Source organism: Argentina anserina, chromosome 7 (genome assembly GCF_933775445.1).
Source record: "Argentina anserina chromosome 7, drPotAnse1.1, whole genome shotgun sequence".
NCBI classification, from domain to species: domain Eukaryota; kingdom Viridiplantae; phylum Streptophyta; class Magnoliopsida; order Rosales; family Rosaceae; genus Argentina; species Argentina anserina.
The window spans coordinates 16813065-16874012 of NC_065878.1; the positions used below are offsets into that span (position 1 = coordinate 16813065).

The following is a 60948-nucleotide window of genomic DNA, read 5'->3' on the forward strand; positions in this document are numbered from 1 at the left end:
CTATTGGATCTGTACCATTTTGCTCGTTCAACTAGTAGTTTGTTGCCGAGACGTTAGCGTCAAAATTCGCAGAAAGTTTTAAATTCCAGTGATGTGTTCATGGGAGTCCATGGAGCTGTCCTTACAAACATTGGTTTCCTTCCTAAAAATGCAGCATTTATTCAAATACTTTCTGCAGGGGGATTCGAGTGGATCGCATGCAAACTACTTCCAAGGGAATACACAATGAGAAATCTAGCTCCTCGACAAAGATTATTCATCAAGTGAGATGAAAATGTCTTCAAGACAAATTCGATTAAATATCCTCGATCGAGGTAAATACAAGTGGTCGAGGTGAAATCACGTCAAGGCCATCCATGTGAGGTGGTAAAATTTCCTCGAGGGCAGATACGTACAATTAAGATGAAACTAATCTTCTCTAGGTGATCAATCCAAGTAATCTTCTTATGGTGGAATCCCTATGGGGCGGATCTAATCAGGAAAAAAAAAACCAGTAAGGAGAAGTCCTCGATCTCCAAGCCAACCTAATTAAGCAAGGTGAAACATGCATGTTCTCATTAAGAGAAGGCCAAACCTATTTGGAGAGCACTTAGATGTACGAATCCTTTCGAGGTGCCGGAAATCATGGTGAATCTAGATAAGGCGGAACCAGTCAGGAGAGGAGAAATAGAAATCATCCTCCCCTGGTCTAGAGAAAGTGATGGTCACTAGAATTTTATGATTAACTGCATGCATGCTTCATGCTTGTGATATTAGAAATGAAGGTCTTAGACCGCTTTATTAGTGCCCGGGGCCGGGGATGTCCATCGTGAAAAACACCATGTAATAAAGTTATCTAGATATGAGAACATATTCTCCAATCAAAAGAAATGTAATCTTCACTATACGTGATTCGGTTCCACCAGAGACCCATATATGGATGCTTTACCAGAAGAACATAATCATAATGAAGCCAACAATACAAAAAAGGGACGAGAATGCATGTTGCACACATATTTCCTTTAGATTTCATCCATATAATTTGTATGACTAGTGCTGTCACGTACATGAAGCATTAGCCAAAGTTGAGAGGTACATATGGATCGATGCTTTTGAGGATGGTTCCTAACTTCCTATAAATAATCCTATCCTTCTGTTATTTGCTATAAAGAAAAGTTGACATATTTAATATATATATATATATATATATATATAGTCTCTATCCAGAGTGAACTTTAACTCTGAAATTACAGAGTGAAGTTCCAATTTTAGTACATTTTTTGGTCAAATTTTTTAATCAAAGTGATTCAATATTTAGATATGTTATTCAAGATTATCTCTGCAAAATTTCATCCAATTCGGTTATCGTTAATGTATTGAAATTAGATTAAATTAATGAACGACTTAAATTTGTTCAACGTAAACCGTTCATGTAAATCTCAATTTTGAAAGCTTAAATCATTGTTAAATTGAATGAAACTTTGCATAAATGATCTTGAATAACATACTTAAATATTAAACCACTTGTGATGGAAAAATTTGACCGAAAGTTATGCTAAAATTGGAACTTCACTATGTAATTTCAGAGTGAATGTTCACTCTGGATAAAGACTATATATATAATTAAAGAACTGTGTTCTGATCTTCTTATTGCTTTTTGGCATAGGAAAAAACATATCGTTTCATTACCATATATAAAAGAATTCAACGAAAGTAATATCCATACCAAAGCTCGACCAATACAGATAAATCATGAAATCATGGAATTTTGCAAAAATGAAATTAATGAATTACTCAGAAAAGGAATAATTCGACCTAGTAAATCTCCTTGGTTATGTGCCGCCTTTTATATTCAAAAAAATGCTGAGCTTGAAAGGGGTACTCCTCGTTTAGTCATCAACTATAAACCATTAAATACAGTTCTGGAATGGATCAGATACCCTATTCCCAACAAAAGAGATTTAATCAACAGGCTAAATAAATCATCAGTTTATAGTAAATTTGACATGAAATCAGGTTTTTGGCAAATCCAAATCAATGAAGCTGATAAATATAAAACTGCATTTGTTACTCCTTTCGGCCATTATGAATGGAATGTGATGCCATTTGGTCTTAAGAATGCTCCCAGTGAATTCCAAAATATTATTAACGACATTTTTAATCTTTACAGTCACTTTTCAATTGTGTACATCGATGATGTCCTAATCTTCTCTCAGTCTATTGATCAACATTGGAAACATCTTCACCAATTCTTTTCTATTATAAAAAACAATTCTTTAGTGGTATCCGCTTCAAAAATAAAACTATTTCAGTCAAACATTAGATTCCTAGGATTTAATATCCACCATTTATAGATCCAACTCATTAACCGAGTTATCCAATTTGCAGACAAATTTCCAGATGTCATACTAGACAAGACCCAATTACAAAGATTTCTTGGATCATTAAATTACATAGTAGATTTTTATCAAAACCTCCAAAAGAAATGCAAACCCTTATTTGACAGATTAAATAAAAATCCTCCTCCATGGACTCTTACTCATACATCTATAGTCAGGGAAATCAAGAGTCATGTTAAAACATTACCTTGTTTAGGAATTCCTCTTCCAGATGCTTTTAAAATAGTTGAAACTGACGGTTCAGACATAGGATATGGTGGCATACTTAAACAACGAATTTCTCCTACCCATCCCGAACAAATTGTCCGTTTTCATTCTGGAGCTTGGAACCCGGCCCAGTCTAATTACAGTACAATAAAAAATGAAATTTTATCTATCGTCTTATGTATCAGTAAATTCTAAGATGATTTATTAAATAAAAAATTCTTAGTCAGAGTTGATTGCAAGAGCGCGAAAGATGTCTTAGAAAAATATGTTCAAAATATTGCTAGTAAACAGATTTTTACCAGATGGCAAGGAATTTTAAGTATTTTTGACTTTGAGATTGCATTCATAAAAGGGAGTGATAATCATATCCCAGATTTTCTAACCCGAGAATTTTTGCAGGGTTCATCATGCGACGGGCCAACTCTCTCGGCTTCCACATGGCTGGAAAAGAAATAGTAAACCTTGAGTCACCATCACTAGTAAAAAATGAAATAAAAGATGAAAACCCCAAGTCATCCTCATCTCTTAGTCTTGTTCCTCATACAGGTCATACTCTTCTGCCAGTCACAGACAGATACAGTCCACTAGGAACTACCCTCAATCAACTTAGTCCCAATTACCAGTCAGCATTAGTCAATGAATATGATCTTTTCAAACTCCAGACAACTCCACCTCCCCCGGCGTTTGTCCATCATCCAAAATCATCACATTATCTGTTTAGGGCTAGAGGATTTTGTTTCTTTGCTAAACCGTCCCTAATACAGTTAAAATCACCAATTGCTATGGCAAAACTTTTCTATGGCCCAATCAACCATTATCCTCTTGGTAAACCATTATCTTTCTATCATAATTGTCTCACTACTTCTGAGTCAATCTCAATTAAAGCCATCTATGAAAATCAAGATCCAACAAAGAAAATTTTGTATCATTCCCTTTATATCAAAAAAGTTATCCCATTATCTGATTGGGGTTTTGATGCTTTTTCCAAACACCCAATCTTCGAATGTACCTATCATGATTATATTGATGTCTGGAATAAAATTTTCTTCCATCAAAAACAAGATTTCAGTCACTCTTGGTTTATTAATTTTGACAGTAAATTCATCCGCCAGTTTCCTTTATGGTTCGGAGAATGGTGAGAGTACCATGGTGCTTCTTATGATATTCTTCCTCCTGCCCTACAATCAGCAGTGAAGAAATTTGAAGTTTCAGTTCCCCATACTACTTACAAAGACAACTTTGAGCCAACACTCATGTTCATATCAAAATACAAAATCCCTTGGATCTTAAAATGGAATTACGACTTTCACAATGAAATTTATATTTCTAGAAACTATTTAGTTAAATGGTGGGACAAGTTCAACACCGACATAATTCTCACCCAATTTGAAAAAGAATTTGCAGACAATCCTCTCGGTCAAGTTACAGTTAAGACAGCTCCGGTCAATCTCTAGTCAACACATGGTCAGGTCACAATTAAATCATCCCATGCAGAAGTCATTTTGGCCCACCAGCCATTTGCAATAAGCCCAGGCCAGCCTAGCACGGCCTAAACAACATCATCTTTCAGTCAGAAAAATAAGTAAAAAAAGTCTACATCTTCAAAATCAACCTCCACCACAGCATCAGAGCTACAAAAAATGGCTGAGAAACTCATTCAACAGGTAGTCACTCTATCACAACAGGCTACTAATCTTTCAGAAGCCGAAGATAATAAAGATAATTGCTCCTCATCATCAGAAGCCCACAATGAAGCAGCCCCAAGTCAACCAACCAGATGGGCTGACTTCCAAGACAGTCAAGACCCGTATGAACTATAGACAGTACAGTACGTCTCAAACCCAGTCCAAAACTCAAGCCCAATCAAAGTCAAGACCAGCAATTAACTTTTCCACCAAAGCTACAGTCACCCAGCAAACCACTATTCAGCAACAGTCAACAGTAAAAGCATATTCGTTTTCTTATATAAGGAGGCTCACTCCCCTATCAGAAGGCACCCCAGAATTTTCCAATTCATCTCTTCTCTCATTCTCTGGACAATCGAGAGCTTCTTCATTGTAATAGTTCTTTCTAATTCATGCATAAGTTCTTAGTCAGTAACCTTCAGTTTTCATTCTGTTGTATTAAACCTTTTGTAATATTATGGTCATCTAGTAATAATCAATAAAACATTGTAATACATGCTTCGGTGTTCTCTGTTATATATATATATATATATATATATATATATATAGTACGTGCGAGCTTTGAGAGCATATATCCTATTATCCTTTAAACGAAAGCTGCATTGCTTCACCAAAGACCAGGATGAACACGTGCTTAAATCAACGGTGAAAATGATTTGAAAGTATATGGCGATCTGTAGTTAGACATTGTTATCACGGATAATGACCCTCCTCATTTTCAGTTTATCAGACTACAAATCAAACACCAGCACGTACTAATTCTATATTCAATCACATTATGATAATATTGTCGACTGATTCACGTACTGATTTATATATCCCATAAGTCTATAACCAATAATACATTATGTTTCCAAGTAACAATTGATTATAAATTATATCAATCATATATTTTGATTAGATAATGGAAACGATGGCATAGTGGCGACACAATAATTCCACTTAGGAAATTGTATGGAAAGGAATATAAAGGAAAGCACATATGTTTAGTCTCCAACTCAAATGCTTCTGCTTTGATATTAAAATAATTAAATGTGTGGTATAGAACTTAATGTGGCCAGAGTCCGGACCATGGAGATAAAAAGCATACCAAGTATTGTCTGATGTCCCGAATCATGAAGTTGTGAAAAGAAATGAAAGACAGGCATTATTGAAGGTATACAAGTTGAATAAATCATTTATCCAAAAATAATTACAGATCGGAAACAAAAATACAAAATGATGTCAATTATACACTTTCTTGCATTCCATATTTCATACGTACAACGTTGTTGTTAATTTATTTGCATTCACCACAAGGCAGGAAATAAACGTTGTTGTTAAAAATGAGAAAATATATCAACGGCTGTTATAATTAATGACAAGGAAACACCAAAGATAATACTGTCGAACATAGCTCTTTTTAAACCAGTAGATTACTTGGAGGAAGGAGATTCCACTTTTCTACCTTATCTTTGCTCCATCTATTCATGCTAAATAGTAAATATGCTATAAATAGATGTGGAATTCCTTAGATGAGAGTACGTACGTTCGAGGCTCTAATAGCTAGAACCATACATATAGTAATAGCTAGTATGGCTCTTCCATGGTTTCTCATTCTCAGTTTCACGAGCAGTATTCTGCTGTTTGTTGATGTTACTCATTCAACTTCTCAAGATGTCCGAAAGGTATATCTCCCAAGTTCCATTAATCTTATCAACCAAAATTAACATTAGCTTAACGTTAATCAATGTTCTTGCAATATTTTCTGGACGCAGATTTATATTGTGTACATGGGTGGCTTGCCAAAAAATGGGGTGCTAGTAACACCTGATCATCATGTGAATATCCTACAAGATGTAGTTGACAGCAGCAACCTTGACATTGCACATGGAGATTTGCTTCTTCACAGCTACAAGAGGAGTTTCAATGGGTTTGCTGCAATGCTCACTGAACAAGAAGCACAAAAACTTGCAGGTATATATTGCTGCAACTCTACCTTTACGCGCGTTGCATAATTTTTACTACATAACGGAATAGATAGCGTAATGTTCTTGCGTGGAATTTACATATGCATGTACGTATACAGAAATGGATGGAGTAGTTTCTGTCTTCCCAAGCAAACAGAGGATGGCCACAACAACAAAGTCATGGAACTTCCTTGATTTTCCAGAGACAGTTAAGAGAAGCGCCCTTGAAAGGGACATCATCGTCGGTGTGATAGACAGTGGAATTTGGCCAGAGTCCGACAGCTTTAGTGATGTTGGTTTTGGTCCTCCACCCAAGAGTTGGAAAGGAAAATGTAAAGGAAATGGCGACTTTACTTGTAACAAGTATGCTAACTCATTCATCCATCTTAACATGCATGAAATTAAACTAAATGAATTCTTACCAATGTTCTAAAAATCCCCGCCTAGGACCGCCTAGGCGCCCGGAGACCCTTGATCGCCTCAATTTTGGGCCGATTAATCCGATTAATCCCCGATTAATCCCGGATTAATCTTCTGGGCGCTGGTTTTTAGTTGTCCGCCTGATTAACGCCTAGCGTTTTTTAGAACCTTGATTCTTACATTAATATACGTACATTTTGAGATCTCAACAGTAAAATTATTGGAGCACGTTACTACCGTGCTTCCGGATCATTCACCGGAGATTTTCAGTCGCCAAGAGATTCTCAGGGTCATGGAACCCACACCGCATCCACAGCAGCTGGGAATATAGTGAGCAAAGCCAGCTACAATGGCTTAGGGTTTGGAACAGCAAGAGGAGGAGTGCCATCAGCACATATTGCTGTGTATAAAGTGTGCTGGGGATCTGATGTCACATGTGAAGATGCAGACATACTAGCGGCAATGGATGATGCCATTGCTGATGGTGTTGACGTTCTCTCTATTTCCATCGGAAGTAATATTCCGGTTGATTATTTGAAAGACCCATGGGCAATATCAACATTTCACGCTACCAAGGAAGGGATACTGTGTTCCATGTCTGCTGGCAACGAAGGCCCGAAAGAGAAAACTGTGACAAACTTTGCACCATGGCAACTCTCTGTGGCTGCTACCACCATAAACCGTCAGTTCATCACCAAGGTTCAATTGGGTAACGGTAAAACCTATGAGGTAATTAATTAGATTAACACCGTGACTACTACTCATATTTAGTACACTTAATTATCTACATTTTTAGCTCTTAACTTTTGTGTATACATTGATTGTTAGGGACTTTTACCGAACACATTCGACCTGAAGGGTAAATTTTTACCTTTGATTTATGGTGGAGACGCACCCAATAATCAGTCTTTCGAGACTATTTCTAGGTAATATTCAGTCTTTCGATTAATCCTCTTTTAGCTATCTGGCTTAGTCTCACGCCTGATTTATAAAATTTATTTAGCTATGGTAAATAAGAATTTTATTGGTGGACAATAAGATAAAGCTGACTTTATTGTACTGTCCACATGCATCTTGTGTGTGATATTTGATGTTAATTACTACTTTTAGTACAGGTTTTGTTGTGAAGGTTGCTTAGACAAAGATTTTATCAAAGGCAAAATTGTGCTTTGTGATGGCCCTCTTGCAGGAGCTGGGAACGGGGCGCAATTGGGTGGTGCGGCCGGAGTTATTCTGACCGGCTCAAAATTGGATGATGAAGTTTTGGGCCCTCCACTTGTCCCTGCATCTTTCGTTGGATTGGAAGAAAATAGCAACATATACAAGTACATAAACTCAACAAGGTAATTTAAGGAATTAAGAAGATTAATTAACCATGGTTATAAGAACATGCAAAGCTTTTTTTTAATTATTTATTTATTTATTTAATAAAGGAGGAGACAAAAGAATTTGATCTCTTATGTCTGATAAATTTTAATAAAAATGATACACAAAAGCTCAATCCGGCATGTGTACACTCACCCATACAAAACTATAGATATAAAAACTTCTAGCAAATAGCAAACTCTCAGCCACGAATCAAGAACATGCAAAGCTAATTATTGTTAATTTTTACACAGGAACCCAACTGCAACTATATGGAAAAGTGAAGAGACTAATGATGCGTTGGCTCCATACGTACCAGGGTACTCTTCAAGGGGTCCAAATCCGCTGAATCCCAACATTCTCAAGGTGACTTGATTCGTCTTAACTGTATATCTAGGATGTCGCAAGAGATTCATCTCAACATTCTCATTTGATGAAATAGAGCATTTTTAACAATAAATATGGCATTGCAGCCAGATATAGCAGCTCCAGGAACTTACATTTTAGCAGCATATACTCCAACTGTTGTTGGCAGTAGAGGTAGATTCTATCTGGATACCGGGACATCAATGGCCTGCCCTCATGTTACGGCAGTAGCTGCATATGTCAAATCATTTCACCCTAAATGGTCACCGGCGGCTATCAGATCGGCTCTCATGACTACCGGTTTGTCTCTATAAGTACCAAAGAATAGAGTTGATCTCTCATCAGATGGTAGTTTTGTGTTTGTTGGAACATTGGACTAGCCATCACACACTAGGAACACAATCCACTAACCATCCTTTATGTATTTCTATTACTTTGCAGCCAAACCTATGAGTGCCAAAACTAGTCCTGAAGCGGAATTTGCATATGGAGCTGGTTTAGTAAACCCCTCCAGGGCTCCATATCCTGGTTTGGTATACGATCTTGATGTACAAGACTATGTAGATTTTCTGTGTTCAGAAGGATACAGTGGCAAACTATTGCAAGCCATAATCGGGGAGAAGACTAGTTGCTCATCAAGTTCTTATAAGAAAACATCTAATGACCTGAATTATCCTTCTATGACTCTTTCCACCAAGGATCCGAAACTCGTCAATGGGGTGTTTCATAGGACTGCCACTAATGTTGGATCTTCGAATTCGTCATATAGAGCCAAAGTGGTGGCTCCATCAGGACTCAAAATAAGTGTGAATCCAAGTGTGTTATCATTTACATCTGTCGGGGAGAAGAAATCTTTTGCTGTCACAATAAAAGGGCCGATGAAGAAATCAAATTTAGTCTCTGCGTCATTGGTGTGGGATGATGGTGTTTTTCAAGTCAGGAGCCCTATCGTTTTGTATGTTGCAGTTTGATTACGAGGAACGAATTGTCACCACAATGAATGTTAAAATGTAATAAAAAACCAAGGCTAGTTTATGCCGAAGCAAGTGGAGAAAATTATCACTTTAATTGAATCCTATCATCGACATTATGCCGCATGCACGCATGTAATGCCTATACATGGAAGAAATGTCTTTTCTATTATCTCTTTCTATATGATTTCGATTGAAATTAAGAAACATGTGACAAATAAATCAGCTGATACTTTAGGGGCATATACTTGTAGTTGAGGCAGGTCTCCCCGAAGGACCAACAACATAACAAAGAATAACCTCTTCGAGTGCAGCACGTCCTTATTTAGAAGTTAAAACTAGGGGTGGGCACGGGACGGAGCTCATCCCACGTCACGTCCCACTCTTTTGAATCGGGACGGGATCGGGACGGGACGTGGGTTTTTAAGAATGCATTCCACTCGGGATTAATCCCGGTTGGGACGGGACGGAATCGGGACGGGACGGGACAAATCACACATTCCTATAAAGTTAAATAAAAATCTATATTTTTAACCAAAAAAATAATGAAATTTTAACCAAAAAATACATATTATGTTCAAAATATTATAATTACCATTATTATTTGAATTAATATAATTTTAGAGTTATTAAGAACATAAATTAGTTTCATTTTGATACAAATTTATAAGAATTATTAAATTTTCATTGAAGGTGGGACGGGACGGGACGAAGCGGGATAAAAATTATTCGTCTCACGTCCCATCCCACTATTATGAAACGGGACGGGATCGGGATGGGACGAACGTTTTTAGACCTCCGTCCCGTCCCTACGAATTTCGGGACGGGATCGGGACGGGATCCGGATTTCCGTTTTTTATGCCCACCCCTAGTTAAAACAGTGCGCAAGTCCCACATTTGTGCTACAACCTTAGGCATTGTGAGTTGAAGTGACCACGGTTAATACATTTGTGGCACAACCTTCTCCTTCTCCACCATCTCATGTTCTCTATTTTTCTATATTTTCAAGTCTTGACATGTGCTAAGGTGTGTGAGGTCATACAGAAATGCCCCCCTCTAGGGCTGGCAATGGTACATAAAAATCAATTTGTATACCAACCGTACTAAATATGTTGGTACACCAAATATTCGGTATATGGTACAGTATACCATACCAACATTAAAATACAGTATGGTAGGTGGTACAGATTTTTCAGATACCATGGTATGCCGTACCTACCGACATATACTATATTAAATTATTAAATTAAAAAAAATTATATCTTTAAATTTCAACCGTAGATTTATTAAAAAATAAATCCAAACTGTAGAAATCTATTAACCTGAATCTAATCTCTCTCAATCACTTCTAAGTTTTCTGAGTTATCTCTCTCACTTCTCGATCTGCTTCTTTTCCTCTCTCACTCCGCCGTAGATATATTGTTCTTTGATTCGCCGCCTGCTAAATACACTCATTCTCTCGTATTCTTTGTCAAGTACACTTTTTTCTCGTTTTCAATTTCTTTACTTAGTTATGAATGAATCGATTTAATCGAATTCTCAATATGTATTTAAACTATTTATGCTATTACGCAAAATTTTGAGGTAGGAAGAGGCGGTCTAAGTACAAATGCTTAGACCTATCAGTAGCATCATCACTGCCTACAACATGTCAACATATCTCGCCTTTAAATCTATCTTTTTTTTTTCAATCATTTTGAGAATTTGTTAGTACTTTGACAATTTGGCTATTTGGACTTTGACTGTCAATTTATGACTTTGTATTTGATAATTTGGTTGAAGTTCTATAAGACTTTGGAATTCTATTGTTATGTCACTTATTTGGATTGAGCCTTTAAATTTTTAGGCCATAAATATGTTGGTAGAAGCCCATTACCAACCGAGTACCAACCGTACCACTCAATTGGTATACCAACGTTATTAGTTAGTATAAATGGTGGATTTTTCATACCAATTATATATTTATTAGTATATAGTATTGGAAAATTAAAGTTGGTGTACCAACCAATCCACCCCTAATATCATGTACAACCAGGAAACTAGTACATACAAAATATTCAACTAATCCCGGAAAAAAGGTCTTTAATCCCCCATAAGAATTCGTAAGGACGTAATTTGATCAAAAATTAGTCCTGTAAGACTGGAATATCTAAACGTGTGACAGAACAATCTATCATCAACTATTTTCTACCACTTCCCATATGAAATTAGTTCCTCAACAAAAAATATGAACAATAGGAGGCTAAATATCATGTTCCATGCGTATACTACTGGAGGATATGATCTAAGGCTTAATGGGGATTCCTTCCAGACAATGAACGAACTCTTCCAGTCGCCGAGGGTTATCCCAGCTGGTTTCGGCTGTGGCTTCTCAGGCAACTTAGGCTTCTCAGGCTCCTTAGGCTTCTCACGCGCCTTGCTTGTGTACTGCAAAATGAAGTCAAAGTGAGCTGAAGCTTGCTCAAAAATTCAAAAGAAATGACTTCTCTGAGCTGTAGTTTTAAGTTTCTCACCCCAACTTCCTGTGGTTTGAATCCTTGTTTTACATGACCTCGAGATGACTCTGCAACTTCATTCTTTACCTTACTGTGAGTACTGTAGTCATATGATCGATTTGGAAGTTTTGTTTCTGATTGCTCTTGTCCTCCACCAGTTGTAACCATCTGAAGTTTCCTGCCCCCACTTTCATTTTGGGAACTTTTAAGAAGCACTGCATTAGTATCTCGTATGGACTGGCCCTGAAGAAAAAGTAGTGTTCAAACATTAATAAGTTTCCAAAGCCTCAAAATCTGTAGTAAAGTCTGAGTGATTATAAACTCAAACTAACAACAAAACTTAAAATATGACTTCATCACAAGTTCTTATATATGAGAATATCAATTGAGAGTTAAGAGAATGCTATATTGTAGGTGAGTAACATATTATTAACAATAACAATGTGAGTGGCAAGCACATCATAAAGAATCCTGATACTCATAGCACATTATAAGTACTCATGTCTATTAGGCAGTCCTACTGAAATGCTTCTTTAGCCAATGGGAAGTAATTCATTACCTGTTGATGTATACTCTCTTCGTACACCTTATGCAACGACTTTGGCTCGCTTGAGTGGTTGAAGAGAGTAGTGCGTGATCTATCTTCCAAGGAGTAATCACCATCCTCCAAATCATCATGTCCGAATGCAGATTGCAGCTCAAGGTCGTCATCACTACCGGCATTTGCATGCAGAAAGATGTCTCTCAGATTGGAGGTAAAATAATCAGGTGATTGAGGTGACTCTTGAGCGGAGAAGAGTGTAGCAAAAATGTCTTCTGGCCGTGTATTCTCCTGCAAGGTGATTTGCAAGTCATACAGAAAGTGTTAGTTGCAGATTTGTTACTTTGCACCAATAAAATGAAGAAATATATTTAGAGATTTAGCTTTCAATTCAGTACTCATGTTCAATGATCTCACCTCTGGAATACTCGGCCTACCAAAATCTGTCATGATGAGATTCTGAAAATCAAATGCGTTGTTAGTGCTGGGTTCACAAACTTCACCTCCAGTGCAGGCTCCATTGTCAGTACCCTCATCTTTTTTCTTCAAGCGACAGAGAACAAAGTCCCTCTATAGAATTAAAAAAAAAAATCAGGCTCTAAGTCCTCTAACTAAATAACCAAAACTAAAAAGGGGCTTAGTTGTTGAACTTAAACCAAAACCCATTGTCCAAAAGGGGCCTCAATTTTATGTTAGTTTTTGATTCTGAAACCAAACCCCTCTTTTCTCCAAAAAAAAAAAAAAAACCAAACCCCTCAAGCCAAGCACCTTCAAAGAAATATAGTAACAATGCTGCGAAGTATAACTAAATTTTCAAACTATACCACAAACTTCACATCAGAATTCCCTTTTGAGTTTAGTTCAACTGCTGAACTTAAAACCCATATAGAGTTTGCTCAACAATGCAAAATCAAAGGTTCAAAACATAGATATTGTTTTAGTGTATGAACTTGAACAAAAACACATTTGCTCTAGAAGGGTGTCCTCTTCAAGTAATCTCTCCATTAAAAACCTAAAGTCCAAAACCCCATAAAATCAACCATCTCAAACAAATATTATCAATTTCCTATCTACAACACAACATTGAAATCAAATATAGAGGAAATATAAGCAAATGTTATCACAGAGTGATCATCACCTGCCTAGCAGCATTAGGAAGCAGGGTTTCAGGTATGTAATATTCATGGATCACCCAAACGGTCTTCTGCCCACTCCTGACTTTGCCAATATAGAAAGTCAAGGTCCTCTTCTTCCCGATCAAAGCCTTAGACCGCCGAGCTCTGATCTCACGCTCTACCCCAGTAATCTTCCAAAACCCTTTCTCAGTTGCCCGGTTCCGACTATTCCCTTTTGTCTTGTAATCCGGCCTACTGAAGTAGAACCACTCATCATCATCCGACCCTATCAATGAAAACCCTGAAACACCAAAACCCAATTCACAACCAAACCACTTGGCCAAAAACAAAGAACAAGTGTCGAACCCAAATGGGGTTTCAAGATTCAGTTACCGGGCAAATCCCAAGGCTCGCAGCTGCAGATGTCTATTTCCGGGATGACGTCGTTAAAGTTGCGACCTTTGATCTTGTTCTTGAGGTAGTGATCGACCAGCTCCTCCTCTGTCGGGTGGAACCGGAAACCCACCGGAAGTGATGACGCTGACGTGGCCATCCCCGGCTAGCTTTCATCAAACGGAGAATGTTTCTTAGCTCAGTAGTAGTAGAACTCATGGAGTCATCATGGTCTGATCAGAATCACAGAGTTTGGACTAACTATTGACTTGTTTATACGGTCTAACTTCCAGGTCTTTGGCTCTATCTTTTTGTCTCGTAGGTTTGGTGGGTCCCGCGCACCTTCCCGCGTAGAAAGCGTAGCTTCCATGAAGCGAATGGATTCATGCGTTGCCCAACGGACTCTATTTTCCAAATAGTCGTATCGTAGATGAACCCTGATCATCTATAAGAAAGCACAATTTATTCAAATCTATATTCCGCTAATTTTCTTATACGAATACGGGAGAAATCGTGAATCTAAATCAATCTTGGTTCATTCATATATTGATTGATTTCGAGTTGATAATCATATGAAGCAGTTGAGGTAGTTGAACTGTGTATAAAAAATAAAATAAAAGGGAAGGGTAGACACGTAGAACAGTGTTCACCTTGACCCAAGCAGTGTCGCGCAACTCTTTTCACACTAAGCAGCTCCGCAAACTCTATTATATCTCTTAGCCAACACTGAGTTACAGACATGATAGTTTGAGAATGCTTGGAAGTGATTTACAAGGTGAGATTATGAGTTTGATTGTTTATTTTATAATCATCCGTGGTGATTTCACTTGATGGTGTGTAAAGTGTGATATTCCAATATAAACTGGTCTGTGCATGGCAACAAAAAGAAGCAGACAGGCAGGAGTGCAGTTTGAGGTCAATGTAACTCATCATTTCTGGTTCTTATGTCCACTGTAATAGTAGTTTAGAGTTTCTTCACGAGGAAGTTGTCTCAATGATCTGTTCTATCAACCATAAATCTACATACCTATAAGTAATAATCACCAAATTGGAAAACTGGATATTAAAGTGGAGGAACAATGCTTTAATATAATATATAAAGGGTCTTCAAAATCCAGTTGTTTCATCGAAAAAAACTTTCTACTCCTTGCCTAAATAAAACAGGCCAAGGCTTCCGAGAAACAGTACATGGGAACGAAGACTATCATACTTCTAAACACTTCATTCCATAATCAGTTGTGAACCTGGAGCCCAGAAGGATTGGTATGTCGGCTATACAAGGGTCCTACAGATTTACAAATCCCTTTTGGCTCCAAAAATTCACAAGTCTCTTGATAATAATTCGTGACTAAGAACGACACCGGATGTTTTCAGGTGAAAGTACGACGGTCAGTCCAGCATGATCTGAAAGTGTATAGTTTTCAGGCCATATTCCCTTCTCTGCCTCACTTGGGTAAAGAGCTGCATTCTTCACCTTGAATCCGAGGGCTTCCTTTGTGCATTCCTCAGACTTCTCTCCAATCCCACCGAGGTTTTCCTTTTGGTCTGACCCTGTACGACTCCAGATCATATTCTGCAATGCCAATGGCTATTACATCAGGGCAAAGCTTATGCAATAAGAAAGCTGAAACTGTAGGAACTCAAACTTCCAGAAGTTATCAATGGTAAGTTACCTTGAATTCTTCATAATCAAGGACACCATTTGCATCAGTGTCTGCTTGGATCCATAGATCTCTTGTCTCCTGGAAACCCAGCCCGGATGGATGACCAATTAAATTAACCTGAAACATTCTTATGTAAGTCTTGTCTAAATTGAAATTAACCTTTCTTGTCAGAATTTTTTTTTTAAATTGACCTGGGAAATTCTTATATAAGTATTATCTTTCTACTTGAACTTCATCATAGTGAAAGTGAATAGAGCAAACCTGACGGAGTGCTTCACAGAAAGCTGAGGAAGTAATAAAATCACCGTGGTTGTCACCCTTTAAAAAGGCAAATGCATCATTTTCAGCCATGGAAGCTTTTCGAAGCTGGCGCTGAAAAGAATAAATGAATAGATAAATCACCACAACATGTGGAAAGATTAGAATGGTTGATGAGCTATACTGGTACTGTACATTTCACCAGAGCTTGCTAGCACTATTCAACAGAATGCATCATCCTAGAACTGCTTTAACAGACTGCAAAATAAAATGGAACATTATTACACTTGAGATTTGGGTAAATGAAATGCTTACTCTTAATATTCCGAAAACAGCTTCGCACCAACTAGTCTTTAATGGTTTTCGGGATTTGTTAGGATTACAGAGCCAAATGAAATCAACTCCACAGATGTTTCCCCTATGGTTGCGGTGGCTAACCCACTGTACAAAATGAAGATGAAATCCGCAATCAGAATACTGATGTGCACTATGCAGATGGAAACAGTTCTAACCAAGTAATTTAATGAGTTCAAACTTAATAATCCAGAAAAACCAACCTTGTGGGCATCATTATCGGTATATTGATGGGCAGTATCATATGTTGATTCAAAACCCTGTGATCTAAGGAATTTGTACACATGACCACGCTTGCTTCCATTCCAGTCACTGCAGAAAATAATAAACAAATACATAAATGATAATAACATGATTCTCTAATTCAGCAGAGGCTATACAACTGGAGGTGACCTCTCAATCTTACAATTCTTTTGTATGTGAAGGTGAAAATTGGATTCCAGTTCTTTGGTGCAAAACCAAGAGGTATCCTTTAAACTAGCACCTTCAAAAGGATATACATTTTAAAGGTGTGAATGTAAGAGTCCCACATCACATAAGTGGCAACAATGTACAAGTATTCATCAGAGAGACCTTTAGATATAACACAACTCACACCTTGTGGCTGTACATACATAGATTTTGGGACAGTAAAATAAAGCAGACCTATAATAGTGAGTGTTTCACTAATAGTACCTCAGTGAGGTATAAGTACTACAGAGAAGAGCTTCGTATTGGAACATTAAATGAGAAAGGTAAGATAGAAACGCACCCGCAGAGTATGATGGGCATATGGTTTAGCTTGTTTTCATTTTGATAAGTCTCCACAAATTGCAAAATTTTGTAAACCTATAAAAGGAAGGATAAGATATTAAGATAGGCGCTACAGCAGCACTGAATCATGATATGCATAAGATTTGGACATGTTAAAGGATATATATTAATACCTGATGCAATCTTACAATACAGAGGCTGGAATCATGAGGAAATAACAAGTGTGTGTTCACAATAAGAATTTCTTGTTGAAGGTTGCCTCTCTGGACTTGTGACAAGGGAGCAGTTAACTGAACATGGAGTAGCTGGGCAACACGGTCTCCGAAATCATTAAAGTGCAACTCTCGATAATTTAGAACTCTAAAGCAATCACTTCGAACAGCAGTCAGCAGACCTGTATAGATTACAGAAAACAAGTCAATGCCATACAGCTTGCAGCTACATACAGGAGATCACTTCAGTCGACAGTTCACAAAATTGTAATGAAGTTTAGAGTATAGAAAGTAGAAACCTATTTAACTGCATAAAATATGAAATTCATCACATTAAACTACTTTTGTCAACAATTATGCGCATGTTTGGTCAGAACTACAAGTTACTCATACAGAAACTGAAGTTGAAACAGCAATGAGATTATAAAGTCATCAAACTAAGCTCAAAAAGGATTGATGCTAAACGATTCCAATATGGCTAATGTTTGAAATGAAAGTCGAAGGGATTGATTATAGGTAACAACATACCATCTCCACGGTCGTTCGTTCGTGCAAGCTTGAAGGTACCATAGCCAGCATCACCAAGCCTCTTCAGGTACATATTCACAAATTCTTCATTTCCAACCCAGAACTCCTATTTTCACAGAAAGGGACTATTCAGCACATACAGTTGGAAGAAACTTTTAACTTCGCATCATTTAGTTTAGACCAAAACTCGGCAAAAAACAGCACAAGGGTACATAAAAATTACCTGGAGACATATAATAGCAGACGATTCATACAGTAACCAATCCAAAATCTTCTGATTCCTAGTCATCCAGAATGAACTGAATTGACTTTCACGAAGCCCTTGATTCTGTTCCACACCACAACAACAACGAAAAACTTCAGAACAACATAAGAAACTCAACAGATTTATAAGCAAAATGGGAAAGACTGGGGACCTGTTGATCGAGTCGCTTGTAGATTGGAGCCAGAATATTGAAAGTAGTACAAGAAAGCAAACCAGACCCTGCCCTTGTCTCTGGCTTTGGCTCCTCCACTGATACAAAGCTTCCTTTAAAGCCCATTGAAAGGCTCTCGTGGACATTAGGATTGGAGTCTTTGTCTCTCATATTACGGTTTGCCACCTGAGTTTCAAACACCCAATAACTCAAAAACTGAACTTGAAGATTCCAAACACAACAAAACAGAACAACATCTATTCACAGAAACAAAGAGATTGACATTGTTCACATACCATGTTAAAACTCCTTGCCAAAGTTCTTAATGATGATAAAGTTGCTAAATTTGAAGAGAGAAAATGAGACAAAGTGCGATGGGTTTTGGAAAAAGTTTCAATCTTCGCTAAAGATTCAAGCTTTCAGTTGTGAGTGCGGTGATTTGTAAGCAATGCTTGGATATTTGCACTCAAATGGAATTAGTTTTATAGAACAAAATGAGCGAAATTGAGACTTTTTTGTCTGGCGGAGTGAGGATAGAAAAGAATCTAAGTCATCTAGTGGCCCGGTAGGCTGGTAGGGTCCAAACCCGAAGCTTCTGTGCTTCTGTGCTTCTGCTATCGACATCACTCCGACCAGCTAGGATTACGATGTAATTGCAATCTCCATTGTTGTCTGTGTAATGATAACTTGATAAGCATCTACTTCTTAAACCCTGACTATGAACCGAAGGATAATCTTGAACCATCCCGACTCGGTCAGTATCGATATCCAGTTGCACGAGTTGTGGAGTCGGTTCTTAATTATGATCGACGTTACTTGATACTTACTAACCAAAATGAAATGAGTCTGAATAATTGTGAATATGATTGGTGAGAAATGAAATACAATGGACTTTCTTGTATGGTTTGAGATCCTATGCAATATTTAGTAAGACTGTGAGTGATTGTTTCCTACTCCAACTCGAGGGGCTTTACATTTTATAGTAATTCACTGAATTGTTGATGAAGTTATGTTGGCAGCAATTATATTTAAACGATCTCTTCCTACTTTCTGTTCTTGTGTGTCACCGAAAGCTATTTGAATCGAGTATCATTGACATCAAAAGTTATGGAAACGATTTCTGGGGCATGATAATGTGCCAAATGGTAACACGAGGTACACGACTAGCTGAAAAAGCTGGGTACCAACTACCAAGAGAATCCCTTTATGAAAAACAAAATCTAAAGTAAAATTTTAGATTACCTAAATGAAAACAATGTTGTTAGGTTAAGAAGATATCATGATTCTTACCCAAAATTATCAGAACAACATATTTCTGAGTAAACCCATGTTAATTCCAGGAATTGGAGTAGATTTTAAGTCCTTATGCTCCAAGCAAGCTCAACAAGAAGAATAATTATATCTGAAATAGAATTATGATACCACCCTACATGCTCTATCAAAGGACCAAGTTATCAAATAGTTTATGCATGCATGATTTGATTGATAATTTGAAAACAGAATCATCATTTTATCACAAATATCTCAAAAAACCAAACATGTCATATGACGATATATACAGGAGATCGAACGCGCAAACTCAACTAGAGAGAAAAAAAAACTAAGCAAAGAAACCGTGTGCGTCGGTGCACCAGATATTAACGTCTTTGCCAAATGTGAAGTTAGTTTGGTTGTACCCTTTGTACATGGCAAAAATGGATGCCTCTATACATCACACACAACACCAATACCAGAAATGCAACATATTTATATTCTTAGTTCATTTCGTAGTGGTGCAGAAGTTGGAGCATTGCGATTGTATTATTATTTCATAAAGAATGTGAAGTCTATATATGGACTGGTGCGTGACAACTTCCAAAAAAAAAGTAATGACTTCTTTATTGATCGTCATGTTTACATGAACGGTGACTCAAGTAATTATTCTATGTACTTTAAACACCACGTGATATTGTTATGTGGTGTACCCAGTCAATTATATTATTTCATGGTGTTATAAACATGCACGCGGTGAAAATAAAAATTAAATATGAGTAACCAATCAAAAATAAACACAGTAAAAGAGATCAATAATAATAGGAATGTACTCTACGTAGAGTATATACCGGATATATATAATAATTTTTCGCTTCGATATGCACTGCACTTTGTATCATAAAAATACACAGTTGGAGAACTAAACAACTCACACGTGATGAGATTTTGGTTTTGAATTAACATTAATTAGGCTTACTCAAATAAGTGTTACATGAACATTTTATATTTCTTAAATTACATAGGGAAGTGTAAAAGTCCATGATCTAAATTCCACCTTACATGTGTTACACAACACATTGTATTTACAATGAACACTTGTTACAATTTTAAGGATTATTATCTACTATTTTGAGGATGTTTCTATTTTTATTCATGGTATATCTTGTCCTAATTAATATATAATAGTTGTTGAGAATATACATTCCATATTGAGAATTGAGATCTAGCCTATAGGATTATAAGGGTTTAGGTCACTTAATCCATTACCAATTGGTTTTAAATGTGAATCTCATATCACTATATCAATATTCTAGATAAGAAAGGATATGCATTCCCAAATTATACAAAATATTTGATGTAATGCATATATAAAAGGGAAACAAATTTGCTCCTCACCCTTAATTCCCCACCTTCATCCCTATCACTCATAAGAATGTCATGGGTCTTTCTAACTCAACCATTTTATCCATGGTTAACTCTATAATAATTAAATAATTGTTCTGGGAAAATTAATATTCTACATTTGTGTGTGTCTTAGCCTTATTAGGTTTTCTGTTAGAGATAGATTCGCATCTCTGTAATAGATTAGGACTTTGAATCCTACATGATTGTAGTTATCTAATGCATATATATATGTCTCATTATCAATCAATAAACGGTTACGTTCTGTTCCATTACGTTGTTATTAGTCTCGTTGCATTCCTCCTTCAACACGTTATCAGCACTTTATTCTACAATGTCTGAATGACGAGGCCACCACCAGAAATTCATCCCTAGCCCTGAACCCCCCCCCCCTCCGACAGCCTTTCTTTTTTGGCATTGCCAGAAATTTTGATCCGACAAATTGTTGTCGAGAGAAAAAAAACAAAAACCAGTAAATCGTAATTGCTATGGGCACCCAAGATTTTCCTCTGGGCACCATACCTTCATCATCGACCCTGCCGCCGACGACTTGATTTTTTATCCGGCTCTAATTTATTTGTAGAGTCTTGTCCATGTGGCACCGCTGCCCATCTCTTCTCCCCCGGCGTCTCTTGTTCCGCTGACGTCGCCGCCGCACGCACATATTCCTAGACGGTAGCAAAACCCATCATCGAGACCATGCTCGACTTCGAACCATGGCTCCAACAGTAGCGCTTGATCAGCGACGCGTCTCTTTGTTTCCAGTCTTCGACGTCGTCACTCTCATTCGATGATCCTCTAGCGTGGCCCCACGAGCGACCCAGTTTTGCAGATCCAAGACTAACCCGGTGTCTGATCGATCAAGCCATGCTCGCCCTCTATGTCGCCGCAGCACCGTGCCGCCACTCTTGCCTAGCTCGTCAACCCCGACTTAATTTCATGCCATCACAGTCGCCTAGTTATGCAGCTTGGACCTCGACCCGGCTTCCATGACACGACCCGAGCCCCGGTCTTGGCCTTCTGCCAGCCCAACAGCTTTTATTTGGGCCTCAGGCTTTCTGAGCCCAAGAGCCCTTTGGGCCTTTACAAGTTTTTTCCCTTTTTCTTTTCCTATTGATTTATTAAATCGGTTATTTGCACGTTTTCGTTTTCTAACTATGTTTCACCTGCTTGTATAGGAAAAGTGATATATCGTCGTACTATGAGATGACATTCATGCCGAGATGGACGATACATTTGTCATCTACATATGATTTCGATCGTATCCTCAAAAAGATTTTTATGTCATCGGACGAAGATCGAAAAGGAATTCATCAAACAACTTTTCTACATGAAGATATTTGAAGATTATCTCATTTTAATGCGGTCTAGTTGGTAGACCAACAAGTATGTTTTTCTTAAAATTGCTGTTTTTGAACATATATATATATATATATAAATTATCGGGCGCTATTAGCCTTCTTCATATCTTTTTTCTGGTCTTTCTTATAACGCCGATGAGACCACAGAAGGATATGATTCCCCTCTTGGTTGACGTTTTCCATGTGACGATCCTGGGGGAGTCACGTTATTATTTAAAGGGAAGAAATCGATTTCGTGTGGTCGCCTGAGTGCACCGCTGTTTTGGGTGCGATCATGAAAATCACCGATATGCATCGATTATTTTGTGACCATATACATCACAACCCTTCTAATTCTGGTTACATACTTGAATAATTTCGATTACTCGAAACTTATACAACCCTCGTTTCTTATGGATGGGTAGTCATCGCAACTGTTATTTGAATGTTTGAGTTTTCTTAAACTCATGTCTATAATTGCTAATCTCAAGGTCTATGTACTCATTTATTTGAGTTGAAATCCATTATCCTAAAGTAGCACTATTTGCTTGCAAAAGATCCCAAAAATAACAATTTCTATGGGACACACTTAAAGTGATTCAATAACCGTCTATGATGTTGTATTAGCAGAGTTGACCTTGATGCATGCTCCACATCCAAGAAACACATGTCATTTTTAACACCTATATCTATATATATTGAGTGAACATTTGAGATGGAAACGTAACATTCTTCCATTCTCCAATAAGTAAATTTTTTTTAACCTCAGACTACGGCTCTGCCCGATCCGATATGCAAGATTTTTGTTGCTACAGACTTTTGATTACTCAATCTCTTTTGACTATGGTTTTTGTTTACTATTTTTCAAGTATGATGTTGACATTGCCATGTTTCTTGCTCGACTTTAGCTTAAGTAGTCTATTGGAATTGGAAGCTTGTTTGTGTTGTATTAAAGATTGACATATTCAATAAAATTTCTCGTATTCCTTGTTTACAAGATGAACTCATGAAAATTTTATTTGTCTTAAACTTAGCATGAATGGTCAACGTTTGCAACTCAGGTGGTTTTTAAATTGGCCGTATTTGGGTTACATGGGACCCCAATAATACTACATTGTGAATTTGGACCTTAAAATTTGGAAAACGGACCTCGGGACGTCAAAATTGACGTCGTTTTCCCGGTTACTGTTCCGGTAATTTGGCCGCCGTCCAGCCACTTGCCGGCGTCCCCTGTCAGACCTGGAGTTCCGGCCGCCGTTGGCCTGTTTTCCGGTGATTTTTTCGTCGTTGCTCGTCATTTTGTCGGCATATTTCCCGCAGTTTTTCCTGCCATGTTTTCCCAGTCTAAATTTCACTCGGTTTTGTGTTCTTTTGACATGGTTTTCCGGTTAATTTTCCGGTTTTTCCCAAGTCGTTTTATAGTTCAACCGATTTTGACCACCCGCACTAATTGGATTGTTTTTACCACCCTAATTGTTTGGTATTCAACTGCTTCAATATCATGTTTTTCCAACTCTTAAGTTGAAAAATGTAGTTTTATTGCCATGTGATACATTCGATGGGATTGCACTTTGTTTCAATCCGCCCTCTTACAATATTCTACGGTGTATTGTATAGAGAAGTTCACCACGTCGTTGAATCTCTTAATTTTATTTTGACAATGTCCCGCCGTGAAATCGAGTGTCTTGCTAATTGCATAACCTCCCACACTGTTTTACGGCGCATGTAGTTGTTTTACGGATCTCGTGCGGAGATCGTGTTCTATATCTTCGTGTCTTGCTAAGTTTTAAAGGCCATACATGTCAATGTTACATTTTCATCTTGATACTTGTGTTGAGAATGAAGAGGAATATCTTTGTGTTACCTCTAAGAAAGCGGTCCAGTACCGCATCTTAGGGAAGATAAAGAGTCTCGGGAATGGTTTGTATCTTACTTCCATTCGAATTTCTGAATCCTATGCGGTTGAATGCCACTTTTGTGATTCAGACTCTTATATGCTTTGGCATGCCTGTCTCGGGCATCTTGGACGTGATATGATGATTATAATTCTTACGAATTCACGTGGTCATCCATTTTTCAAGTCCCGGAAGCGATTGATGGACCATCTCACCCGTGCTCAACACGGTGAGGCCTTTCTCGGCAGCTCTACGACATTCAGGCCTTCGGTTTATAATGCCTCCATGGAAATCTCTAATGCATATCACTCGTTTTGCAAAGCTTGTTCTCTTGCTAGATTTCAAGAAAGTCCTTATTTTCTAATGCTCTAACCGAGAACATTCCATTCTTACAAAGTATTCAAGGTGACATTAGTGGACCATATCCAACTGAATGTGAACACTTTTTGGTATTTTATGGTACAGGTTAAGAGCAACGACGCGTTGGTCATACATCACTTTGTTTTCCACAAGGAACGCTGCATTTACTAAGTTTTTAGCAATAATCATCATACTAAGGGCTCACCACCCTTCCCATCCTCTCAAATCTATTTGATTGGATACCATTGAAGAGTTCACCTCCACGACTTTTGATGATTTCGTTTTGCATGTCTACTGGGATCGTTGTTGAACATATTATTCCTCATGTTCATTCACTGCACGATCTAGCATAGCTCAGACTTGGTTGTGGGTACTAACCTGCCAATTTTAGCATGGAGATATGTAATGTTGCATGCAGGGACACTTATTCGCTTCAGACCCTCAACTCACCAAGCGTTTAGTGTGTATCAGATGGTCACTGGATATGATCCCAACATTCTTTTCACTAACGCCTATTTGGTTAAGTTGTTTATGTGCCACTATTGTAATAATCTCAATGGGTCTACTTGAAAACGCTTAAGTATTTTAGTTGGTTATGCTTTATGAATCACCGATACTTGTCCGCTATATCCAATCTACAACCGTGGATCTCTATCATTCGATATCCGCAGACGGTCACTTTGATGAGACATACTTCCCGTCGTTAGGGGGAGATATGGAATGCTCTCATTCCGGTTTTAAAGCCAGGAATTGACGTGGTGTGGCACTATGTCTCATTCAGATCCCGCACTACTCGAAGTGAGAAAATGTGCAACGCATTATCGACCTCCAGAAAGTTAAAGATTCGATGCTCAATAACTTTACCGATATTGCGAAAGTGATGAGATCGCACATAAATGTTGTGATGTGCCGGTAAGGTTGGAACTCTCAGTATATGGGAGAATTTCATATGACCTGGTCTTAGCACCGTTGGCACCATCCCTGAAAGTGGGAAGGAAGTTGGCGATGACACCATAGTACGTTGTGGTGTTGTCGGCCCCGGTGGTATTTCACCATAAAACAAGGGTGACAAACGCAAAGATGGACTAGTAAGAGTCATAGCTTCGGTCTTGGCTCATACCTAGATGAGGGGGAGACCATTATTCTCTAGAATCAAAAACCAGAAAGAAGCGAGGTGCGTAGGCACAAGTATTTCGCCCATCATCAAGAGATATTCTCTAAACATGTGTATCAACTAAGTTTCTATGAGATGCTATAGACTCTTTTTGTTGATGTTAAAGAAGAATAGAAATCTCTCAATTGATCGTATAAGCGCGCGCGTGTGTTTAATGGATTGATCTCTCATGATTGATGATGTATTCGCTTATGCTCTTATTCCGTTGTAAAGTATCAACGATGAGCAACTTGACCGAAGTGAAAAGAATTAATACAGGCTAAACTAGACTTGTTATATTAGTCATTGTTCGTAAGTGTAATGAGAATGATGAAGTCATGCGATATTTGCAAGAATTATGGCGTAAATATTGTCTCATTATCTTAGTATTGACTATGATGAGTTATATTCTCTCATTATGGACATAATTGCTTTCTGCTACTTGATCAGTAGTAGTGTCCATGAAAATTGATTTGCAGCATATGAAAGTGGTCATATCATATATGTAAAGGGATCTTGACGCAGATATGAGAGTGCCCGATGGACTTTAAATGCCTCCAGACCACGAAGAGCTTATGTAATCAGATTTCGACGTTCGAGAGAACATAGTATAATTTGTTACAAGAACTCATACCCATATGTGTTCATATGAAAGCTAATTCTTAATTCTCGATTCCGTCTAAGTAAAGATGATGAAGACACTCAATGAGCTATGGATTCATACATGTAAGTGTTGTTGGGACACTATTGCTTTCATTATGATGTGATTAATTATGCGTCTATGCATTGTCATTGGACTTGCATTGCTCCCTTAACATGGGTTTAGTTCTACACTTAGTGAACCAACACAATCCTATCCACACCAACGCCGTCAGGAGCTCCACCAACATCAACGTACGCCTTGGTGTAGCAGTCGACAATGGTAGTGTATAGGACGCGTACGGTTCCGTCTCAGACCAAAATTAGTCCTTCATTGGTCAATTCCCCCATTCTTTTTGTGAAAGATACATTGAATGTGACAAATCAGAATATGTCCAGTTTCGTAGGTCAACTTCAACAACACCTATAGAACATCACGCTCAATGAAATATGGTTAATGTGGTACCATTGGAAATGTCTATGTGTCTAAATTCCAGGGACACCAACCATTTGTTCATAGCTGTCGTATTGAGTGAGTTATGACCGTTTTAGCAAAGTATGACAGTTCTGTCCAGGAATTTGCAAGTCAGTCAATTTCGACAGAGCACTGTGAACTGCTCTAATCGAATTAGGTTGTGAGCTTTATGTCATTGGAAAGCCACGGGTGTCTACTTTCCAAAACATTTTACGGTTCGCTGATACCTATTGTGACAAAGAAGTTATGGCCATTTAAGTGACTGAAAGTCATCATACCCGAGAATCTGATTTTTATTGCAAACTCTTGTTTTGAGTTGTTATGTAATCTTGTTTCCTAAGATCTAAGTTTGGCTAAGTATATCATATATGATCTAAGGATGTGTGGCTTGATTAATGATTAATCATTAGCCCAAGACTACGTTTGAGAATCATATAATGAACGTTGTATACGTTGTTCTTTGTACTCCATGATTATGACACTAATCATGGGAGTTGTTTTGTAGACTTTAGGAGGAGTCTACCTCTACCTCACATAATGTAGATGGTGTGTTGTGCTTTTTTTCTCTTTGATCAAGCTTTTGTTTTTACCCAAGAGGTTTTTATTTTGCTTGACAAAGTTTTTATCGAGACAACGATGTGTACACCATGCAACCTAGGCATGCGACACAAGGAGAAGTTTTCCGGGAGAATTATTATTCTACCCTTGTGTGTGTCTTAGTCTTATTAGGTTTCTTGTTAGAGATAGATTCGCATCTCTGTAATGGATTAAGAGTCTGAATCCTACGAGATTGTGGTTATGTAATACCTATATATAGGGCTCATTATCAATTAATAAACGGTTATGTTCTGTTCCATTACGTTATTATTATTCTCGTTTCGTTCCTTCTTCAACAATAATTATATTGTTGTTCAACTCAACTCTAAATTATTTTTTTATTTTCTCCTTATTTTTCTGAAAAAATAAATAAATTTAATTATTTATCATATATGTAAGATTGTATATGATATTGAAACCCAAATAAAATAAAATACAGGGGACAAACATTTGATAAGCTTATATATAATATTAAAAATTCATAATAAAGGTTCGATTATATGCCCAACCATAGGAAGATTAATGAGTAGCAAAGTAGAGAGTAAGTCTTAAAAAAAAAAAACCCAACGATTTCTAATCTTGATAGTTTTCATAACCTTATTTGGATCATACGAGGATCTACACTATGAAGAGCTTCAGAATAAGAGCCCTAGAGTTATTTTTGAAAGGAAAGTTATTAAGCTTTGATAATTTGGTAAGTAGAAAAAAAAAAAAGAGAGGAAAAGATTGATTGAAAGTTGAACTAGGAAATGATATAAATAATTATTGATATAGAGTTAACCATAAATAAAATGGTTAAGGTGAAAAGACACGTAACACTCACATATGTGGGTGAAGATGAAAATGTGGAACTAAAGGTGGGAGCAAATAAAGGTCTTATTATTAATGAATAAAGATGATAGATCTCTATGTTTTTCCCTTCTTGAATATTGGACAAAAGTGTGCATGTCATACATTACACCATGTAGAATTTGCTCTTATTCTTTGTGAATTTTATATTTTACCAATGAAAGAAGATGGAGAGTTTAACTAAGAGTAAGACATTTACCAAAGCAACACTTCTTTCAAGAAAATATTTGAAATGCAAGTCCACACCAAGTAATTCAAAAGTTCGTAATTAGTCCTCAACAAAATTATTCTCAATCAAAGAACTTTAATATAAGTGCAAATGAGAATAAGAGAGTGGAAAATTTGGTAGTCATACACTACAATCGGTCAGTAGTACTATAGAATGCAGTGAGCGTGTATCAAACCATAGTCGTCAGTCATGCACGTATAAGCCAATAGTTTCCTCTCTAAACGAAAGCCAAGTAGCCCTTGAACTCACTTTGGTAGGTCATCATCATATATCTATCTCAGTGCCTAAATTTTAAGAGGTCGGGCTAGTTTTAAAGCCTAATTTTTATTTTATTGTGTAATAAGAAGTCAAATAACTATAAAATTGTAAGAGTAGAGAAAATTTGGGCAAAAATACAAAGAAATATAGATGTCTAAGGAAAAAATGATTAAAAAAAGACTTGGAATCAACTTGGAGAAGGAAAAAGCGATAAAAATAAATAGAGAGACATGATTCGAACTTAGAACCTGACCTTGAAGAGTTATAATTCGGCATTACAGTGAGTCAACTGAACCAATTTACATTTCGAGTTAAGTGGCACATATAATAGATAAAATACTTGGCTTGTTTTCGACTGGGCTATAGCCCTGCCAGCCTACCACGTAGTTCCTCCCCTGCTCACAGTCCGTCTCACACCGACTCTCTACTGCACCAATATATCTATCATAGTAATGGCCTGTAATGACAACGAAGGAGATGATTCCTTGACCTTGATGAGTAGCTTGCCTCTGGGATTTCGATTCCATCTAACGCAGGGGCGGATCCAGCCCAGGCTTGACTGGGCTGGAGCCCATGTGAGATTTCAGTCCAGAAAAAAATAATCAAATCTTCTATTAAAAAAAATTAAATCAATCGATTGTACGAAGTCTCTCTCACTCTCTCTCATACGTATTTCTTCTGTTTTTCAGCTCTTTCCTCTACTCGACTACTTTTCTTTTAAATCATTGAAGCCCGTCACCACCATGATTCTATTAAAAAAAAGAATTAAACCAATCGATTAGACGAAGTCTCTCTCACTCTCTCTTAGACGTATTTCTTATGTTCTTCAGCTCTTCCCTCTGCTCGACTACTTTTCTTTTAAATCATTGGAGCTCGTCACCACCACTCCCTGCCGCCGCGTTGCCGAAGGCCCGACCGCCCTAAGTTCTCTCTGCTCTCCAGGGGCGGATCCAGCCCAGGCTTGACTGGGCTGGAGCCCATGTGAGATTTCAGTCCAGAAAAAAAAATCAAACCCTCTATTAAAAAAAAATTAAACCAATTGATTGTACGAAGTCTCTCTCACTTTCTCTCATACGTATTTCTTCTGTTTTTCAGCTCTTCCCTCTACTCGACTACTTTTCTTTTAAATCATTGAAGCCCATCACTACCATAATTCTATTAAAAAAAGAATTAAACCAATCGATTAGACGAAGTCTCTCTCACTCTCTCTCAGACATATTTCTTATGTTCTTCAGCTCTTCCCTCTACTCGACTACTTTTCTTTTAAATCATTGCAGCCCGTCACCACCACTCCCTGCCGCCGCGTTGCCGAAGGCCCGACCGCCCGAAGTTCTCTTTGCTCTCATCTACACTTCTATCGTTCTACTGTAGAACGACATGTTTAATTGACATTTAATTATATAAACTTCATACACTCTATGTTGTAAATCTGAAAAAAAAAATCACTTCATAAAATCCTATGTCCACCCTTGAAATTAGCTCAGGTGACATTTCAATCCTAGATTCGCCACTGATCCAACGGATGAGGAGCTGGTGAATCACTATTTGAAGAAAAAAATTCACAACGAAGATCCCCCACTTGATAGCTTCATTCCAGAAAATCGACTTTGACAAGTTCGAACCATGGGACTTACATCGTAAGAGAGAATACTCGATCTATTCCTTTGATTTACTTTGCATTCTCTCAAATGGTGAATAGGTTGATCATATATAAAAATGTTATTTTGCATTTTTTTCGTAGAGATTTCGAGGAAGTCGAACAATAAATGGAACAATTCCAAGCGTATCAAAAGATGTACAAAGGAAGGTAGATGGAAGTCTACCAGCAAGAAAAGTGATATAACATTTCTTGTTGAAAATTCCAGCTTAGTGATTGGGACGAGGAAGATTTTAACGTACTATTTGCTTGGCCGGGCCAAGAAGGATCCAGAGACCAAAACGGATTGGGTTTTGCATGAGTACCATTATGCTTCTGATGACTCCAATCGTAATCACAATCAAGTGAGGTTCTAAACATGTCTCCATGACCAACATGCATTATTGGCCGTATTGCATGTTTGCCTTGTAGCAATTGCTTCATACAAAATGGAATCAACCTCATGGAGCTTTTCTAACGAAGACCGTTAAGTGGAAGATTAGTTGAAGAGTTCTTTATTTCACTTAATTTTCGATCTCATACTTATATTTTCACTTATGTTTCACTTATTTCACCGTTTAAATATTTCTAGCATGATTCAATTCATCAACTTTATCTTAAAATGATAAAATGAGTTACTAAAGTAGTAATATTGTCCATAAAGTTGAAACTGAGTTTTTTAAGTTGTAAATTTTATTTTACCACTTGAGTCGTTAAAGTAATTATATATAGAACTCCTAATGTTCGTACATTCGAACTTGAAGATGAACAAAAGAATTTATATAACTCTCAACTGATTTACTTTGTTCGCGCCATCTATTTATCAATTCTATAATATTAGTTATCAAAGTGGTAATTGAGTCATCAAACTTGTAATTATAAATTTGAAGACAAAATTACAACGTTCAATACTAATATTACTATTTTAATGACTCGGGCTGTAAAATAAAGTTTACAACTTTAAGAACTCAGTTACAACAATGAGGACAATATTACTACCATTGATGACTATGCATCAATACATCATAGTCTTACATTTGCCCTTAGTTTTTAGGTATTTAGTAGATCTAATGACGTAGCTACACACAGGCTACGGTGGACTGTAAATCTGTAACTCACCTCAAATTACTAAAAAAAATATTTTTCTAACTAAATTTTAGTATAAATTTTTAAATTTTAAATATTAGTACACCCCAAATTTTTATATATAGTTCATAAATAATCGTAAATTTATTTTTAGCCCAATCCATTATAAAATCATGGCTTCACCCTTGAATAGATCATCTATGCCCAACGAAATCATGTATTAAGTCAAACAAGGACTGGTTCTTTTTTACTCCACTCAAGCTATACAAGAACACTAAAAGCATTAGGAGGGCCACAAAGCTAGGCACCAAGAAGTCCAATGGCAAAGAACATGATGTAATCAAACAACATAATTGTGAGCCCTTGAAATTTTTCGTCGTTTTCCGATACATAGAACACAGTAACTAACATTTTTCTTAAATGTCGAATAAGTAGTTTAATATTTTTGTTCTAAACTACATATCTCCACGAGTTCGGGAGTGTTCACGGAATATTTTACCAACGCTAAGTTATTTTCTACAAATTTTAAAAGTTTTCATGTGTTAGAAATGTTTTTTTATTTATTTTCTCATTTTAAAATCCGAACCGTTGATTACAGATTGGGAGATCTTGGCCGTTCATTTCCTCCTTAAAGGGCCAAGCCCATTACTTTTCTTGGGCTCTCTCTCTCTCTCTCTCTCTCTCTCTCTCTCTCTCTCTCTCTCTCTCTCTCTCTCTCTCTCTCTCTCTCTCTCTCTCTCTCTCTCTCTCTCTCTCTCTCTCTCTCAAACAGAGAGGCACAATGCCTCCTTCTCCATGCCGTATTGTCGTCGTCCAGTGACGCCTTGCCACGAGACCACTACCACCGTGATCGCCTCCTTCTCCTCTCTCTGATGGTGCCCACATAACCGACATGCAGCCCACTTCCGGTGAGTCTGAGTTTTGAAGCTAGGGAGCTCCGAGGACTTTACGAAGATTCTCTTGGTAATCATCTTCTATCGTTCATTACCCAATCGATCTACTATCTATTTCCTATTATTGGAACCTTAAACTCACATATTCATCTCTTTGGTTTTTGCCAGCGTGTTATTCGAACTCCGGCGATTGTGTCCATCGATTCCAGAGGTGAGCTTCGATTTCTGGGTTCGTTGTGAAGCTTGTAGAGGCAGCAAGAACGCCTGGGAGGTGAGGAGGAAGTCCTAGCAGCCCGGATTTGAGGTGGTGGAGCACAGAGGAGACGATATCTCTTTCCAGTGCTTCGTTGAGGTATCAATCGAACTCTGACTCTTTTGATTTTGGTGTTGTTGTGTTCGTAACATTGTTTCTATTCATTTGGTATAATTGCATGTGGATTTTGGGTTGATCAGAGTTAAAGTTTTAGCTGGAATCGTGATAGGTGATGCAAGGGCTAAAAACCCTGGTTTTTACCGTTTGAAATTTAGTATTTATTGTTTTACCGTTGAGTGAAATTACTAAAATACCCCTGTGATTTTTGGTATTTACAATTCTGCCCTGGAAGATTTACTTATTTGAAAGTTATCCATTTATAATTTATTTTTATTCCATTCACATCCTTATAGTTTCGGGTTGATAGGTAATTGACATGTCAGGTTTGACGTGTCATTTGCTTATTAATTTGGGGATATGGCGAATGCTATTGCATCCCGGTTCCGAAAATAGTCCTAGGATGTGACAATAATTATGTGATTGGGAAGAGAAAGATTTTGACCTTCTAGTCGGGTGACCAAGTTAAAACTAATTGGATCATGCATGAGTATTCTCTTTTTTCTCATGTTTATAACCAGGTGATCATTCTTTCTAGAATATATTGTTGTGGATATATATAAGTTCCAATGAAATATGGGGAATTGCACTATGAATTGATGCATCAACTTTATTCTAAAATGAGTCATCAAAGTAGTAATATTGTCCTGAGTTGTAACTTAGTACCTAAAGTTGTAAATTTTATTTTACTAATTGAGTCATCAAAATAATAATATTAGTGTTCAAAGTGGTAATTGAGCGTCACTTGTAATTATAACTTTGAGGACAATATTACTACATTGATGACTAATTTTACAACTTTTCAATAAAGTTGATACATACTATGCATCAACACATCCTAACCTTACCTGGAGATTGGATGTCATATTTTCATTCATTAATTTGATGTAGTTTAGTAATTGAATCAATAATAAATCATGTAGGGGGACTTAGTTTTGTGCAAGTTAAAGAAAAACGCAGATGATGATAGGAAAGAGTATGATAACGACGACATTCAACAGGTGAGGCAAACTCAGTCACCTTTAAATTGTTCGGTTATATTTTAAAAAAATTATGTGCAATTAAGTATTATTTATCTACTTATAAATTTTATTTTAAAGTTACTTGTCACTTTTCTTACGTGAAACTCTCTTCAGTTAGTATGCAATTCATTTCACCAACTCTTTTATCATGTAGGGGGGACTTAGCTTTGTGCAATTTTGACGATTATTGATGCATGTAGGGGGACTTAGTTTTGTTAAAGGAAACCACAGACGACGACGCGAAGGAGTGCAACAGGGAGGACATTCAACAAGTGAGAAACACTATATGTAGATATTAATCATATTATCTATAAATCTTCTCTCACATGGGCCGGACTTTGTTAATTTGTTTAGTATAAAGAATCGTTGGACCTAGCTAGTATATTCATGCAAACCAATCGTGTTTTTAAATTCCACTACCACTAGCTAGTCGTGTACGTAATGGGTACCGTCTCACATAAATCTTCACATAGTGGCATACATGCAACACCCAGATGATCTAATCGTGTTCCAATTGTTCACTACACGAATTCTCCACTGAAGAGCTTGCAAGGAAGCAATCGCCTAAAAATGACTGTAATTGCTTATACTCTTCAATGTCAGCTGATGATCGTGAATTAACAGAAATTGTCAATTCGATCCTTAACTTGTTGATCCTGATCCAGACTCGTGTACATACTCTCCCTTCAAATCACTCGACCACTCTGCAGATATAGTTGCCTAGGTTAGGTCAGATCAAGCAGAGTGGACATATTTATCGATAGAGTCCACGCCATAAACTGAACTTAACAAAGGAGATAGCTAGGCTAGCTCATATGTGTTTATATGTCATCTCATCACTCTCATCGATCATGTATGTTCCTCTTTGTACCCATCACCAATTATCAGTGGCAACTTACTATTGTACTGCATGCAAAGGAGTGTCAAATTAAAATCAAACTAAAATCAGTCTAAACTAAAGAAGCCTATATTGTCATCAATGCTCAAAGAAACCATAACTTATAATGATTTTTTGGAACAATCTGCTACAGCCTACAGCTTTGGATGTTTTTGATCTATTTATATCACCCCAGTAGCCAAGTCAATTAGAGGCAAATCAACTTCTTTATATCAAAGTTCTTCCTTTTTGTTTTGGGAAGAAATAGAAACTCCATATCCGGCCGTTTTGTACCAAACACAGGGTCCAAGCTGATAGGCTATACCGACTGTCGATCAATAGCTTGTTTTATGGTGAGTAGAGACGAGGATGGACGGAGCAACCTACCTCAGCGTCAAAGAAGATGTGAAGTTCCAGCCTACTGATGAACGATTGATTAGGTTATTGAAGATGAAGGTCAACAACGGTGGAGGAGGCGATTTCATACCTGAAATCGAGTAATACAAACATGAGCCATCGGATTTGCCCGGTTATTTATTCATAAATGAACTATTTCTTCTATACCCGGCACACTGATTTACTGAAATCGGAAAGAAAAAATGGCTGATCGAGTTGCATCACTTGCATGTTCCCTTGTTCTTCCATTTCCCTTCCATGGACAATATCCTAGATGGCTTCCCCTACGTTCGAACATTTTGCCGATACGAATCGAGTTTGGCCAACAAGTTTGATCCTCTAATTCTGGCCAATACTACATGGCATGGGACTGGCTGCGCGCGCTGGGAATGGCGGCAGGTAGTCCCTGCCGATGTTACTATACTGCCGTCCTTATTAATCCCAATTCTATGAGTCTATGACACTCACTTAAACTAGGGCTCTGTCAATACTATAGAATCCTGGATGACGACTCCAAATACCACCAATGATGTATATTTAAGACTCCCTAAATGCATTTTAAATTCTAACCAAAGAGTGTTTATTTTAGTTCTCAGAGAGCAGGAGGTTTAAGTCCCACCTAGCTATTAATGTGTATATAAGAACCCTTTGCTTGGAACAAAATCAAAGAACAATTTATATATAGTTGATCCATCACGTACTGTGTTCCATATGTCAGTACGTATAAATGTATAATACTCCGCTAATCCATCACCAGTGATTCGGTTGCAAATTTGCTATCACCTACCAAACACAAGATGTTTTTCTTAGAATCTAAATCATCCTTGCTTCATTCTACCAAAACACGCTTGACTTCGCAGCTTACATACTCTAGACTCTAGAGTGGAGACAGTTCCTACATACTCATCATGTATAACACTCGTGTGTACAATAGTTGATATACATAACTATCGTGTATAGTGAGAGAAATTTAAACATTCTATCACTTTTTTCTTCAAGAAAACTCATTGTACGTACACAAGTTTGATAAATATTTATCATCAACACCATGCTAAAGTTACAGACCATTATTCATTAAATATTGTACACCCCAGACCCCGTTTCTGGATGTCAATATAATAAGAGAATAGTTAGCTGAACTTTCTTCATCAAAGTGAGCTCTTGAAGAAACCTCCCACCAACAAAACAAGCCAAAGATTTTTATCTGAAGAAGAGGGTAGCATATATATGCAGGAATATATCACAGCTCAGTGAGCTCACAAAGCCAAAACAGGATGAATTGGAATCCCTTTCTTCCTGAATATTCAGCATGGCAACCCAAATGGAACCATCAAGATATTCGATTAACATTCTTCAAATGTTTAAAATGGCAGGTAGAAGAAACTTTGAATCCAATCGAGTGCCCTTACCACTACTACTGCGATAGTGTTTATCCCGGAAACTATTCACCTGTTGTGGATAATCTGGTTCTCTTCTTAATATTGTCTACATACTTGGCAACTCTAGTCATAACGGTAATGCACATTGCAGGAAGAGGGCAAAGTTGTGTTCAGTCGAAAAGATACTTGCTTCCTTCTGGTCCGATCGCTCTCCCACTGATCATCTTGGCCCTAGCCAAGGGCCACCGTATCAATACCTCGTTCCCTCTCTCAACTACCGGTCCGGCCATCCTCCAACTGGTTTTGATTTCAGCTCTAACCTTCACCAACGGAGGAGACAGCGACATCCAGTATGTGTTTTTCAAGGCGTCGACCATCTCCGGAATTTTGCATGCGAGTATGTACCTGGATGCTGTTATCTTGCCTTACTACACTGGTCTTGATGCTCTGGTGAAATCAACTTTCTCGGGTGAGTGCCCATCTTGTGTGTGTCGAAATGAAGATTTAGTGGTGGGAGGAAGACTGGTTTCCTACACAGGATGGTCTTTCACCAGTTTTCTGGTTGTGGGTACTCTATGCTGGAGGGTTGTATGCAGGCTCTATGGAAGAAAATTAGGAAAGTTCACACTGGTAAGGCCTTTGCTGGAGAGTTCAAGTTGGATCCTGATAACCATTGATTGTGTTTACCTCTCGACAATTTCGCCACCCGAGAAACTAATGTTGCCAGTTGCTGCTTTCGGAGGCATACTTGTTTTGATTTGCCTTTGTGTAACTAGAGAATTATGCACTAGTATCACACATCTACATTTTGTGTATAAATATAGGACAGCAGACATTTGCAACAGAGGCAAGGTAGAAATGACAAATTGATTGAACATATTTTCATAAACAATGAACAATAATCATATGAAGATTATATCGATAGTAACCAGTCGTTTTCTTGTTTTCAGTACCAAACCCATAAAACTCACTGTAACAGTACAATGCGGATCGTAACAGAAATAATAAATGCTCTGGGCTGATTTACTTCTTGTCAGGGTGTAGCAAATATTCACCTTTAACACATTCCAGCAGAAGAAGAGCTTCAGTGATGTTCCAAAGCAACTCACAGAAAAAACCTCCTTCGGCTAGTATCCATCTCCGGCTAAATAAGAGCAGAGAAACGTAATATTTCAATATTTTCCTATGAAAATGATATTAAGCACTGAAATGAATTGATTGATAGGTAGACTACCTTGTGAACCCACTCAAACTCCCCGCCTCTAGGATCAAATGTCCCATGCTGAAGACTGATCAATTTAAGGGTAAAACGAGGACCACATTCCTGCGTTTATTATGAGGCAGACTGTTAGGATCACCATTTCTAAATGATGCAATACAATCAAGGACACAAGGAGTAAACAGGACCATACGATAGATACGTGGCAAGTTCATGTGATCACAGAACTGGCCACAGTGAAAGATAGGGGCATTCCCTCAGGCCCCTGGGCCAAACCATATCAAGACATGAAAGCAAATGACAGAGAAACAAGATACATAATTGACACCAACCTGTAGACGGGCAATTGGTTTTGCTTCAGTAATAGTCGCAGCCTTGGAATCTTTGGTCTTTTTCCCCTTTTCTTCAGCCACTTTAGTCTCTTTAATTTCAAAAATGTACCTGAACACACCAATTAATGATCGACATTGAACAACAAGCCTTATAGCAAAGGAAAGTATATAAGATCACAAGTATAAGGATGCATCACCCCAAGAACTAAAAATTGCTAAGGAGGCTCACCGATGATGCCGGAAGAATATAAAATCTCGCTGGTTGTGGAAAGTTACAACTCGCCGACCACGAAAGTTCGGCTGTTGAGGGAATAGTGACTGTATTAATCTGAACAAAGCAGGTGAAAGAAGAAAACCATTAGGCGTTTGAAGGTATTTCACCCTTCCATATAACAGCACTTGGAAGATAAATGGACAAGGAAAAAAGAAAACAGAGTATGATGAGGAGAGTATTTGAACCAAGATGCATCTAACATAATGGGATAAAACATTTCAAATCAGATGATGATTGCAACCTTCCAATACGATGACCAAGACGTGTTGTGAAGTTGTTTAATACAAGCTCAGGCTCATGACTGGTTGGATTTCCATGGTTCTGCAGGCATACCAAGTAAGGAATTAAGGAAAATGATAACAGTTAACATTTAAATTCCCCAAAGACAACAAAGTAACACTTTGCAGAATCTTTATGGACTCTTCACTAACTGCAGAAAATAAAAACCATTTACTGCAATATGAGGCAAAACAAAATATTATGTTCTATTTAGAAAAATGAAACATCTAGAAACGAACCTTGATATCCTTCCGCAAAACAAGCTTTGAGAGCTTAAAATGAGCAGTGGGTCCATTAGGTAAGCCAATAATTAGGAGAGCGTCTGAAAATAATTTCAATAGCTGAAGTCAAATATAAAACAACAGAGAAAACATAGGAAGATCTCCTTCTCAGAAAATTTAGATAATAAAGACATCAGAAGCTAAGCCTAGGAAACCAACCGCTCACATGATTTCTATTATAACAAAAAAAACCTACAGAAAAGAGCCAGGACCAACCTGGTTCCCGACGATTGGTATGAACAACAATTAAAGAAGTGAATTCCTTTTTATTTGCATATTCTATAATCTGCAAGGAGGAAAAATATTACATAAATTAACAGTTTGAACTCCATTTTTATTTAGGAGAGTGAAAAACAAACTGATATAATTTTTTTTTTTTGAAACATTACCTTTTTCAAATCATAAGTTCCTCTTTTATAGTACTTTGAATTCGGGATCACCGAAACTAGCTCCTCTATAAAAGCAGGACCTCTCTGTAAGCCACCAAAACAACAAAACCTTATGAGCAAATTGTCCATCACCTTGTACTAAAAGCCGTAAGTTCAACCAAAGATAAACCACTTCTCAGAAATCAGGAAAAACCACAACACATACAGAAGAGTTAAATCGGCAAGTAGTGATCAGTATCTTCGGATTCGATTCACGCTTCAAAACCGCACTAAACTCATCCGCATCATTTCCAGCAAACAACTGCAAATTGAACACATCACAAAACACGCAACTTCCAGCAAATCCAACCAATTACAGGGACCAATACAGCTGTAAACAACATACCTCTTCGTCGTCGGGCTTACAAACAGTCTCATCTTCCTCCCTGGTGTTCTCAATCGTCCGGGGGACACTTCTCGCCGGCGGCTACACAATTCAATTCTTCAATTAAACTCCGCAATTTCAACTTACAGCAATGCAATTCACCAAACATCACCAAGATTCAATTTTTACAGCTAAAACCCTAAGTAAACCCTAATGTACCTCTTCGCCGAGCTCGAGGGCTCGCTTCTCGGCGGCGTCTCGGGCCTTGACCTTCTTGCGCTTCTCGAGCTTCTTCTCCTGCTTGAGCTTGGCGTGAACGGCGGCTCTCTTGTCCTTGTTCTTTATCATCGACGGCAGTATCGTCTTCCTCTTCTTCTCAGTCACCGCCGCCGCCGGTTTCGGCTCGTCGCCTCCTTCGTTCTCGCTCTTCTTCCTCTTGAAACCCATTGCGGTGAATTTGGGGGGGTTTTCAACGGCTACAGTGGCAATTTAGGGTTTTAGAGATTTGCCTGCGGACTGTTTTTGCTCTCAATTTGGGTTTTATACGTTATCTGTAGTGTTTTGACGTTTTTACCCTTCCTCCTCTGGGCTTTTTTTCTTTTTGTTATTGGCCATGTATTTTCGTAAAATTGGAAATGGAGCCTTGGTTTTAACTTCTCGTTCGAGTCCTCTTTATTTCATTTTTATTTCGTTCATAAACCCTAATATATATACGTAGTGTGTTTCTGAATCCTACTCGGCTAACTAAGAATAAGTGTATCGGAGTTCAAATGCCATCGGTGGCCATATATGCTTCAAATTCTTGCTAAATGTTCTCTTGTAGTTGTAGCATTAACTCATTAATTTAAAAAAAAAACATGATAAATTGATTAAACTCGGGCTGCCCCTCTAGGTTTTTGTTTACAAATTTTTTTTTTCCTCTTCAGAAAAAATAAAACATAATGAGTAGTTGAACATATAATGGGGTGGTCTACAGTTTTAGGATGTATCTCGTACCTTCACTTTTTATTATTTTTTTATTTTAATAAATTAATAAAGTAGAAACATGTTGAATTGGTTAACAGATTACCCAATCAAAAATTGTCATATGTAAATGAAATTTATCGTATCAAAAACACTTTCGTTGTTAATATGAAAAATTGTTCAAAACCATATAACTTGTATTATCAAATAATAAGTTACACTAACTAGAACTTAAATTACAACTTAGGATCACACTTCTTGTGATTATTGTAATTGCATGGTAAAGATGTAAATATCGTAATTAGAATTTATTTTTATTAGATAGATAACTTTTTTATCAAAATGAAAACATATTTACAATATTAGTACTTGTATGTTTTCTTAGTATAATATTAGTTTTATCATTTTCATAACAAAAAAATCTTTAAATTGTAAAATTGTTGATAATCTTGTAAATAATGTAGTTACAAAAGTAAATACTACAATTAGAACAAACGTTATTGTCTTGACATTAATAATTATGTATTGTAGTACATTGAACATGCATTGTAGTAATCTAACATTAATGATATAAAATAAAATAATTTACCACATTGAAAACGAAATTGTTGTAACTATTGTAATATTGTCCACAAACTAATACTTTAGTTCAATTTAAGTAATTAATAAAATTATAAGACGAAGTATATATCAAAATTTGAACAATATTTACCACTTTAACATTCATAGTTGTGATTTTGATAAATCTTGTAGTCACTAAAGTAATCTTTTCATTAATGACAAATACATATAAATTTATAATTCCCAAAAAAAATTGTTGTCACACTTGAAAAGCTGTTTTTGAACTAGTAAATTGGTTATACTTTGAGTATTTACAATATTTACAACAAAAATTGCATTTTTAACATCAATTGTTATGGTTGTGGTAAGATGTATAGTCACTAAAGTAATCATTTTTTAATCCTTTATACATAAAAATCTAAGAACATCTAATTAATGAATGACCAAAACAGAAGCAATTAGTTGATCGTTAAAAGGAAAAAAAAAACGATTGAAATCTTGAAAATCAATTAATAGTTAAAAGGAAATGAAAACGTAGAAGAAGTTCAAATCTAATTAAAAGTCTAAGGAAATTAATAGGTTATTAAATTGGAAGCAATTAGTTGAACATTAAAAGGAAAAATAAATTAATGACTAAAATATGAAAAGGAAAAGTTAGAAGAAAATCAAAAAAAATATAAATTTCCTAAATCAATGTGGTTAATTATGAAGAAAATTAATGGGTTATTAAAATGGAAGCAATTAATTGATCATTAAAAGTAAAATATTCGTAAGTCATCAAGTCATCAAAGCACATCTCTTTTAATATTTATGACCGTTATATATAATATTAGTAATCCAATGGTCAAAAATATTCGAAAAAGTCAGAGTGCCATATACCCACCAATATTATAGAAAATTCACATATATATATATATATATATATAACTCCATTTCCTTATGATATATTGTCCAGAAGACCAGAACTCCGGATCGCTTTCAAGGAATGAAATTACATATATATGTTACAATAAGATAGCAGTTTGATAATGCAATCGACACAAAACATAAAGAAACACATAACATAATCGAAACTTTTCATATGGGAGCTTATTGTTTATTCTCATCTCAATCAGTACTCCATGCCAACACCTGCAATGGATAATAATTTAGCTGGAAGCCTTCGTATGGACATATATATAGGACTTAGCACAGCAATCAATAATATGCTGAAGGGAAGCCTTTGTATGGATCGTTCAGTACAGCAACATTACCAGGACGTGAAAACACAATCTACATATGAAGTACCAGAAGAAGGTTATATGATGAAAGAAACAAAAATAAAAAGTTGTTAAATCGATCAATTTATACATGTCGATAGGAATGAACATGAAAGCTACGGTTGGGAGTATTTGGGAGAATTGCAAGTACCTGGTAATTTCCCATCGTACAAGCGTTGAATCCTGCTGCACAATAATCAAAATAATATTCCCATGTGATAACCCTAAATTTTAAACAATGTTAGTTTGATTTGGAATTCTATAAAATTTCGAATTTTATTAGAATGAACGTATTTGGTTGCGACGTTAGTAAACGAGAAACGGAAACGTTCTCGGAACGTTTAAATTGAAAAACGTTACATTTCCGTAACGTTTATATCGACTTTTATTCCGTCGATCGGTTGCGAAAACTTCCTTCACGAAAGTTGTAGAGCTCGTCGATACGAGTGCGTGGACATGTGACACGTTCGAATCGGACGTCGGATGTAAAAGTTATTAACGTCGGAAGTTAGTTTCCGATTTGGAAACGAGTATAAATAGAATGTTTTGTGATTAGGGTTTCCACTTTTGGAAACCCTCAGTTTCTCTCCGCCTCCCTCTCACTTTCTCTCTCTTCTCTCTCGTTCTTTCCCCCTCTCACCCGAGCTCTTCCCCTCCCTCGGCTTCGACCTTCGATCTCCCTCATCCGAGGGAGGTGTTCCTCACCGCCGGCTCCATGGCACTCAGCAGCTCGACGCGACGTCCCACCGATCATGGCACAAGCTCCAGCGTCGCCGCGAAGATCATCGAACCACACCGAGCCCAGCAACAACAGGTTCCAGTTCTCCGCCGTTCGAGCAGCCCTCCGCCGACGCAAGCACACGATCCACACCTCTCTCTTCCCTCCGACGCCGTAGATGAGCTACCACTATGCAACTCGAGCCGAGGCAAGTCACCCTTGAAGGATCGAGCTCCACCGACGATCCATCCATCTCCGACGAGTTCCAAGAGCCCCACTATACGATCTAGGTAAGTATGGAAGTGATTGTTGTTGGTGTGTGATTGTGGATTGAAATTTGTTGAATTTGGGATAGTTTAGAATGATTGTGGAGTGAGAATCGGAGGAGGAGGAATTTTAGGAATACCGCCGCCTTAGGCGGCGCGTGGGGAGGCGTGGGGTGGTGTAGGGGCTGCTTAGGAGCGGAGGGAGGAAGAGGGGAGAAAGGAGGACGGTTTTGGGGTGGTGGTGGCGCCACACGCGCCGGTTTTGGGCTCGGCGCGTGGGCCCCACGCGCTGCCGGCCGGAGGTGGCGCGTGTGCCACACGCGCCGCCGTGTGAGGCGGAGTAAATAGTTTCGACTGAAAGGGTATTTTGGTAATTTACTGTGTAACGGTAAATGTAAATGTAAATTTTATTTACGTATGGTAAATGTAATTAAGTTTTACCTACGGTAAATGTAATTATAATTTACTTTCGGTAAATGTAAAAAGTAAATTGTAAAAAGGGTAATTTAGTAAATTTTATTTACTGAATTTGTATTTACATTAAATCGTACGTATACGTACAGAAATACGTATTAATATTTATACGTACAGAAATACGTATTAATATTTATACGTACAGAAATACGTAATTAATATTTATACGTACAGTAATACGTATTTAATATTTATACGTACAGAAATACGTATTAATATTTATACGTACAGTAATACGTATTTAATATATATACGTACAGAAATACGTATATAATATTTATACGTACAGAAATACGTATTAATTGAGTAGTGAACAGTAACTTCGTATAAACCAAAATTGCTGAACAGTAACCGTATATTACTGTTTTGGCATTTAAAGGTTTACGAAACGATTCTAAATTCTTTTCTTATTCTTTTAAGGTGATCGTTAAATCGAGGAAAGGAATTAGCATCGCGAATTGTGGAATTACGCTCAAGTCAATAAGGTGAGTAAAATCTCACTGATTTACGAATCTACCCTCGCGGTGATTCAACATTTTTGGAAGTGTGTTTATTTAATGAATTACAACATGTATATAACTTAGTGGACTACGTATATATAGTATAATGGTAATAAATATATATATATATATAGTTCATTAAATTACATACTGTTATTAATTCATTAAAAATAGTCATTTCGGTGACAGAAAAATTGTGCATGTGTGATTTTAATGGTACGATATGATGTGAGATTATCGTACGTAATTTTTCAGTGTTTATGAAATATGACATGTATATGATATAGTGGACTATGTATATATTGTATAAATGGTAAATAAATACGAATATATATAGTTTGCTATATAATATACTGTTATGATTTTTATTGTGGATATATTGTGAAAGTTTTAAAACGTACAATATGATGAGTGATTATTGTACATGATTTTATCACGGAAAATGTGAAATATTGTGATTTGTCTTCGGACGTGATGTGTGGTACAATATGATGTGAGATTATTGTACATGTGATTTTATCACGGAAAATGTGAAATATTGTGATTTGTCTTCGGACGTGATGTGTGGTACAATATGATGTGAGATTATTGTACATGTGATTTTATCACGGAAAATGTGAAATATTGTGATTTGTCTTCGGACGTGATGTGTGGTACAATATGATGTGAGATTATTGTACATGTGAGGCAAGTCGGAACCTAGCCTTTGGCCGGGCGAAAGTTACGATACAGTTAGAGCTCTAGTCTGTCTGCCATAGTACTGCATGAGGTAACGGGTGGTTATCTGATCATGGGTACTCAGCTTGTTTTGGATGTTGGGTGGCGGGTGGTTGCCCAACATCAGCGGTATACTAAGTGAGGGGTAACGGATGTGTACCAGCGCTCATTAGATACCATTTTGTGAAAGTATTAGAGTAACCAGATGGGTTGCTCGTTTTCTCATGATTTTTCATTATACTGTGTTGATGTGGAGTTGTGTCTTTTATGAGACTTGAGTTATTTTAATATTTTACTCATACGAGCTGTAAAGCTTACCGGGTTTGTGTCTACAATCCCGGTGCACCAATTCGATGGTGTAGTGGATGACTCCGCAGGTGTAGATTAGCAGAAATTGACGGACCGCTCAGAGGACTTGAAGTGATTTACCTCCAGCTTGTGTGAAGATTTTGTGTGACTATTTTGTGAGAGATGGTGAGAATTATTACATTCCAACTTACGTAATGTAAATTATGAATTTGGGTTGTAATAATTGGTTTTTCTGAGTTGTATTGATAACTCAGTGATGATCCGCTGTGCACTTAAAAGATTTCGATTTTATTGAGATTATTCTGTGTTTAACGACTTTAGAATTTTGAGTTTTTAAGCTTGAAATTTTGGGGTCGTTACAGTTGGTATCAGAGCCTAAGTGCGTATTTGGCGATTATCAATACCATCCAGGAGCGATGATCCGACTGCAGGCGGGCTCCCATCACATGCTCCTCGGTATAGATATGTTGTCGGGTACGCGAGAGTGTTAGGAGCCATACCTTATGGTTTGGTCCTGTAGAGAGTATTGTGACGATACTCCGATGATTCACCTTCTTCTGAAACTTCATGATTGATATTGGTTGGATCTATTTTGTCGAATTCGAGACTTCACATGTATGACTGAGTGTTAATTGTTGAATGGTGATGAATTTGGAAAATGGCCGTGGACAGGGCCGAGGACGGACGAGAGGTCGAGGCCGAGTTAGGGCTGCAGGCCGAGTCCGCAATGTACAGAACCTTTATTAGGAGGCTGCTCCACTGGAAAGACAAGTTGATCTTGTTGCTATCATTAGAGACGATAGTCGTGTGTTGAGGTTGATCACAGACATGAGTGAGCTGCTAGTGCTGTCATTTCATGACGCTTGGATCATATGGTAGCGGACCATTGGATCGGAGTATTGGGACTTACTTGGTGATGATTGAGTACTCTGAGTTAGAGAAGAGGATGATAGCCACATTCATTTATTGATAGTTGGCAGTGGAGGGGTTAGGATTGATTCCTACGCCTATGGGAAACTCTTTATGTGTCACTTCACTTTTGGAGTGTTCCTCGAAATTGGAGACAATGAACGGCTTGTCCTATTGTGATTGGAAGTAGAGAGTTCTCTGCTTATTTGATAGTGATTCCGGACCACACTATGAGGTGATCTGAGGAATTGATTGGTTGAGGCCGCAGTACGCGGTGATTGATTGTGTTGACATGATGAGTTCTTTCATAGACTCAGGATACCAGAGTTTCGTATCTGTGCCTCGAGTCGGATAATGCCATGATAGCTAGAGTCTTGGCAAAGGTGGAGTTTGTGGATCTAGAAGTAGCTATCACAGACATTGTTCTACTATTCGAGTATAGTGAGGTGTTTCAGGAGATACTGAGTTACCTTCTTCGAGAGTTGTTGAATTCTTTATTGATGATGTGCTTGGTATAGCATCTGTATCAAAGGCGCCTTATGGGATTGGGAAAGAACGAGTTTAAAGAATTGAAAGAGCAGATAGATGACATATTAGACCTAGGGTTCATCAAACCTAGGGTCTCAGCTTGAGTGGTGCCGGTGTTATTCGTGAATAAGAAAGAAGTCTCATGCGGTTGAGTGTGAAGTAAAGGGGAATGATTAGGGTGACCATCAAGACTATGTATCATTTACCTAGGATTGATGATGTGTGTGATACGTCCTTAAGGTGGTGATACAATTATTAAACTGAGATTCACATTACGTCGTTGTTACGTTCTAACTCGTTTTGTTTCGGACTTTGACAATTGAAGTTACACATTGTTCTTGGCTGAGCAAGAAATCTAATGTGTTAAAGAAATTTCATTTAGACATCACGAATTAATTATTTTGCTAGATGAGCATTTAATTGAGAACGCTGATCTTTCAGGATTTAATTATTTTGGTGTTGGGGATTGGAACTTCACAATGCCACAGGTCCAAATGAGACGCAATGACGGGGAAGTAAACTCTATTGAAGGTAAGGTATGAGATGACCCTAGCTTAGTGGTGTTTTGACGAATTTTTCGTGATAAGCACCTTCCAACCGGTAAAGAAATGGTTGAGAATCAGATTTTCTTTTCAAGTGCAAGTAGTATTAGTATTCGAGACTTAGATGCTTTTTTCCCTCTATGCATCAAATTATTATTGTTGGATAAGGAGATGTTGAGATGTTGACTCAAGTGTTCAACAAGGGATAAATTTTATGATAAGAGAGTGATCAATTATATTGCTGCTTGCATAGGAGTTATTTTGGCCGAATGCGTTGGCCATGAGAGTTCTTGATAAAAGTAAAGAAACAACTGTTAGAGTGGTAGTGTGGCAACAATCTTGGGTTAGTCTAGACGAGATGGTGGATCCAAAATCAGGATTCAGTTGTTGAATTGTTTACTGAATTTATTATATTACGACTGTGGGAAAAATCAATACTATAGATGTTGCCACTGGGGCGTTGTGTGGGACCATGTGTCATACATTTGAGGTATGCATGAACAAAGGGGAATGTTATATCTCAGTTGTGGTTGTGTTTATTTTGCACTGTAATTCCACCTAATTTTCATGTTCCACTATCGGGAGATAAATATTTTCTTTACCTGTCCTGCGACTTGAAGCAGGTAGCTGTAACTTCTTTTCCGACGGTAAGCTTTGGTGAAGGTGGTAGGATGCGTGATGCATCTCTCTTGTGGTGGTAGTAGAATTTTCTACAGCCTTTTGCGTATATTAGTCGATTCTCTGGTGAACTGTTTGAGAGTAATTCTTAATCCAAGGTGGTGTTCTGTGGTGGTTGTGAACTCAATGAGTTAAGATTTCTTTATCGTGTTGCCGATACAAATATAGTACTCGAGTGCATATCATGCACGACAACTTTTTATGGTTACAATAAGATGATCATGAAAGGGGATTATTTTGCTGATTGGAAGGAATGGTAGGTTCGTTATTCTAATGATGATTTGTGGAGAAGTCATGTAGGTATTGTCGTGATAAAGCACGTTTATTTGAAAACCACTATGTGTGATGTAAGTAGTAGGCATGTGTTAATCATTAATTTGACTCATGTTAGATGTTGAGAGTTTCAGCCATGCTCAGTGGTGGGAGCTAACTCATGACGTGAGGATAGTCTGTCAAATCGCAAGAGAGTGGTAAACTAGACAAAAGAGGGCGTTGACGCCTCCATGCTGAAAACATCATTAGGTTTCGGGAGGATGATTATATTTTGAGTAGCTCACATGCGACTATTATGGTTAGGACATGTGACAGATTGTCTGATGGAGGAAGTTTGAGGTAACTGAAGATAGGTTGAGAGCTTGTATGCTGGGTTTTAAGGTAGCGGTGAAAACGTTTGACATTGATTGAGTTAGCCTAAAACGACAGTTACTATTCCAACATCGGCATGGTACCCTATGAGGCACTTAAGGTAGACATGTCGATCACCTATATGTTGGGCCAAAGTTGGGAGTAGTGAGACTTGACAAGAAAGAAAAGTTGGCGGAGGTATGTTGGGCCTTTGAGATTCTCGAGAAGGTGGGAAAACTAGCCTTGCCTACTAGCATGCCGGACTTTCACGATGCCTTCTACATTTCCATGTTGAGGAAGTATGATCCTGATGTGTCGCATATGTGATCGATCATAACACCATTGAAGTGAAGGAAAATGACACTTTTGTTGTCGAACCGGTTCGTATCCTGGATAGATCCACAAAGAAGCTTCGGAGGAGAGAAGTTGAGCTAGTCAAGGTGCTGTGGAGTCACCATGATGAGGGTGATGCATATTGGGAACTAGTGTCAGACATGATGACTAGATATCCACAGTTGTTTGTTAAGTGAGTTTGAATTTCGGGACGAAATTCCTTTAAGGGGGGTAGATTGTGATAACCCTAAATTTTAAACAATGTTAGTTTGATTTGGAATTCTATAAAATTTCGAATTTTATTAGAATGAACGTATTTGGTTGCGACGTTAGTAAACGAGAAACGGAAACGTTCTCGGAACGTTTAAATTGAAAAACGTTACATTTCCGTAACGTTTATATCGACTTTTATTCCGTCGATCGGTTGCGAAAACTTCCTTCACGAAAGTTGTAGAGCTCGTCGATACGAGTGCGTGGACATGTGACACGTTCGAATCGGACGTCGGATGTAAAAGTTATTAACGTCGGAAGTTAGTTTCCGATTTGGAAACGAGTATAAATAGAATGTTTTGTGATTAGGGTTTCCACTTTTGGAAACCCTCAGTTTCTCTCCGCCTCCCTCTCACTTTCTCTCTCTTCTCTCTCGTTCTTTCCCCCTCTCACCCGAGCTCTTCCCCTCCCTCGGCTTCGACCTTCGATCTCCCTCATCCGAGGGAGGTGTTCCTCACCGCCGGCTCCATGGCACTCAGCAGCTCGACGCGACGTCCCACCGATCATGGCACAAGCTCCAGCGTCGCCGCGAAGATCATCGAACCACACCGAGCCCAGCAACAACAGGTTCCAGTTCTCCGCCGTTCGAGCAGCCCTCCGCCGACGCAAGCACACGATCCACACCTCTCTCTTCCCTCCGACGCCGTAGATGAGCTACCACTATGCAACTCGAGCCGAGGCAAGTCACCCTTGAAGGATCGAGCTCCACCGACGATCCATCCATCTCCGACGAGTTCCAAGAGCCCCACTATACGATCTAGGTAAGTATGGAAGTGATTGTTGTTGGTGTGTGATTGTGGATTGAAATTTGTTGAATTTGGGATAGTTTAGAATGATTGTGGAGTGAGAATCGGAGGAGGAGGAATTTTAGGAATACCGCCGCCTTAGGCGGCGCGTGGGGAGGCGTGGGGTGGTGTAGGGGCTGCTTAGGAGCGGAGGGAGGAAGAGGGGAGAAAGGAGGACGGTTTTGGGGTGGTGGTGGCGCCACACGCGCCGGTTTTGGGCTCGGCGCGTGGGCCCCACGCGCTGCCGGCCGGAGGTGGCGCGTGTGCCACACGCGCCGCCGTGTGAGGCGGAGTAAATAGTTTCGACTGAAAGGGTATTTTGGTAATTTACTGTGTAACGGTAAATGTAAATGTAAATTTTATTTACGTATGGTAAATGTAATTAAGTTTTACCTACGGTAAATGTAATTATAATTTACTTTCGGTAAATGTAAAAAGTAAATTGTAAAAAGGGTAATTTAGTAAATTTTATTTACTGAATTTGTATTTACATTAAATCGTACGTATACGTACAGAAATACGTATTAATATTTATACGTACAGAAATACGTATTAATATTTATACGTACAGAAATACGTAATTAATATTTATACGTACAGTAATACGTATTTAATATTTATACGTACAGAAATACGTATTAATATTTATACGTACAGTAATACGTATTTAATATATATACGTACAGAAATACGTATATAATATTTATACGTACAGAAATACGTATTAATTGAGTAGTGAACAGTAACTTCGTATAAACCAAAATTGCTGAACAGTAACCGTATATTACTGTTTTGGCATTTAAAGGTTTACGAAACGATTCTAAATTCTTTTCTTATTCTTTTAAGGTGATCGTTAAATCGAGGAAAGGAATTAGCATCGCGAATTGTGGAATTACGCTCAAGTCAATAAGGTGAGTAAAATCTCACTGATTTACGAATCTACCCTCGCGGTGATTCAACATTTTTGGAAGTGTGTTTATTTAATGAATTACAACATGTATATAACTTAGTGGACTACGTATATATAGTATAATGGTAATAAATATATATATATATATAGTTCATTAAATTACATACTGTTATTAATTCATTAAAAATAGTCATTTCGGTGACAGAAAAATTGTGCATGTGTGATTTTAATGGTACGATATGATGTGAGATTATCGTACGTAATTTTTCAGTGTTTATGAAATATGACATGTATATGATATAGTGGACTATGTATATATTGTATAAATGGTAAATAAATACGAATATATATAGTTTGCTATATAATATACTGTTATGATTTTTATTGTGGATATATTGTGAAAGTTTTAAAACGTACAATATGATGAGTGATTATTGTACATGATTTTATCACGGAAAATGTGAAATATTGTGATTTGTCTTCGGACGTGATGTGTGGTACAATATGATGTGAGATTATTGTACATGTGATTTTATCACGGAAAATGTGAAATATTGTGATTTGTCTTCGGACGTGATGTGTGGTACAATATGATGTGAGATTATTGTACATGTGATTTTATCACGGAAAATGTGAAATATTGTGATTTGTCTTCGGACGTGATGTGTGGTACAATATGATGTGAGATTATTGTACATGTGAGGCAAGTCGGAACCTAGCCTTTGGCCGGGCGAAAGTTACGATACAGTTAGAGCTCTAGTCTGTCTGCCATAGTACTGCATGAGGTAACGGGTGGTTATCTGATCATGGGTACTCAGCTTGTTTTGGATGTTGGGTGGCGGGTGGTTGCCCAACATCAGCGGTATACTAAGTGAGGGGTAACGGATGTGTACCAGCGCTCATTAGATACCATTTTGTGAAAGTATTAGAGTAACCAGATGGGTTGCTCGTTTTCTCATGATTTTTCATTATACTGTGTTGATGTGGAGTTGTGTCTTTTATGAGACTTGAGTTATTTTAATATTTTACTCATACGAGCTGTAAAGCTTACCGGGTTTGTGTCTACAATCCCGGTGCACCAATTCGATGGTGTAGTGGATGACTCCGCAGGTGTAGATTAGCAGAAATTGACGGACCGCTCAGAGGACTTGAAGTGATTTACCTCCAGCTTGTGTGAAGATTTTGTGTGACTATTTTGTGAGAGATGGTGAGAATTATTACATTCCAACTTACGTAATGTAAATTATGAATTTGGGTTGTAATAATTGGTTTTTCTGAGTTGTATTGATAACTCAGTGATGATCCGCTGTGCACTTAAAAGATTTCGATTTTATTGAGATTATTCTGTGTTTAACGACTTTAGAATTTTGAGTTTTTAAGCTTGAAATTTTGGGGTCGTTACATCCCATGTCCGGATGAATTTATCATCGAATCCAAGAGCTCGTATTTCACTATAAACACACAAAGTCATTGCACCATTGTTAATACTCTGACTCTCGTAACATCTTAGCATCATGCACGTACAGTTGTGAATTGAATTAGCGTTCTGAAATCTATCATTATTTCATGTACATATGATATAGTTTACGTACAAGACTAAAAGTTGAGATGATAATGAAAACTAACTAGAATATATATTTTCTTAGGTACCTTTGGTTGTCCAAGAAATTCTTCCTCCAATACTTTAGTGTTCGGTAATAATGACTTCCGATGTTTTCCAAGTGCTCCACACTGCAGAAATGGAAGTTTTATAAGCACGTTTTACTTAATTAGGTTTACAAGTTTCTGATCATAGAATTATGTTTATTGATAACAGATAGATCATATATACCTAAGCCTGGAAGAAGCAGCCATGGCGGATGTCAACCTACTTAATGAAGGTAAACATCCACCAGGGAATATATACTCCCTTATGAAGCTTGGACATTGCCTGTACTCATTGTAAAGTTCATCCGGTAATGATGTGAACTGAGAAAGCAGATCAACCACACCCTTAACCATTAGCGCGCAGGATATATACTCAAAATTGAACCAGATGAATGCATGCATATATATTAAGCTTATTGTACAAGAGCTAACATTATATATATGTTTTTCTTGTTATGTAATAAGGTAGAAAACGTATTGGCCGAGATCAAACCACGCGGACGTTCAGCAATCAGCACTATATACCGCCGCAAATTAAGAGTCTAAATTAAGATAATCAATCTTAGATCGATTTTACTATAGTACGTAGATGTTACGTACCTGTAGAACAAGAAGCCCATTTTCTGCTAGCGCAGAGTCACATGTTGCAAAGAATTCCACCATATATTCATGGCCAACATGTTCTACCATCTCGCTGAAATTTCCACAGAGATCATGGTATGCTTGGAAATATGTCTTTATACCCCTTAGAAAATATGTTAATCAGGAACGTACAATACTCACCAACTAACAATTCTGTCATATTTGTTTTTTTGAGGCAATGTGCGGTAGTCACACAGCAGAAATTTGATGCTTTCCTGCCAATATGATTGAAATTATTTAATTTCTTTCACACATCAAGCATTCAATATTTAGAGTTGTCACACAAATTAAAGCGTTAATATCTATATTTTATTATAGTTAATTAATATTGTTCTTCTAAAAACACGTACGTGTAACTGATGTATATATGGTATACCAAATACTCTGATTAGCATCAAAATCAAATACTATATTATAGCATATTTTACCGAACTCATACAACATAAGTAAAATTTAAATCGCGTTATGAACTTTGGTACCTCAAGTCCAGCATCTTTCACTTTCTGCTCGGCAAATTCCAGTTGTTCCTTGGACAAAGTTATGCCAGTGTATCTACAACCGATTTGCTTGACGACTTCGATAGCGAAGCCACCCCAACCACAGCCTATCTCTAGGACTTCGTGGTCCTTAGTAATTCTAGCCTAGATTGATAGAAAGGAATTAAACAGGAACTGTTTGAATCAAACTAAAATATATATTATGCATGCCAAATCACAAAAATTAATAAGTAAAAACAAAAGTAAAAAAATTAAACCCGGCTGTCACCACCAGAATTTTTATAGAAAAGACTCATCACCTTTTGAATGAGAGTATTTATTTTCCTTAGCTGTCCAGTCTTCAAATCTTCATCATCTTTCTACAGTGATTTAAAGCGTGCATGAAGTACGTCGTGCAAATGGTGCAATCGATCAGTTACTGTAAATAACTTATAGGAAGCTTAAGATTATTCTGACCTTAAATACAGCAGTGGAATAGGACATTGTTTCGTCCAAGAAGATCGAAAATAGTTCATTACTCTAGTTCCACAATCCACACCAAAAAGTTTTTAGTGAGCTTGAGTCTCATCATGCTAGTCGCAAACAAGTTTATATTGTACGTGAAGAAAATTGATATAATAGAAATTTACCAGGTCATAATGGCGAGAAACGTTCCTTCGAGCCTGTGTGAGAGTGTTTTGGCCTGAACCGTAATGAAAGAGATATCTTGCTGGAGATAAACACGCATCCAATAATCTTCTTCTATAACCGAAAAGTTTGCAATACAGGAGTTGTGATTTAGATGTGTTATCTCATATCTATACCTCTGTAAAAACAATTTTGTGACAGATGTATATTGTCATAGCATGTACCTTATCTTATCCAATTTTGTGAGGGAAGAATTTGAATCTCTGTTGGCATTGAGAATCTGGAAAATAAATTTAGTTTATTAACATGTAGGAATTTAATCTTATAACAAACGAATTTGCAGCAAAAACTGATCGATGATGTTACCGTAAAGAGATTCTCGAGTCCTTTCTCTTTATCAGCTAAAGAAAAATCGCCATCAATATATGCATCTGCAAGGCCTAAATCTGCCCTTGTCATTACCTGATAAAAAGGTCAATTCGACAACATATTAGTGAAAGTGATGGATTTCAATCAATGTATTTCTATTATATATGTTTTGAATTATTGATCGAGTACACGATCGAGTACAAAGCAGTGAAATAGTACATGCATACATGAATATACCTTCCAGTAAAATTGAGCCGGATCATGAACTATAAGAACACATTTCACAGAACAGCCGTTCTTAGTTCCCTCAAAGGTTTCCTCTACTGTTCCTCCATCTTCTGATAAGCTGTATATATATGTAAGACGATGTACAAAGCAGACACATTGAGATTTGATATAAAGGGATCAGTTAGATGTTTGTGTAAGAATATATTACTCACATCAAACATCCTGTAGACACATACTGCCTTAGAAATTTAGTAACATATAGGCGAGAAATCTTTTCCAATATGGACCGACCTTTTCCAAGCACCCTAATTGCTGAAGCCATTTGGTTCCAACCTGCAAAATTAAAGCTTGACGAATAAGCAAAAGATTTGAGAGGAAGTAGAAACTGTACAATATATTTTGGATCGATCCAAGTAGAAATGCATGCGAAGGTTTCAGGTTTCAGACTTATATAGTTGACTAAGACACCACAAGGTGCCTCATCCATAACTCAATAATTCGCATGCTTACTAATTAGATACTGATTATCACTAGTTAACCCTAGCCTAAATGACTAGTCAGTCAATAGATGCATGGGATATTAAGCTGGAGCAGAAGTATAGATGCATGATTGATGGGGAGAGCATAGGCCTTTAATTTGATAGACAAATCAAATTAAATCAGCAAGTTGATCTTAATTAGGAGATCATGACAGACTGCAATTTGTAGGAACCAGCTAATGAACATATTGAAGACGAAATAACCCGGCCACTAGCTAGTTCCCAATTGAGCAGATAAACTCGACGACTAATAATGTAAATTGCAGAAAGAGAATTCATTCGATGACTAGCTTATAGAGACCTTGGAGATCGATGGAAAACAGGTTTGTTGTTGTCTCCAATGATGTATGCACTAGAGTATATATAGAGCATTCACCATCTAGTCATCTACTTGTAGCTAAATTATGAATTAGAATAAATGAATAATGCCTACACCAGTTAGTTATACCGTTGAATAGAACAATACTCCATTATTTGATTCATTTCATATGCCTCTCCCCGTTTTCTATTTCTAATTTCTAATATATATATATATATATATATATATATATATATATATACTTTATGAAGCAAATCAACTAATCAAGCAATTGTTTTGTTAATACCTTGTACCTTTGTACGTACGTAATAAGAATCTAAAAAGAGATGCTTATAAGTTATAACAATATTAATAATTTTTTGAGTTAATTAAAAAATATATTAATATTGTTATAACTTATAACAATGTTAATAATTTGGCTGGTCCCTTAATGAAGTTTCTTTCATTACCAACAAAAAAACAATATTAATAATTGATTCTAGCTTGCATTGAGATTCAATACTTTGATCCCATGTACTGTCGAGAAATGCTTATAAACCGGTTTAAAGTTCCGAACTAAAATTATATTTGGGGCAGAGCTGAAATAAAAGTTTCGTACGCGTTCGTCTAAGAAAGAAAACAATAATGTAGATATGTGCAAACAATTAATTAATTAACCTACCTAAAGCTTGAAGGGACATGTTGCAAGCAGATCTCGTGCCTCCATATATACTATTTTTGGGTTGTTGGCGGCTTGGCGCACGTCGATCAAGATCCATTTTTCAGGAAGGAATTTTGATGGTACAAGTTATAAAAGTTTTTATTAAAAAAATTATGTATCGCTATCCGACTACTCCATGTCTCTATGATATTAAGCAAGAATATTGTGTGACATCATATCTTAATTATTTCATTCTAGAAAAAAAAAAAAGGAAGCGTCCCAAATAATTTTGCCAATTTCGTTCAAATAATATAAGAACGGTGCGGCGGCTTTATCTGATTATAGAAGACGTTTCACCAAGTGACAATATATATATAGAACAATATATATTGGGTACTACTGCTAAATGGTTGTAAATTTATTAAGCTATTAGAAAATCTTATTATTAAACTATTTCTAACTAGCATTATTGAAAACAAGGCCGCCCTGAGATTTCGGATATTTATTTATCTATTTGCTTTTGTCAACTCAATGATGAAGAGCAAGATGAGACTTAAATCTAAATTACTGATTCGTGTATTTCATGTTCATGATTTAATAATGCTCGTCTTTTTATTCTAATGCTGGTCATGTTGTACTAGGTTCCGGAACCTTGTTACCAAACTTGACCGTATTCATTTTTTTTTGAGGTGACCTCTGAGGGACTAACAAGTTGTCCTATACACTAACAAATCAAGAAAGGTCGTTAGTGATTAAAAAAATCAGAACAGAGCCTTTCTTCTTCTTCAAATGTAGTAACTTACTTGTCTGTTTATTAAATTTGAAGAAGAAATAGTCATTCATGATGCTGTTTGAGCAGTCCTAACAAACACATGCTGAATTACATTATATTACTCTTTCCATTACAAATTAGATTAAAGAGGCCGCAAGAAGGTTAGGTTCTGATTAACAACACTACTCCTTCAGCTGGGTTGTGGTACAAATTAATACATATGCAACATAAATCAAGGGGCACCTGCTTCTTCTTCAGCTGCTTGTGTCTGCTTCACCACAATTTCCTTTGCATCATTGCTTTTCCCCCACAGTAGAACATACATTCCCACTATGACTAAGATAGATCCCACCACACTGGTCAACATTAATTACAAGCTTTTAGTAACAGAAAAACATAATTAATGGTTCGATATTTTTGCAGCTTCAAAAAATATGAGTGTTTAACATACTGCGCGCATCCTTTTGTTCTGAAGTTTGATGAATTTCTAGTAATATTCTAATTTAAGTGGTTTGAATTGATTAATTTTTGCAAAGTACCAAACTACTCCATCTCCCAATTATGTAGCTCACAATAAGCCTTAGATAAGGTGATGTCAATGGAAAAGTGGTATCAAGCTTATCCCAAATTAAATGTCACAAAGAGGATCGATCAACCTTACTTTACTAACTTGCAGCTGAATTTTGGTATTGCTATACAACATGGTGTAATGTAAAAAGAAACCAGATTATGGTAGCAACGTGAAGATTATTATGAACACTATATGTTAAGGAGAAATACTTTCTAATCAGAGAGATGCAGTGTTGCAAGGATACACAATTTCAGCCATTAGTAGCTGCACTTGGTTTTGGAAGTCTTTTTGTTTAAGCGTTTTTGCATGGATTAACAGGTAAACATGAAACATTACATATTAATTATGCATATATTGATATCGATCAATATCTGATGTACCAGAAAAAGAAAATTACTTGAGCTAACCTTCCAAGATATAATTGTTCATGCAAGGTTGAGAGGTCAAACATAGCAACAAATATCTGAATTAGGGGAGTAAATGCTGATGTAAACAATGGACCTTTTTGCTTCACACACCATGACATGCCTACATAGCACAACCCTGATCCAACTGCTCCCTGTGTAAACCCAAATAGAAAGTTCTGAGTTATTGAAGATAGGCAAAACAGGAATGTCAATGAAAACTGAAGAGATCGAACTAACGACTCACGGCATATATGACAGTCAGTATCTCCAATTTCCCCTTCAGAACCCACATTGACATGTTGATGCTTCTTTCAGTAAGCAAGGTCAAGATTGCTGACTGAATGGCCCCAAAGAAGGACAAGATGGCTGTGCTAGAGTACTGAAATGGATAGCTCTTGCCAATCTTAGCTTGTATGAGAAACCATGAGGCCCATAAGATGCAACCGGCTGCTGAAAGCGCTGAACCAAATGCCCATCTCTCTCTCTTCTTTGCTGCACTCATCATATAGTCATGGTTTTCAATTTGAGCTACATGTGAGTGTTGGTTGGTCAGTGGCAATCCTTTGTATAAGGTCAGTGACAAAGCTCCACCAATGCATATCAAAGAACCCAAGATCTTGGCTATGCCTCCCTTGCTCCTAATGTTCACTTTCTCTAGACTGAAATAATTAAATTTAGTATGAATTTAGTCAATTTACTTTTCGCTTTTTTAAAGAACAAATCGAGTGTATCAAATAACCAAGTGCAAATGTTGTGTAAAGCATATACTTGATCATGAAGAGTGCAGTTTATAATCGATTTTTATGTAATCGACTTAAATTTACCCAAATGGTAGTGCCAATAGGAAAGTGTACACAGGCACCATGTTGATGAAGGCACAAGCATATGTTGCTGTTGTGTATTGGAGTCCAAGAAGAAACAAGTATTGTGTGAATGTTACCCTGAAAGATAACACCAACTTATAAAGTTCTTGGCATGCATAAATTATCACATACTTACCCCAAAGAAGATTAATAGTAGAATTTTATCTAACCCAATTAGAGCACTGAGGAATAGGTGGCATATGAGGCGAGATGTAAGTTCAAGTCTGCTTTTTCTGCAATAAAATCATTTGTTATCAGAAAATAGCTGAAAAGAGAACTCAAGCAGATCAATGCCAGACGTTGGCGTTTTTATGTTAGTGTTGCTTCGCAATGTGCTAAAACTGCTAGTAATATGGATGGAGCAAACATCCTCTACCTGCACGCAGAAAGAAAAACACATACTGACATACATACGTGACCAAGGGAATTTAGATTCAGTTCAGGTTTCTCTTACAAACAAGAAATTTGTACAGTGTTAATAGCCTGGGTGGCGCCAAAAGTTCAGTGAAGCATACTCCAGGCATTAGTGCGAATGAAAGAAGAGTACGTACCTTTCCCAAAATAAGGCAATGGGTGTCAAGAAGACACAAGAAATTGACTGCCTATAAGTAACTACAACCAGATTGTGCACTCCTTTATCCATAGTTAACTTCAGAAGGACATTAACTACGGCCAAAGCAAGGTTGATGCCAATCATGGCAACCACTGGCTTCCATTGTCCACAGAAATTCACCATCTTTCAATTTGAATTTCTTCAGTTCTCTGATTACTATGATTCAGGTAATTAGAAAATAAGACTCATTGTGCTTATATAGATGAGTACCAGGCTCCCAATAAAACATTGATTAATGCTTTGCATCAGTTCAACACTTTATGCCAACTATCAACATGCAATTTTATAATATTTCGTCCCTCTTTTGCTGTTGTTCTACACGAACTTTGCCAGAAAGTTCCTTTTCCAAGTTCATATTCTCTCTGAGTTTCCATTCTCACACAAGTTCCTAATTATAGGCATTGTACATTATAAAACTATATAATAGTATTCTCAACATGCCACTCTAGTAGTATCTTTTCTTTCTTGAATGGCATCTCAAAAACTGGTGGAGGCAGACATGATTGCTCCCATTTCTTCAGAGTGGTATCTTATACTTCCTTTAAGAGGATGTATTTGTGCGTTATTGGGTGAATTTGTCAAGTTCATCGCTATTGGTTATTTGCGTGTACTGTTTAGAAGAAAAATTGAACAATGTGTCAAATCTAAGATATATATAAACAATAGTGTGAAGCATTATGGCTATTGCTAATTTTTTTATTAAATTTGAAGAATAAATGGTCATGCATGTTGCTGTTTCAGCAGTCCTAACAAACACATGCTGAATTACATTATATTACAAGATAGAAATTGTAACAACCCCAAAATTTCGAGCTTAAAAACTCAAAATTTTAAAATCGTTAAACACAAAATAATCTCAATGAAATCGAAATCATTTAATATGTCACAGCGGATCATTTCTGAGTTCTCAATACAACTCAGACAAACCAATTATTACAAACCAAATTCATAATCCATACATAAAATGGAAATGTAATAATCCTCACAATCTCTCACAGCACTCACAAATAAATGCTCACAAATTCTCACTCACAAATCCACTCTAGAAATCTCACCACAAGCAGGGTAACGAATAACTTCGAGCCTCCGGAGTCGTCTCTCAATCTCCACTAATCAACACCTGCGGAAGTATCCCCTACACCATTGAATTGGTGCACCGGGATTGTAAACACAAACCCGGTAAGCTTTACAGCTCGTATGAGTAAAATAAAACATATATAATCTCGCATGACAATATATATGTAAATCCACAATTAACAAATATAAATGCACTCATGAGTCATTTGACGGCCCATCTGGTTGTCCCGAAAATATGAAAATGAAAATACTCACGAGAAATTGGGCAACCCCTCTGATTGCCCAAATGCATTTATAATACGAGTACTAATGAGCGTTAGTACGCCTCTGTTACCCCTCATATAGTACACCGCCGACGTTGGGTAACCTCCTCGCTACACAACGCCTGGCATAGGGCAACCTCCTCGCTACCCTATGTCCAACATCGGGCAACCTCCTCGCTACCCGATGTCCGGCAAACAGACTAGAGCTCTA

General features: G+C 37.3%; 7 protein-coding genes across 9 annotated transcripts; 2 read left to right on the top strand and 5 right to left on the bottom strand.

The window, feature by feature from the left end:
- Positions 1-5810: 5810 nt before the first annotated feature.
- LOC126803908 (subtilisin-like protease SBT4.3) lies at positions 5811-9461 on the top strand. Of its 2 annotated transcripts, none has more exons than XM_050531634.1 (9): positions 5811-5937; positions 6028-6226; positions 6339-6582; positions 6852-7368; positions 7468-7565; positions 7755-7982; positions 8259-8370; positions 8478-8670; positions 8812-9461. In XM_050531634.1, exons 1-9 carry the CDS (start codon positions 5845-5847, stop codon positions 9339-9341), a joined length of 2214 nt encoding a protein of 737 aa, XP_050387591.1. In that variant the 5' UTR covers positions 5811-5844; the 3' UTR covers positions 9342-9461. The 2 variants fall into 2 exon arrangements, with proteins under 2 accessions (XP_050387591.1, XP_050387592.1); XM_050531635.1 differs by having other exon boundaries at positions 8478-8718; positions 8812-8885.
- Positions 9462-11381: 1920 nt separating this feature from the next.
- Positions 11382-14165, bottom strand: LOC126803911 (NAC domain-containing protein 14-like). Its single transcript, XM_050531638.1, has 6 exons — positions 13886-14165; positions 13516-13793; positions 12795-12947; positions 12396-12668; positions 11855-12079; positions 11382-11768 (listed from the first exon to the last, which is right to left on the bottom strand). The coding sequence occupies exons 1-6, from the start codon at positions 14043-14045 to the stop codon at positions 11529-11531; spliced, it is 1329 nt and encodes a 442-aa protein (XP_050387595.1). The 5' UTR covers positions 14046-14165; the 3' UTR covers positions 11382-11528.
- Positions 14166-14906: 741 nt separating this feature from the next.
- Positions 14907-18540, bottom strand: LOC126801860 (uncharacterized calcium-binding protein At1g02270-like). The gene is made up of 11 exons (XM_050529334.1): positions 18367-18540; positions 18071-18256; positions 17878-17982; positions 17655-17760; positions 17088-17308; positions 16913-16989; positions 16365-16473; positions 16123-16248; positions 15811-15921; positions 15559-15666; positions 14907-15458 (listed from the first exon to the last, which is right to left on the bottom strand). Exons 1-11 carry the CDS (start codon positions 18367-18369, stop codon positions 15234-15236), a joined length of 1377 nt encoding a protein of 458 aa, XP_050385291.1. The 5' UTR covers positions 18370-18540; the 3' UTR covers positions 14907-15233.
- A 17518-nt stretch (positions 18541-36058) lies between these two features.
- On the top strand, positions 36059-37107 carry LOC126802276 (uncharacterized). The gene is made up of 2 exons (XM_050529882.1): positions 36059-36173; positions 36331-37107. The coding sequence occupies exons 1-2, from the start codon at positions 36110-36112 to the stop codon at positions 37047-37049; spliced, it is 783 nt and encodes a 260-aa protein (XP_050385839.1). The 5' UTR covers positions 36059-36109; the 3' UTR covers positions 37050-37107.
- Positions 37030-39822, bottom strand: LOC126802275 (uncharacterized). Its single transcript, XM_050529881.1, has 11 exons — positions 39537-39822; positions 39339-39419; positions 39159-39254; positions 38954-39037; positions 38781-38850; positions 38523-38605; positions 38246-38325; positions 37960-38058; positions 37731-37839; positions 37414-37503; positions 37030-37323 (listed from the first exon to the last, which is right to left on the bottom strand). Exons 1-11 carry the CDS (start codon positions 39762-39764, stop codon positions 37285-37287), a joined length of 1059 nt encoding a protein of 352 aa, XP_050385838.1. The 5' UTR covers positions 39765-39822; the 3' UTR covers positions 37030-37284.
- Positions 39823-41908: 2086 nt separating this feature from the next.
- On the bottom strand, positions 41909-55040 carry LOC126803920 (uncharacterized). 2 transcript variants are annotated; one of them, XM_050531652.1, is made up of 15 exons: positions 54886-55040; positions 54683-54791; positions 54443-54538; positions 54301-54356; positions 54079-54187; positions 53906-53968; positions 53749-53808; positions 53432-53593; positions 53094-53167; positions 52911-53004; positions 52495-52631; positions 52314-52394; positions 52067-52114; positions 42252-42309; positions 41909-42113 (listed from the first exon to the last, which is right to left on the bottom strand). In XM_050531652.1, exons 1-15 carry the CDS (start codon positions 54993-54995, stop codon positions 42039-42041), a joined length of 1332 nt encoding a protein of 443 aa, XP_050387609.1. In that variant the 5' UTR covers positions 54996-55040; the 3' UTR covers positions 41909-42038. The 2 variants fall into 2 exon arrangements, with proteins under 2 accessions (XP_050387609.1, XP_050387608.1); XM_050531651.1 differs by having other exon boundaries at positions 54079-54190.
- A 1915-nt stretch (positions 55041-56955) lies between these two features.
- On the bottom strand, positions 56956-59543 carry LOC126803923 (WAT1-related protein At3g30340-like). The gene is made up of 6 exons (XM_050531656.1): positions 59336-59543; positions 58955-59017; positions 58746-58862; positions 58166-58580; positions 57922-58073; positions 56956-57299 (listed from the first exon to the last, which is right to left on the bottom strand). Exons 1-6 carry the CDS (start codon positions 59518-59520, stop codon positions 57176-57178), a joined length of 1056 nt encoding a protein of 351 aa, XP_050387613.1. The 5' UTR covers positions 59521-59543; the 3' UTR covers positions 56956-57175.
- Positions 59544-60948: the final 1405 nt, after the last annotated feature.

Excerpts from the sequence above, each read along its gene's own strand:
- LOC126803908 (XM_050531634.1), top strand. The coding sequence starts at position 5,845 with ATGGCTCTTCCATGGTTTCTCATTCTCAGTTTCACGAGCAGTATTCTG. Across the intron at positions 7,566-7,754 it reads TCTTTCGAGACTATTTCTAG|GTTTTGTTGTGAAGGTTGCT; the intron begins GTAATATTCAGT and ends CTTTTAGTACAG. Across the intron at positions 8,371-8,477 it reads TGAATCCCAACATTCTCAAG|CCAGATATAGCAGCTCCAGG; the intron begins GTGACTTGATTC and ends ATGGCATTGCAG.
- LOC126803911 (XM_050531638.1), bottom strand. The coding sequence starts at position 14,045 with ATGGCCACGTCAGCGTCATCACTTCCGGTGGGTTTCCGGTTCCACCCG. Across the intron at positions 13,794-13,885 it reads CGAGCCTTGGGATTTGCCCG|GGTTTTCATTGATAGGGTCG; the intron begins GTAACTGAATCT and ends TTGGTGTTTCAG. Across the intron at positions 12,948-13,515 it reads TTCCTAATGCTGCTAGGCAG|AGGGACTTTGTTCTCTGTCG; the intron begins GTGATGATCACT and ends TTAATTCTATAG.
- LOC126801860 (XM_050529334.1), bottom strand. Across the intron at positions 16,249-16,364 it reads CCGATAATGATGCCCACAAG|TGGGTTAGCCACCGCAACCA; the intron begins GTTGGTTTTTCT and ends CATTTTGTACAG. Across the intron at positions 15,667-15,810 it reads TCTGTGAAGCACTCCGTCAG|GTTAATTTAATTGGTCATCC; the intron begins GTTTGCTCTATT and ends AGAATGTTTCAG.
- LOC126802276 (XM_050529882.1), top strand. The coding sequence starts at position 36,110 with ATGGCAACCCAAATGGAACCATCAAGATATTCGATTAACATTCTTCAA. Across the intron at positions 36,174-36,330 it reads TCAAATGTTTAAAATGGCAG|GAAGAGGGCAAAGTTGTGTT; the intron begins GTAGAAGAAACT and ends TGCACATTGCAG.
- LOC126802275 (XM_050529881.1), bottom strand. The coding sequence starts at position 39,764 with ATGGGTTTCAAGAGGAAGAAGAGCGAGAACGAAGGAGGCGACGAGCCG. Across the intron at positions 39,420-39,536 it reads CCCTCGAGCTCGGCGAAGAG|CCGCCGGCGAGAAGTGTCCC; the intron begins GTACATTAGGGT and ends TGAATTGTGTAG. Across the intron at positions 38,326-38,522 it reads TTTTGCGGAAGGATATCAAG|AACCATGGAAATCCAACCAG; the intron begins GTTCGTTTCTAG and ends GTATGCCTGCAG.
- LOC126803920 (XM_050531651.1), bottom strand. The coding sequence starts at position 54,995 with ATGGCTTCAGCAATTAGGGTGCTTGGAAAAGGTCGGTCCATATTGGAA. Across the intron at positions 53,809-53,905 it reads ATTCCACTGCTGTATTTAAG|AAAGATGATGAAGATTTGAA; the intron begins GTCAGAATAATC and ends AAATCACTGTAG. Across the intron at positions 52,115-52,313 it reads AATTTCTTGGACAACCAAAG|TGAAATACGAGCTCTTGGAT; the intron begins GTACCTAAGAAA and ends GTGTGTTTATAG.
- LOC126803923 (XM_050531656.1), bottom strand. The coding sequence starts at position 59,520 with ATGGTGAATTTCTGTGGACAATGGAAGCCAGTGGTTGCCATGATTGGC. Across the intron at positions 58,074-58,165 it reads TACTGACTGTCATATATGCC|GGAGCAGTTGGATCAGGGTT; the intron begins GTGAGTCGTTAG and ends GGGTTTACACAG. Across the intron at positions 57,300-57,921 it reads GAACAATTATATCTTGGAAG|TGTGGTGGGATCTATCTTAG; the intron begins GTTAGCTCAAGT and ends AATGTTGACCAG.